This window comes from Ictalurus punctatus, unplaced genomic scaffold (assembly GCF_001660625.3).
Source record: "Ictalurus punctatus breed USDA103 unplaced genomic scaffold, Coco_2.0 Super-Scaffold_100046, whole genome shotgun sequence".
NCBI lineage: Eukaryota > Metazoa > Chordata > Actinopteri > Siluriformes > Ictaluridae > Ictalurus > Ictalurus punctatus.
The window spans coordinates 5,439,012-5,511,100 of NW_026521087.1; the positions used below are offsets into that span (position 1 = coordinate 5,439,012).

At 39.9% G+C, this 72,089-nt stretch overlaps 1 protein-coding gene, 3 long non-coding RNA genes and 2 other non-coding genes across 16 annotated transcripts; 2 read left to right on the forward strand and 4 right to left on the reverse strand.

The window, feature by feature from the left end:
* The first annotated feature begins 5,671 nt into the window (after positions 1-5,671).
* trnal-uag (transfer RNA leucine (anticodon UAG)) lies at positions 5,672-5,753 on the forward strand. Its single transcript has one exon. It is a non-coding gene; the product is annotated as a tRNA-Leu (tRNA).
* A 1,431-nt stretch (positions 5,754-7,184) lies between these two features.
* trnag-gcc (transfer RNA glycine (anticodon GCC)) lies at positions 7,185-7,255 on the reverse strand. The gene has a single exon. It is a non-coding gene; the product is annotated as a tRNA-Gly (tRNA).
* An 11,713-nt stretch (positions 7,256-18,968) lies between these two features.
* On the reverse strand, positions 18,969-21,361 carry LOC128630209 (uncharacterized). The gene is made up of 2 exons (XR_008394593.1): positions 20,027-21,361; positions 18,969-19,926 (listed from the first exon to the last, which is right to left on the reverse strand). It is a non-coding gene; the product is annotated as an uncharacterized LOC128630209 (long non-coding RNA).
* A 26,856-nt stretch (positions 21,362-48,217) lies between these two features.
* Positions 48,218-55,208, reverse strand: LOC128630189 (uncharacterized). Of its 2 annotated transcripts, none has more exons than XR_008394564.1 (4): positions 54,815-55,208; positions 52,515-52,625; positions 50,877-51,022; positions 48,218-48,816 (listed from the first exon to the last, which is right to left on the reverse strand). It is a non-coding gene; the product is annotated as an uncharacterized LOC128630189 (long non-coding RNA). The 2 variants fall into 2 exon arrangements; XR_008394563.1 differs by having other exon boundaries at positions 51,710-52,625.
* LOC128630170 (uncharacterized) lies at positions 52,249-66,643 on the forward strand. 10 transcript variants are annotated; one of them, XR_008394491.1, is made up of 13 exons: positions 52,253-52,374; positions 52,464-52,587; positions 53,787-54,141; positions 54,640-54,829; positions 55,284-55,399; positions 58,469-58,660; positions 58,962-59,121; positions 59,950-60,072; positions 60,221-60,807; positions 62,977-63,104; positions 63,298-63,463; positions 64,191-65,930; positions 66,020-66,643. It is a non-coding gene; the product is annotated as an uncharacterized LOC128630170 (long non-coding RNA). The 10 variants fall into 10 exon arrangements; XR_008394492.1 differs by lacking the exons at positions 54,640-54,829; positions 55,284-55,399 and having other exon boundaries at positions 52,249-52,353; XR_008394494.1 differs by lacking the exons at positions 52,253-52,374; positions 52,464-52,587; positions 53,787-54,141; positions 54,640-54,829; positions 55,284-55,399 and adding an exon at positions 55,453-57,563 and having other exon boundaries at positions 64,191-64,319; positions 64,689-65,930.
* Positions 66,644-67,898: 1,255 nt separating this feature from the next.
* Positions 67,899-68,754, reverse strand: LOC128630139 (vigilin-like). The gene has a single exon (XM_053678752.1). The coding sequence runs from the start codon at positions 68,605-68,607 to the stop codon at positions 67,915-67,917; it is 693 nt and encodes a 230-aa protein (XP_053534727.1). The 5' UTR covers positions 68,608-68,754; the 3' UTR covers positions 67,899-67,914.
* Between the last annotated feature and the right edge of the window lie 3,335 nt (positions 68,755-72,089).

The window sequence follows — 72,089 nt, forward strand, 5'->3', positions numbered from 1 at the left end:
AATCTTAGAAGCCGAAGGCATACAGCTTCCTTGTTTTGAACCACCATTGTTTGGCTCAGTAATTCAAGTAACAGGAGATAATTTGGCTTTAAATGGCTTACTGGGATTTGTGTAATATTTCAGTGCAACTAATTTCTGTAGGCTTTGTTTAATTAGTAAGGAAGAAGTTCAATCTATATTTACTGAAGGTCATTCTAGGTTAATTTTCCATTCCAAAGAGGTTCATACTGAACATTGTAAGGCACTAAATGAAAATCCTGAACTGCAGTCAATATATGGTGTCAAAAAGTCATGTGTGCTCAATTCATTACAGTATTTCCATTGTACTGATAACTATGCTGTTGACATCATGCATGATCTGCTAGAGGGTGTGGTACAGTATGAACTTAAACTGTTTTTTGAGTACCTTGTTAAACAGGATGCACAGCTTTAATTATGGTTACACAGACCGTAAAAACAAACCAAGTGGGTTAAAAATGGATGATAAGTGCAAACACCTGGGTTTGAATCCCATACAGTCATGGTGTCTTCTGCACAACACTCCACTGATATTTGGTGGTCATTGAAAGGAATAACAATCACTGGAACTTTCTCCTACTTTTGATGCAGATTGTCAATATAGTGTTTTCCTACACCATAACTGATGGGATGATATGTTACTTAAAACATCTGATCTGCGATCACCATACTCTATTCCAAGAATTGTTTCCTGACAAGAGGTCGATTCCCAAGCACCACTTGATCTGAGATGCATAAAAAAATTGGACCTCTTATCCATATGTGGTGAATGTGATTTGAAGCTAAGCACCATATTTTCAAAAGATGTGGCAAAAAATTTTCAAGAATCTCATTAAATCATTAGTAAAGCAACATCAACGTCAATTGGCATTTAACTGTGGAAATTATTGTTTTAGAAGGTTTGAATTTGGTCCTACATCAAAAACCATCTGTAACTTGCAAGGTGGGGAAGAACTCAGTCAGACATTATATTTAGAAGTTTGAGTGTTACAAGTACAAAGTGGGTCAGACATTATGGTACTGAGTATCAGGTTGGTGTGTTCATATGCACTGGGTGTACCTATGATCTCCCTGTGTTCAAAAAGATCTGTTATATAATAATATATGAAGAGAGTGCTTTCATTATTTCCTGCAATGTAAAAACGATGTACTATGATGACCACTTCAGTGAATACTGTATAGAAGATAACCAAATGGATGAGTTTTCTGTCATCTCTGTGAATGAACTGACACACTTTAGGCCATTTGATCAGCAGTGCTCTAATGAGATTAATCAAAGAGAGTACATAGTGCCCAATTGTTATATTTAGAAAGACTTGACCTGAGGGGTCAGTAATGTTAACGCCCTTGAAAAAAGAAAACTATTAAAGCAACCAACTTGTTTTTTTTTTCTTTATTTGCCTTTTAGATTTGTAATCATTTAAATGTTACTTTAATTGTGCAGTAGCATATTAACACTTTATAGTGTTAGAGGAAACTCATTTAATAGTATGCAATTAACACTATGAGATTTAATGAATTACTCCTATGAGAATTAATTTCTAACACTACACACTGGTGTTGAGAAACGAACACTTGAGTAGTGTTCAATTTCAACTATACAAAGAGTTGATGTGAAATCTATTAAAGTGTTAAAATGACACTGTGGAGTGTGGACCCCTCCGGACACTTTAAAAGTGTTGAAATGAAACTCCAATAGAGTGGATTTGTTTCTGTGGATTTTGCTGTGTATGTATATTTTATAATGTTAAAGTGCACACCTTGATTTCTATTATTATAACATTATTAATGTATTTCTAATGTTATTAGACATGTCATTCTCATCACTGCTCCTAGATAACTTAGTGTTCCCTAGGTGGCCTCATCTATTTCACTTCGAGAATATCCAAATACGGAAGAACATTACCTTTATCTTTGTAATGTATACAATAATGATCATGAATGCGTTAAAAAGGGGACACAGTAATATAAACCATGTAATATTTCTTACCCAACTGGGGCCTAACTACGAATGTACTCTTATGACAGAATACCGCTGCTGGGAAATTGCCGTTCCCGAGGTTGGGCACACGAGGGCAGTCAAGCTCCATCCAGCACAACACACAACGCCACCTGAAGCAGAAGGTAGGTTTGGGCTATTTTACAGACACAAATCATTACTGTGCATTGTATTGTTCGGACATAACCACAATTAACGGCTCTTCTATAAAAACAAACATTATGTAATATTCATAGCACTATATTTATACTAAAAATGCAAAATTAATAACTAACCTTTTTGTAATGTTGATAGAAAGCCTTTTACATCATTTACACACACAGATATATATATATATATATATATATATATATATATATATATATATATATATATATATATATATACTGGACACACGAGGGCAGTCAAGCTCCATCCAGCACAAGACACAACGCCGCCAGGAACAGAAGGCAGATTGGGCTACTGTACACAGACACAGCTCATCGGCGTTATTACTGTGCATTGTCTAGTTTTTACATAAGGACAATACACGGCTCTTCTGCACTGTTCATCATCATCTATAAAATAAACAAACATTATGTAATATACATAGCAGTATATTCATAATAATAAAGTTCACTCATCAATAACGAATAATAAACATTTCTATATGTTGATAGAAATATAAAGCATGTTTATTTATATATATATATATATATATATATATATATATATATATATATATATATATAATGTGTGTCCCCTTCTCTTTGTACCACATTCTAAATATTCAAACAGCCCAAGAAATAAAATTAGCTGTTTTCTGAGACGATGAAGTGACTCTTAAAAGAGCCTTTGTGTATATTAGACGGAGTTGTCGTTTAAGCGCATTCTCCGCGAATACGGCAGGCCAGCTGAATATCCTTGAGAGAGATGGAGAAATGTGAAAAGCTAGCACTGTGGCTATGTGTTTTGCAACCATGAGCTGTATTTCAACGCTTTTTGGCCACAGCATGCTGCCTCACAAACATCCCAATTCATGCCCCCCTTTTCCACAGTTGTTGTGTATATCCAGGTAAGGATAAAAGTTACATTTCCATCCATCCATTTTCTATACCGCGTAATCCTTCTCAGGTCACAGGTAAAACTTACATTTTCCAAAGAAATTTAACTCGCTGGGACGGGCAGTCCATAGGTAGTCGGTACCTAGCCGCCCAAGGATTGGATTGCATTGCGACGGCTCAACTATGGAATTGTCCCGTTCTGTGAGACCTTTGGGCCGTCTCGCCGCATCGTCACCCTTCAGTTTATATGACGGCACAGCTCATACCTCAAGACTTGAATAAAATCTATTTGAGAAGCAGTCATCTAGTCAGCAAACATTAAACCCTCATTTGCATAGTTTTCTTTAAATGTGACAGGTCTCAGACGAGGTGGCCGAGAGGTTAAGGTGATGGACTGCTAACCCGTCGTGCTCTGCATGCGTGGGTTGGAATCCCATCCTTGTTGCAAACTTGTTACTTTGCCTCCTCTTTCCAGCAATATCTGGCATTATTGCAGTCTGTCTCACACCTACAAGGCCTACAAACGGGAAGCTTTGTACAGGTCCCTGAGCTAGCACTAGAGAGGGTGGAGAAATGTGAAAAGCTAGCACTGTGGCTACACAGTTTGCAACTGTGAACTGTATTTCAATGCTTTTTGGCCACAGTTGCTGTAAGGCTCTGGCATCTCTGGAGGTCCATCAATGCAGAACGCATTCCGCAGTCCAGACGACAGGGGCAAAGAACCTGCACCGAAACCTCTTTATTGCTCCACACACCGGGATGTAATTTCATATGCGTGAGCTATGTCAGCAAGAGGTTAAGGTGATGAACTGCCAATCCGCTGGGCACAGTCCATGTGGGTTTGGATCCTATTTTTCTTGTAAAGACCTTGCTTAAGCGCATTCTGTAAAGGAAGCGTGCATGGTGCAGACATTGTTGGCGTCTGCATGAGCAGTTAGTCTGAAGGGGAAATTAGGGTCAGGTGTTTTCAATCAACGGGATGACAATCAGGTGTGAGTGAGCACCCTGTCTTATTTGAAGAACAGGGATCTATCAAAGTCCGATCTTCTCAACACATGTTTGTGGAAGTGTATCGTGGTATGAAAAAAGGACATTTGTGAGGATCTCAGAAAAAGAGTTGTTGATGCTCATCAGGCTGGAAAAGTTAAAAAAAAAAAAAAACATCTCTAAAGTGTTCGGACTCCACCAATCCACAGTCAGACAGATTGTGTACAAATGAAGGAAATTCACGAGCATGGTTGCCCTCCCCAGGCGTGGTCAACCAACAAAGATCACTCCAAGAGCAAGACATGTAATTGTCCACGAGGTCACAACGGATCCCAGGGTAACTTCTAAGCCACTAAAGGCCTCTCTCGCGTAGGCAAATGTTAATGTTCCTGAGTCCACCATAATGAGTACACTGAACAACAATGGTGTGCATGGCAGGATTGCAAGGAGAAAGCCACTGCTTTCCATAAAGAACATTGCTTCCTGCATGCAGTTTGCTAAAGATCACATGGACAAGACACAAGGCTACTCGAAAAAAACGTTTTGTGGACAGGTGAGACCAAACTAGAACTTTTTGGTTTAAATGAGAAGGGTTATGTTTGGGGGAAGGAAAACACTGCATTCCAGCATAAGACCCGTATCCCATTTCTGAAAAATGGTGGTGGTAGCATTACAGTTTGGGCCTGTTTCGCTGCATCTGGGCCAGGACGGCTTGACATCATTGATGGACCAATGAACTCTGAATAATACCAGCAAATTCTAAAAGAAAATGTCAGGACATCTGTCCGTAAACTGGATCTCAAGAGAAAGTGGGCCGTGCAGCAAGACAGCAACCCTAAGCACACAAGTCGTTCTACCAAAGAATGGTTAAAGAAGAATAAAGTCAATGTTTTGGAATGGCCAAGTTAAGGTCCTGACCTTAATCCAATAGAAATGCTGTGGAAGGACCTGAAGCAAGCACCTCATGTGAGGAAACCCACCCACATCCTAGAGATGAAACTGTACTATAATGAGGGATGGGCTAAAATTCCTGCAAGCTGACGTGCAGGACTGATCAACAGTTTACCGGAAACGTTTGTTTGCAGTTGTTGCTGCACACCGAGGTCACACCAGATACTGAAAGCAAAGGTTCACATACTTTTGCCACTCACAGGTATGCAGTATTGGATCATTTTCATCAATAAATAAATGACCATGTGTAATATTTTTGTCTGGTTTCTTTAATTAGGTTCTCTTTATCTACTTTTAATACTTGTGTGAAAATCTTATGATGTTTTAGGTCCTGGTAATGAAGATGTATAGAAAGATCTAAAGGGTTCACAAACCTTCAAGCACCACCGTAAGTGGGATGTAAGGTCATAGCAGAAGAGCTCTTCCGCAAACACTACCGATGTGACCGTGGACCATGGGGTCTTAAGCCTAGACGAATCGCGTCCAAAAGACCACGCCTTAGCTCTGTCTTCAGCTGGAAATGGTTAGATGTCTCCGGCAGAGCTGGTTAAGTGAAAGACACTTGAGTCTCACAACAGCCCATTTGTCGCGCCCATGCCAGATTTCTTGTTGTCCAGCGGAATGACTAGGTCACCTTCTTACCACGAACGGGTTTACCACCATGTCAGCCTGGGGTAGTGTGGCCGAGTGGTCCAAGGCGCTGAATTTAGGCTCCAGTCTCTTTGGGGGTGTGGGTTCAAATCCCATTGCTGTCAGGGTAGTTAGCTGAAAGTAGTTATGCTCAACTTTCCTTAACTTCTCCAGTTAATTCTCAGTGGTAGTCCTTATCACTACGGATGCAATATATTTTTCGCCACATGTTGATTCCATGGTGCTGTTCCGAAGCTTGGTGTTTTCTTTTTTTTTCTTTTTTTTTTTTGAAGATCTACATTTTGAATTGCCTCCGCTACCGCGTAAACCAGTTAATACTTTATTGGCTTTATTTTTTCGGCTTTCATCTCTTTTTGTTTATTTCTTTTTATTTGTTTTAAGTCTTTTGGTAACAATTGAGCAGATCACACAGTTATGTTAGATTAAGTTAGAATATATTAGAGTAGATGTGTATCTTTTCAATAGTTGTATAATTAAATTTTGGGTCTTTGATCTTTTGCTCTAATATGAAACCTGTCAAGTTATTTTAAAAGAATCAGTGACAATAATTTTACTTTACAAAACATGCATAACTAAGTAAATTCTTTTTATATATTTATTTATGTTATGAGTATCGGAATAGTAAATGTTGACAATGCCGCTTTTAAAAAATTACATAGATACAATATGTAACAGATAATATAATATAAATATTTGAACCAATGTTTTTACGTTAGGTTCGTCCGACCCTCCTCCTGGATTATCCTCGCTTTCTATTGGCTAGTCAGCGCTCTACACCTACGTGTGACTGGCCCCCGCGTGGCAGGTGAGAATTCTACCACTGAACCACCAATGCTTATCTTAAAAATCCATGGACTTCGCAGAGTGCGATTTAAAACTGAGTACTGTGCTGCTTCAGCAATTTGGTTTAAAATTCTAAAGGAGAATCTCTTCCATATTTCAGCAGCATGGAGTTTGTCCTTTACCCTAGTTTTGGGCGGAATTGATAAGGCTTGTGAAGTGCTTTGGGTGAAGGCTCAAGCAACACAAACGTCTCCAAAACTCAGTTGTGCATTGGCCTGGAATCTAACCCGGACTTCACAGAGGGCGCTTTCCAGGTAAGTATTGTGCTGACTCAGCAATTTGGTTTCAAAATTGACAAGGAGCATCCTAAGGCTCTTGTATATTTGAGCAACGTGGACTGTGTCTGCTACCCTTTTTTTGGACAGAATTGATAAGGCTTGTAGAGTTCTTTGGGTGAAGGCTCAATATTCAAATCTCAGCCATGAGTGGCTGGGAATCGAACCCCGGCCTCACGCGTGGTCGGTCAGAATTTGACCACTGAACCACCAATGCTTATCTTAAAGGATTAAGGACAATGCAGAGTGTGCTTTTCATTAAGTATTGTTCTGATTAAACAGTTTGGTTTCAAAATAGAAAAGGAGCATCCTAAGTCTCTTGTATATTTCAGCAGCATGGAGTTGGTCTAGTTTGGGCAGAAATGATAACGCTTGTAATGTTCTTTTGGTGAAGGCTTAACTTTCAAAACTCACTTCTGCATTAGCCGGGAATTGGACCCGGGCCTCCCGCGTGGCAGGCGAGAATTCTACCACTGAACCACCAATGCTTAGTTTAAATTACTAAAGACTTCGCAGAGTGTGCTGTTCAGGTAAGTATTGTGCTGTTCAGCAATTTGGTTTCAGATTTGAAAAGGAGAATCCTAAGTCTTTTCCTTATTTCAGCAGCAGTCACACACTATATTTCCAGATACTGTATAATATTATAATATCTCCTCTCTGCTCAACACGCATGTAATACAGTCTACATACCGTAGAGCAGTGTTTTTCAACCACTGTGCCGTGGCACACTAGTGTGTCGTGAGAGATCGTCAGGCGTGCCTTGAGAAATTGTCCAATTTCACTTAGTCTTAAAATTCTTTTTTATTAAAATTTATTCATTATTATCTGCAAATAATAAGCCATTGTTGAGTGTCTGTGCTGTAATATAGTGACTGGCAGAGTAATGTAATATTCGTCCGGGTGGCAGCAGGTAATTGTCTCCTACCTTCTTAGAGACAAGAGAATTAGTGATGCATGCGACAGGTCGTGGTGGCAGTGATGGAGAAGTTTTTAAAAAGGAAAAATGCAAACTCCGAACTGGGCCCTGGACAAGATTGTGACCCAGGTGAAGGGCCTAGTATGAGTGGTGGTAAAAAGAAAGCAAAGACGGTGAGCTCGAGGCAATACAGCGAAAGTTCTCTTTCGTTAGGATTTACTTTCACCAGCAATGAGATGACCCCGACTCCATTATGCTTGGTGTGTGGCGAGAAGCAGTCCAATAGCGCCATGGTGCCAAGCAAGCTTAAACGCTATCTCCAAGCGAAACACCCGTCGCTTCAAAACAAGCCGATGGACTATCTTGTTTGTCTGCGTGAAAACACCGAAACAGGCAATATTAATGAGAAAAACCACAAAGGTAAATTAGAAAGCCCTCAAAGCTAGTTGCTGAACTTGTAGCTAAATGAAAAAAGTCCCACACTGTGGCAGAGACGTTAATACTACCTGCCCGCAAAGACACTGTCATCGAGATGCTCGGCCCTGACGCGGTTAAAGACATATCTAAACTCCTGCTCTCAGATAACACAATCGCCAGACGTACTGATGACATGTCTACAGACATCGAAAGCCATGTTTTGGAAAAGATACGTATCTTGTAGGAAATTTGCGTTGCAACTTGATGAGTCTACGGCTATTTTCAGCTCTTGGCCAATGTGCGTTTTGTGGATGGAGATGCCATTAGAGAAAACTTCCTATTTTGTACGGCACTGCCAGAAAAAACAACAGGAGAGGAAATTTTTTGGGTCAAATCGGAATATCTTGACCAGGGAGGACTTAAGTGGGAAAATTGCACAAGTGTTTGCACTGATGGAGCTGCAGCCATGGTCGGGCACACCTAAGGCTTCGTTAGCAGAGTGAAGGAAAGAAACCCAGATCTTATTGTTACACACTGTTTTCTGCACCGTGAGGCCTTCGTTGCAAAGACTTTACCAGCAGAACTAGTTCCTGTGGTGGATGATGTTGTGCACATAGGGAACTTTGTAAAGACACGACCTTTGAAAAGGTATATTTGCATCTTTGCGTGAGGAAATGTGAGCGGAGCATAAAGCCTTATTGCTCCATACGGAGGTCCGATGGTTGTAGCGTGACAAGTTGCTGGCCCGTGTGTATGAGCTGCGGGAGGAACTTAAAGTGTTTCTGACAAATGAGAGGTCTGAATACTCAAATCTGTTTGCAAGTGATGAGTGGTGTGCAAAGCTGGCATACCTGGCAGATATATTTCATCATCTGAATGAACCGAACACACGGATGCAGGGCCGAAATGAGAACCTGCTTACAAGCATGGATAAAATAAATGGATTCCATTTAAAGGTGCACCTCTGGCAACAACATATGCAAAATGCCAACCTTGAGATGTTCCCACTCACAGAGGAACGGCAAGATCACCCTGCTGCACTGTGCGAGGTAATAGGTAAACATCTGTAAACTCTTGAGGAGAAGTTGTCATTTTATTTCTCTTCAGCCTCCACTGAATGCCTTGACTGCTGTTGGAAAGGACATGACCTTACAGGAGCAGGAGGAACTAACTGAACTGAAACAAGATCGTGGTTTAAAGCTAAGATTTGCTGAACTTCCTTTGGACAGTTTTTGGTTGACTGCTGCCAAGGAATTCCCCATTCCGGCCAACAAAGTTTTGACATTGACATTTGACATGGCTCAAAAAAGATTGAAAAACACCGCGTTACACTACACAATTTAAGAAGCTACACTTACTTCTGCTTCCATTGTAACACTTTTCAGTTTTGGAGCAACAACAACAACAACAAAGGTGTTGGAACAAAATAAATCTTATTTTCCATTCCAGGTTGCAGGTATTCGTGGGTGCAATGCAAAACTGTTCCACACACAAATAACTCTTTTGAATGGTTAAATGACTAAAATCAGAAAGTGCCACCAGCATATCTGACAAAGATGACTCATGAACCAATTCTTTAATCACTAGCTGAAAACGACGTATTGAATTTACACAAACGTCAAATAACAAATACAAAATTCTACTTTCTCATGAATATGGTATAGTGCATTGCATAATCAGCAGTTTTTCTTAGAAAGACAAGATATTTAAATTGAATGAATTTAATGAAACCACACATCAAGCTGTCTTTTCTAACAGAACATTAAATTTAGCATTAGCTCCCAGTTCCAGAAAGTTCTAGCCAGACATTCAGGGGGAAAGAATCAGAACAAAATGTAAAATAAAAAAAGTAGTGAAAGATGAAAGTGAAGGAATAAATGAGGGGTTTGTGTCTTAGTTGTTGAGTAATTAAAAACTAAAAAAAAAGCTGTGAGAATCAGCGTTTGTCACAACGATGCCAAACGCTCTGCGTCTCCCGACTATTTCTTTGGGATTGTTCCCAAACTGAGAAATCAAGGTTCTTCAGTCAAGCTTCCCCCACAATCAAGCTTTGGAGTTGACTCCATGTTCCCAATGACTATAGAGTCGACTCCAAAGCTTGATTCCTTTGAATCGACTCTATTCCCATTACCTGGTATCTACAAATTGACACCAGGTATTAGGAATCACCCTGTTAATCATGATAATGATCCTATGTACTTAATATTGTGGGTTGTTCCCCTAACCTTTAATTCGAGATTTGTGCTGAATCGATTCTTGGAACAGACTCACTCAGTGTTGCAATCGATTTCAGAATATTAGCAAGGGTTTGAATCATTATCATTTCCCTTGCTTCCATTTGTAGGAAGCTGCCTTAATCACGATGTACCCAGGCTACGCAGGCAGGTCCGAGCTCTGGGACAACCTGGAGGCCGCTTGAGATCCGTCTCCATGATTGTGCCCGACCACGCCATCATCGCAGAGGTGTGCTCGGGTGCCGTCATTCATTACATTATGTAATGAACGCAATAACGGATGTATTCTGGCGTGTTACAGAACTGTTTCACGTTGTCTTTTTTGCTGTAGGTGGACTTGTGAGCTGAGGGCTTCAAGTCCAGTGAGACTCTAGCGAAGAAGATGATTCAGCTGTATAAGCTGTGCAGCAAGCAGCTTTCCCGGCAGGACCACTACGACTTCAGCATGAGAGTCGTCAACTCTGTTATCGTCATGGCCGGGTATGTCCGTCTACGAACAGGGTGAACAGATTAGGTTAGATTAGATTAGATTCATCCGTTGTTTTTTCTAAATTGTTAATTAAAACTATCTATAAATGTAACAGATGGCTTGCTGGAATAAATCGAGCGTGTGTGTGTGTGTGTGTGTGTGTGTGTGTGTGTGTGTGTGTGTGTGTGTGTGTGTGTGTGTGTGTGTGTGTGTGTGTGTGTGTGTGTGTGTGTGTGTGTGTGTGTGTGTGTGTGTGTGTGTGTGTGTGTGTGTTTCAGGTCTCTGATGCGAGAGAACCCACACCTGAGTGAGAACGTGGTGTTGATTAGAGCGCTACGATACTCCAACCTGCCCAAGTTACTCAAGGATGACGCAGAACTTAAAATAAAATAAATGAATGAATGAATGAATGCCTTTGTCACTATACATATGTACAATGAAATTAAGAGCCACTCCTTTTTGTTCCGTGCAAACATATACATTCAATTCACAAGAAGAATAAACAGATAATACACAGATAAATAAACAAGATAAATAAACAAAATAAATAAACAAGATATACAAGATATGCAAGATAGATATGCAAGATAGATAGATATTGGGGTGGATGGGGGAGGTACTATGAAATGCACAGTTTTGAGACAATATATACATATGCTGTGGACTCAGTACATGTGTTTGTTTATCATGGTAATAGCTTTCGGGAAGAAACTATTCTTAAATCTACTAGTCCTTGTTTTGATGCACCTGTAACGTCTCCCTGAGGGCAACAGATTGAACAGATCAAAGCCAGGGTGAGAACTGTCCTTAATGATAGTTTTTCCTCTGCTGAGGCAACGGGAAGTGTAAATATCCATCAGGGAGGGGAGAGGGCAGCCAATAATCTTCTGTGCTGCTCTTACTACCCTCTGAAGCCTCTCCCTGTCTGCTGCGGTGCAGCTACCATACCACACCGTGATACAGTATGTCAGCAAGCTCCCGTCGGACGAGCGGTAGAAGATCAGCAGCAGATTGGAGTCCAGATTGTACTTCCTGAGAACCCTCAGGAAGTGTAGCCGCGTTTGAGCCTTCTTGATAACCGCTGTGATGTTGTCCGTCCAGGAGATGTTTGCAGAGATAAGGACGCCAAGAACCCGGACGGTGTGGACCTTCTCCACACACTCACCATTAATGAAGAGGGGGGCCAGCTCCGTGTTGTGTTTTCTGAAGTCTACAATAAGTTCCTTGGTTTTCTTGGTGTTTAGAGTCAGATTGTTCTTTGAACACCAGGCTGCCAAGTTTAGGACTTCCTCTCTGTAGGCTGCCTCCTCTCCTTTTGAGATAAGTCCGACCACTGTGGTGTCATCAGCAAATTTGATGATAAGATTGTTGTTGTGGACTGGTCTACAGTCATATGTGTAGAGACAGTACAGGAGGGGGCTCAGCACACAGCCCTGTGGAGAACCTGTGCTCAACGTGCGTGTGGAGGAGAGGTGGGGCCCGAGTCACACTGTCTGGGACCGGTTGGTGAGAAAGTCCTTTATCCAGGCACACGTGAGGCGGGGGAGGCCAAGAGTGACCAATTTGGTGACAAGAATGTCCGGAATTATTGTATTAAAAGCCGAACTGTAATCCACAAAAAGCATCCGTACGTAGCTCTGTTGCTGCTCTAGATGTCTCAACACGTAGTGGACAGCTAGGGCGATAACATCCTCTGTGGATCTGTTTGCATGATAAGCAAATTGAAAAGGATCGAAATCTGGGGGGAGGTAGTCCTTGATGTGCTGAAGAACCAATCTCTCAAAGCACTTCATGATAACTGGAGTGAGGGCCACAGGACGATAATCATTCAGGCTAGTGGTGGGCGACTTCTTTGGCACTGGAATGATTGTGGCTGATTTTAGGCAGGACGGGATGACTGCTTGGGCCAGGGAGAGATTGAAAATTCTGGTAAAGATGTGGGCAGATAAACTGATAAATAGTAAAGAATGCCAAAGCTTACATATGGAGTATCAAAGGTCATTATCACAGGATCACTGGAATCAGGCTCTAGGAGGAAATTCCAAGACAAATTAGGAAATACAATTAACTGACATTTGCAAATTCTTTGCAACTAAAAAGCTGTAATTATATACTATATAACTTTTTTTAAGCATTTAAAGTATATAACATTAGCACCTTGTAATGTTATACCAGATGAAAAGTAAAGAATCCTGGAACATCTGAACATCCATAATCTGAAAATCTTGAACCTAGTGTCAATCGAGTCTATCCAATCCTTCTTGTGTGCGTTTAGCGGTATTCTGTCGGACCTCTTTCCTGTGTGGGCGTCCCCGAGCATGACTACGGCGCTCTTCAGTCAAACATCGAGGCAGCTCTATGCACCCTCTCCCTGCAGCCCGTCTCCAGCATGACCGCCAAGGTGATCCAGTTGTACGAGACCATGCTGGTGCACCAGGGGGTCTTGCTGGTGGGCCCTACAAGAGGCGGTAAGACCACAGTGTACCGTGCCCTCACTGACGCACTGCGCACCCTCCACGAGACAGAGGGCTGCGAGGTGAATCCCTTATACAAGCCCATCGAGACCTACGTGCTCAACCCGCAGTCAGTGAGCATGGACGAGCTGTATGGTAAAGACGACCCTCTCACACGGGAGTGGAGTGCCATCAAACCGTCCGTCGGCAGTGACATCGCCGACACGCACAAGTGGGTGGTGAGTGACGTACCTGTGGACGTGCCTGTGGATTGAGAAAATTACCTCCGTGTTGGGCAACAACAAGACGCTCTGTCTGGCTAACGGTGAAAGGATCAAGCTCACACCTTCTACACACATGTTATTCGAGGTGTTACGCATCAGACACAGGTAGCATCGGTCCTAAAAATAATTAACAAACAAGCACAAGCATGTCATTTCCAAGAAGATCTTTCACACGCCTATAAGGAGCGATAAACGCATTCGAAGCATGTTATAAAACCTCCGTAATGCATTACGCATAGTATTTAAATAAATATTATTATAATAACATGCACTACACTACATTATGCATTATGAATTCTTAACGTATTGTTAACATGTCTTTACTGTGAGCGGGATGATGACCAGACGGAGGCAGGCTCCCAGGTACTCATATCCGTAGACGTACTGATACAGAGCCATTCTGGCCACGCAGTAATCCAGATCCACGTCCCAGTATTAGCACAGCTGCCTCTGCTGCTCAAAGTTACTGCTCGAGTCCACCTACGTGAACACATACACAAAGACATGTCATATATATACGATCTCATTGTATACGAACTGGGCATTCTCGCTGACGATATAGCGTGGTAGTTTATAATGAGTGCATTCATACTGTATAAACCTGGGAACTGATTTGCATATGCACTGCTGTCAGAGCTGCAGTTATTTTTAAAAGATTTATTAACAGCTTCTGACCAATCAGATCTGACCACACCCATGATTCCCTTTGCTCTGAAGAGAAGGTGTGTAGCCATCTGTACCCTTTCATTGACGAGCTCCGTGACGATGTCTCTGGCGTGGACATCCACAGTAATGAGAGCTGTGATGATGCTCTGATGTATTTTGGGTAAGTTACCCTGAACCAGAGTGGCCAACACATTCAGCCTCTGTATAAACACACACACATGCACAGAGTAATACCCGTACATTACCACATATTACACCATACACCATTATGTCATGTAATCAGAGAAGGAAATCTGAACTACAGTTCCCAGCAGCCACTGCATCACATGACCACCTGCACCTGGATCACATTCCTGGTAAGCACTTGTGTATTTAGCCGGTTTTCACTGCACTCTTTGTCTCACGTTTGTCTTTCTTTATCTTTGTCCCTGGTGCTGTGTTTTTCTCTTTGGTTTATGTTTAGTCTTTGCCACAGTGATTTGCCCCAATGTCAGTGTCTTTTGTATTTTGTTTAGTTCTTTGTTAAACTTGAAAAATCTGCACTTGCATCCGTCTCAACCTCCATATCGTGACACAAAAATATAAATATAATATAATATTATATATAAAATGTGTGTGGGGGTATATATTAATAGAGAGAAAGGCATTTCTTCTCAGGGGGGAGGGGAGTAATCAATAGGAAGGAGGATCTGAGAGGGAACATGGACAAAATTAATGGAACTTTTTCCTGGTTCGGCCCTAAATTTGGGCCAGATTAAATTTCATCTGTACAAGTTGGACAATAGGGGAACATAGATCCAGTACCCTTAAACCCAATTAGAACTTCTATTCCAACCATTAAAACCATTTTTTATCTTGAAATCTAGGGGCTTACCCAAACAATAAACTCTAATCACCTAATTTTTAACCAATAAAAACTCCTTTTTCCAATGTTGAAACTTAGGGCGCAACCCTAACCCTGAACTTAACCATCAGAAACAAATAATATGCTCTCTAAACTGATCCTCCAACCCCCAATAGTTAACCTCACCTAAAACGTCTTACATTTAGACAATTTTTTTTTTAAAGTCTTTAATTTATTTATTCATTTTCATATGGTTTATTTACATGTGATTCATTTACGTATGATTCATTTTCATGAGATTCATATTCAAGTGATACATTTTCATGTGATTCATTTACGTTGATTCATTTACATGTGATTCATTTTCATGAGATTCATGAAAATTCATTTTTTTTAAAGTGGCAGAATTTGTTTTTAACACAATATATAGATTTAAAAAATTATATAATTTCTTTTCAGACAATGCTAATGTTTCCTCTACGTTACTTGACAAAGTTATTATTTTAGCTGTCGAACACAGTATATTGGAGTTGGAATGAAAGAATGAATATTGATATTATTTTATTTCCACTCCAATATACTGTGGTAAAAATATATGTTTTTAAAAACAATAACTTTGCCAATGTCCAAATATTTATGAACCTGGCTGTATCTGCTAGGTCTGCAAAAATAATGTAATTAATAAAATAAAAATAAAATAAAAAAACAGCTTGGATGGTCATTGTGCATGTTTTTTCTAGTCCAGCCAACTTTTCTGATTTTTATGGAATTAATGAATTAATTTTATTATTAATATTATCATGTTTTTTTCATACATCTTGCAATGTGCTTTTGGACACATTAGTGATGGGACCTGGAGTCACTGGGTGTTTCGGGTCTTTAATCCTAAGACTCCCTGGACCTGGCCTGTGTCCAAATTGCTGATCATCCTCCAGAGCCTTCTTGAAGCTCTCTCAGCAGCCTCTGTGGTGTTCCTGATAGTTCTTTTCATTTGTTGTCCTGTGATGTTAAGATGCTTTAAGGTGTGGTAGAGAGACAGGCTGGAAAAGCCTCTCCACAACAGGATCCTCATAATAATAATAATAATAATAATAATAATAATAATAACAACAATAATAACAATAACAACAACTATCATATGCATGGAGTTTGCATGCTCTCCCCATGCTTCGGGGGTTTCCTTCAGGTGATCTGGTTTCCTCCCCAATTCAAAGACGTGTTGTAGGATGATTGGCATTTCCAAATGATCCGTAGTGTGTGAATGTGTGTGAGTGTGTGTGCAATTGTGCCCTGCAACAGGTTGGCACCCTATCCAGGGCTGTCCCCTGTCTTGTGCCCCAAGTCCCCTGGGATAGGCTCCACGCTCCCCCACGACCCTGTGTAGGATACACGGTACAGAAAATGGATGGCTGGATGGATGGATGTCCCAAATCAATGTCACTGCTACAGCAAAATCATAGAACTTTGGGGAAATTAAACTTATGGCAGAAAATTCTACTGAGCTTCGTGCCACTGCAACATTATTTTTTTAAAAACTTATGGCTCAATACTAAACCTACCAAAAGTTTCTCACTCCCATTTTCTGTCTGCCAGATCATTTAATAAATAAGCTAAAAATCTACAACAGAAACAGAAAGCAAAGTTAAAACCAATAATTTATTTTCAAAGGTTATGTAAACATCTCAAAATATACTGTACCTCTGTTAAACATTTCACAATAATCAGTAGGAATAAGTGGAATTAAATCTTGTACAAACTGTACATGAACATGGTCAGAAAGATTCCAACAGGAATTTGAAATGTGAACCTTCGATTAAAACTGGAGTACGTGAGTGAGGGGTGCGCTGCTGTTACCTGTAGTCCAGCAGTGTAGTGAGTGTGGTTTGTTTGGAATGGTTTGAGTTTTGGATAGATCAAGCTAAATAAAACACTTAATACACATGGGTAATAATGTCTGTTTTTATATTATTTAAGGTTTGATGCAAAACATAATCCAAAATGATGTACAATTAAAGGTTAGTATAATTATCCTACACTGAACAAGTTAAGTGATATATGTGCACACAGACTAATCATGGGTCCAAATATTGCTAAATTTGGCTGAATTATAAAAAAGTCATTAGTCGTACTGAATGAAGAGTCATTTGGGAGTTTATTGCTGAGCCAAATGAACTGACTCACTGAAAAGAGCTGGAATAACAATCACTAATTTGTGTATCTTTGATTCCTGTATGTGTCTATAAATCTTTACGTGCCCTGATGTTGCCATGCCAACTGGTCACTTGCGTCATGATTGCAATGAACTCAAATCAAAAAATAAATAAATAAATACATAATAATAATAATAATAATAATAATAATAATAATAATAATAATAATGTAACTGCTGTTTTACTAAGTTGAGCAGTGTAAGCGTGAGTTCTTTTGGCGTGAGGTATTTGTGTTGCACAATGATGAATAATTTGCTGTATATTTCTCTTTAAACAGTGCCTATGTCCAGTGATGAATAATTAGTAAGATTTGATGGTAATATTAGTCTACACTTATTTTCAAACTTTTTGTAACACATTTTCTGTCTATTCCAGATGTGTTGAGTCCTTCACATTAGAATAAGATGAATAGTTAATGTTGAATTAGGATTTGCATGGATTACATGTGTCTGGATCGGACAGTGTTGCATGTTACGTGGTGGTTTCTTTTGCTGTTGATGTGGCCTGTTGTTGTGCTGATGTGGGTCTCACTGCAGTGACATGTTTGTTAGTTTAGTTCAGTTACAGTCTCTTTGCAGCAGTGTAGTTTGAGTGACTTGTTATTTTTCTGAACCGTAGACTGTTGAATAGAATAAAGTAATGTGTGAAAATATACAAATATATATTATATACAGTGTGCTATGGACATGTAATACAATGTATACGAAACACAGGTCTCAATATTTAAATAATACAGTGCAATGGTCACAAACACGAGGAATGGAGCATATACTGCACAATCTGTGAGTGAATTGAAAGTCTTTATACTGTGGCTGTGATTGTGCTGTGAATTTAATGCAGGTGTGTGATCTGGGATTTGCAGTACATGGCAGAGATGTTTGTGGCTGCAGTGCAGGATGGGAAATGTAGTTCGTGACATGAGTAGATTTAACACCAACTTAATACATTTAAACATTTATATTATATAAGTACTTATGCATTATATTTTTATGGATGCACAAAAAGCACCGAATTAAACTACAGTCCTAAAATTTTTTATATATATAATGTATGTATATATATGTATGTATGTATGTATGTATGTATTGGGTTCTTTTCTGTTTTGGACAAACATCTGTGTAAAGTTTTAGTCTGAATTTATATTTGTAACACTCAGTTTGTGGATTTTATTTTAAATAAACAAAAAAAGGCACTGAAAGTTTGCCCCCATCAGATTAATCGAAAAAATAATCGACCAATTAATTGATTGTGAAAATAATCGTTAGTTGCAGCTCTAATAATAAGCTGCATCATGAAATAGATTTTTTAACAAAAAATTCATTATTATTATCGTCATTATTTCATCCCTAATGTAGTGCACTTAAACCGGAAATGACATCAATTTGGGATTCGGCCACACAGCTTCCGTTTAACTTGCCTCGGGTTTAAAAACAGAACGGTTTTAATTCCACAAACACAGACAAAATAACCAGCTTTTACGTTTAGACTGGATCAAACCTAACTGTAAAACTGTCAGAAATAATTTAATCTGGAGATGATTAGTTCGGTGTAATAACTCAACTGCTCAGGAGATACCCGCTGCAGCTTTTTCTTCTTCTGTGATTTCTACTGGTCGGCGACGCAGCTGTTAGGCGCGTTACCGCCACCGTGTGGACTGGAGGAAATAGTTCCAGGTTGGAGGAAGTCTATCCTAACAAACTTACACCAATAATTTCCACTCATGGTTTTATTAGATCCTATTTATTATTCCAGTGGAGTTTATGACTTCTTCATGAATGCCAGCAGTGAGTCGTTCACTGTGTCTTACCCAGATATACTGAGTGAACTACTGAGTCACCACAACCTCAATCTCTAAATGTTTAACAGCAAAAAGCTTTCAATTCTGGTGACTTTGGGAGTATTTATTTATTTATATGATCATATAATGAAACAAACATTAACATAAGCATGTGCTGCACAACATTTAATTAGTTTAATCTTACATTTTAATTTACTGTAAAGCGCTTTGCTAAATTTTGCTACGTAAACTTTTTTAGGTATTAAAACTGGTTACTGTTTGATGACAAACTCCATATTTTTATACCTTGGAGCTCCACGTTACCATGGTAATTTATAAACAATTACTAACAACATTAACTTAATCAATGCAAGTTTACATTTTATTTGATACTTGACCATTGTTACGTCCTCAGTTGTATTTCTGTTTGTACTATGTTCCATTCGTGTGTCTATGTCGGGGGAGGGATGGGTGTCCTGTCTCCCCCTCTTTTAAGCCCAGTCCACTGCGATGCGTCATGTTCCGGCTTGCCATTGGACGATCACATCTCGTACACGCCTGCTCCCGCCTCGTGCTTTGGGATGAGTTGGCTGTACATTTCCGGACGTGTACTTAAGCCTCGTCAGTCTCCATCCCCGGGGCAGATCGGTGCCGTTGCTTTGTACAGCAGATATTTGGCTATGTGTGTTGAATTCTCCTGTGTACGACCTTCTGCCTGTTCTTGACTTTGTTTCTGCTCTGCCCCTTTAAGTTTAATGATTCAGCTCCCAAACTGCTGGAAATGTGGGACGGGTTCTAACTCTTCACCAAGACTGCTTCATCCTGGAGAAGAGGTTTGCGGTGAGACTCCCGTCATACGCCAGTCCTGGTGAGTTTATTATAGTTAATGCTGTAAGACAGAGAAGAACATCAGTGTAAACACACACACACACACACACATTATTCAGTATGATACAGTAGAGTAAAGAGACAGTAAGTCAGTAACTCACTGTAGTGTCTCCAGGTTACAGTGTGGATCCTTCAGTAGATCAGAGAGCTGTGTATCATCAGCATAACAGTGGAAGATCATTCCATGTTTACGAATAATTTGACCTAGGGGTAGCATATATAAAGTAAAGAGCAGTGGGCCTAAAACAGAACCCTGTGGAACACCAAAAGTAACCTCAGTACGCATGGAGAAATCACCATTTACAACTACGAACTGATAACGATCGGTGAGATAAGACCTCTCCTGGCTCAGGACTGTTCCCTTAATACCAACAACATTTTCTAATCTATCAAGGATCTCTCTCCTAAGGCCATACAGACTTCATATAAATCCATAATGAACTTTTTCACACTATCTATTGTTACCCAGATGAGGATGGGTTCTCTTCTGAGTCGGGTTCCTCTCAAGGTTTCTTCCTCTTAAAACATCTTAGGGAGTTTTTCCTTGCCACCATCGCCACTCAGTGTCTTGCTCAGTTGGGATAAATTAGCACCTTTAATATCTGTATACCGTGTTGATATTTCTGTAAAGCTGCTTTGGGACAATGTCTATTGTAAAAAGCGCTATACAAATAAAATTGAATTGAATTGAATAGAATGTCTCTGTACATTGTTGCATTCATCTTTCCCTTGATCCTGACTAGTCTCCCACTTCCTGCCGCTGAAAAACATCCCCACAGCATGATGCTGCCACCACCATGCTTCACTGTAGGGATGGTATTGGCCAGGTAATGACTGGTGCCTGGTCTCCTCCAGACATGACGCTTGCCATTCAGGCCAAAGACTTCAATCTTTGTTTCATCATGGTCTGAGAGTCCTTCAGGTGCCTTTTGGCAAACTCCAGGCGGGCTGTCATGTGCCTTTTACTGAGGAGTGGCTTCCGTGTGGCCACTCTACCATACAGGCCTGATTGGTGGAGTGCTGCAGAGATGGTTGTTCTTCTAGAAGGTTCTCCTCTCTCCACAGAGACACGCTGGAGCTCTGTCAGAGTGACCATCGGGTTTTTGGTCTCCTCCCTGACTAAGGCCCTTCTCCCCCGATCGCTCAGATTGGCCGGGCGACCAGCTCTAGGATGAGTCCTGGTGGTTCAAAACTTCTTCCATTTATGGATGATGGAGGCCACTCTGCTCATTGGGACCTTCAATGCTGCAGAAATGTTTCTGTACCCTTCCCCAGATCTGTGCCTTGATACAATCCTGTCTCGGAGGTCTACAGACAGTTCCTTGGACTTCATGGCTTGGTTTGTGCTCTGACATGCATTGTTAACTGTGGGACCTTATATAGACAGGTGTGTGCCTTTCCAAATCATGTCCAATCAACTGAATTTACCACAGGTGGACTCCAATCACATTGTAGAAACATCTGAAGGATGATCAGTGGACACAGGACACACCCGAGCTCAATTTTGAGTGTCATGGCAAAGGCTGTGAATACTTATGTACATGTGCCTTTTTTTTTTTTTTTTTAAATAAATTTGCAAAGATTTCAAACAAACTTCTTTCACGTTGTCATTATGGGGTATTGTTTGTAGAATTGTGAGGAAAATAATGAATTTAATCCATTTGGAATAAGACTGTAACATCACAAAATGTGGGAAAGTGAAGCGCTGTGAATACTTTCCGGATGCACTGTACATCACTACAGTTACAATCACCACAGATGGAAACTGGATGTGTGTTTGTGAGTATGTGAGTGTGTGTGTGTGTGTGTGTGTGAGAGAGTGTGTGTGTGTGTGTGTACCTCAGTATCTCCAGTGTACAGTGTGTGTGTGTGTGTGTGTGTGTGTGTGTGTGTGTGTGTGTGTGTGTACCTCAGTTTCTCCAGTGTACAGTGTGTGTGTGTGTGTGTGTGTGTGTGTGTGTGTGTGTGTGTACCTCAGTATCTCCAGTGTACAGTGTGGATTCTCCAGTCCAGCAGAGAGCAGCTTCACTCCTGAATCCTGCAGGTTATTGACACTCAGGTTCAGTTCTCTCAGTCTGGAGGAGTTTGATCTGAGAACTGAGGACAGAACTCTACAGCTTTCCTCTGTGAGAAAACACCAACTCAACCTGGGGGAGAAATGATGATATATCAGAACACTGATCTCACACACACACACGCGCGCGCACACACAGTGTTTCGCCAACGCAAGCACCACTCACATTTTCCTCAGGAAATGTATTATTATTATTCTTCCACGTTTTTTTCGGTGCGTAACTAGTCCCGCACCGTTTGCCGGAGATCGATGGGTGAGGTGTCAAATCGATCGGCTTATTGAGCAGAGGTGTGCTATGACTTTTGGAAGTGATTGGAATGTTGGTATTCCCGCTACGGAAGCTCAAAGTCGGAAGATTTCCCATAGACTTGCATTGAGTTGTGAAAGTATTGGCCCTCTAAACAGAAAGCTGTAAAAGTATTGCCTCGGCACACGTTCGGCTGTAAAATGTATTGGCACACGATGTGGCCGGCTCTCAAAAGTATTGGCGCACTACGCGGGCGGCTCTTGAATGTATTGGCACCCTGTCCCGATTTCACCACGGCAAGCACCGCTCACATTTTCTTCAGGAAATGTACTGGTCTAGTTATAATTTTAATGCGGTGTTTAGAGACGCAGAATAAAAGGAGCGCGCTGTAGTTACAACATCGAAGCACATCACACCACCGCCCAGCGCTTTACAGATTCATAACAAACTAATAACTTGAACTAATGAGCTCGGCTCGGTCCAGACTACTGTCCACCCTGTCCTCGATTTCAGAGGCTTTAAACTCAATCCAGCGCTCAGATCGATAACTATTTAGGAAGCCTGACTCTGCTATTTATAACCGAACTATCCGTTACATGGTGAAGCTAGTTACAGAAGTCGGTATAACACTAAATATTCACATGACATGCCAACTACCAAAGCCTATTTAATATATTAACTTCATTTTATTAACTTATTGTACTTACTAATGTGCTGGATTGGTTAAAGTGTGTGCTAACTCTGGCTAGTAAAGTCCGCTAGCATAACAATTACTTTAATATTGTGATTCAATTATAAATAAAGTCTTAAAGCACGGAAATAAAATTACAAACTTATAAACTGCAACAAAATAATTATAATAATAACTTACCTTTCGTTGTATTTGGTCTCGTTGCCGCAGTAGAATCACTCCTTAGGGCAATGGAAAGCAGCTGGTGCTATTAGCCTGTGACAGCCAGGGCAGATGGGAAATGTAGTTCTTTTCCTACTTCCTGTGTGGTGTTTACGAACTATTAGTGCAGTCAAAAAAAACTACACTCCGCCATAACCCGACTTAAGGATTTCGTTTTACTGTTTAGAGATATTAAAAAAGTGTCATTTCGCTGTGCGGAAATTTAAAAACTCAAACTTTAATTACTATTAAGACTTATAATTATTTGGAAAACATGATAACTATCTGTTCTAACTTATTAATGTTTAGCTTATGCTAACAATCTAACCTTCTAACAGTCTAATTAGGCTTTTAACTTACCAGTCACTTTTTGTACACTTACATTTTCTGTTAATTTTAACTTAATCAAATATCAATATTAATGCCTAGTTAAACAAAACTTTAAAGATATTACCTCTTTGTTTTAAAGCTTTTTAATCCGCTAACAGGTAATAGAGCTAATGTGCATATGCAGATTAGCCACAGTCCTTTACTAAGTGGGTGGTACCATAATTTGCATAAATTAGACTTGCAGAGTGTGTGAAGTGGTTGGCCAAGCCCCTCCCCCAAAAATACCGGTTCCAGACTAAAGGGGGCGACATAGACCAAACCGATCACACACAGTTTGTCCAGATCATGCGTTATATGCCAAAGATAAAAATTTGTGAGGCGTCTATTTACAGCCTCCTCAACACTTTTCAATGCATCACCCCTGTGAGGACGTGGATTTTTGTCCCCATAATGTTTTTGGTCCCCATGAGGTTGCTGTGTAAACATGATGATGTCCCCATGAAGTGACAATTACAAACTCTCTCTCTCTCTCTCTCTCTCTCTCTCACACACTCTCTCTCACACACACACACACACTCTCTCACACACACACACTCTCTCACGCACACACCCTTTCTGTCACACACACTCTCTCACACACACACATACTCTCACTCTCTCTCACACACACACACACACATACACACACTCTGTCACTCACACAGACAGACTCTCTCTCACACAGACACTCTCTCACACACACACTCTCACACAGACACACTATCTCTCTAACACACAGACATTCTCTCACACAGACACTCTCTCTGTCTCTCACACACAGACACACTCTCTCTCTCTTGCACGGACACTCTCTCTCACAGACAGACACACTCTCTCTCTCTCACACAAAGACACATTCTCTCTCTCTATCACTCACAGATACACTCACTCTCTCTCACACACACACACACAGACACACTCTCTCTCTCACACACTCTCTCTTACACACACACACTCTCACACTTACAGACACACTCTCTCTCACACACACTCTCTCTCACACATAGACACTCTCTCTGTCTCTCACACTCAGACACTCTCTCTCTCTCGCGCATGGATTGATTGAGTGGGCGGAGTCAGAGCGGAAGTGAGTGAGTGGGCGGAGCGTGGCCGAGGCCACTGCTCCAAAGTTCGCTTCTTCATTTTTTTATCTGTCTTTTCTTCAGAAATACGATTTCCTTTAGGTCTTTGGTTTCTGAGAGAGTTTAAATTACTATTGTTTGTTGTGTGTGTGTGCGTGCGCGTGTGAGTGTGTGTGTGTGCTCAGGTGTGTGTGTTTGTGTGTGTGCTTCTCGCTGGCCTGGGCGGCTGTTTCCGTGGTGGGGAGCATGGCTGCCACAGGTACGTGGAAGTATGATTCCCTCACGCGGCAGCATGCTATTAAAGTAGCCACTACCGCCAGCGTTGAGGAGGTTAGTCTGGCCGTGGGGGAGAGTGTAGGATACGACAACATTCTGTCTGCGGCCCGGATGAATAGTGCTGTTGTGCTGTTTCTGAAAACGGTGGAGTTAGTAAACGACATGGTGGACAGTGGAGTTGTGATTGATGGTGTGTTCCACTTAGTGCTTCCTTTATCAACCCCGTCTAAAAAAGTCATCCTGTCGAATGTTCCTCCTTTTATTAAGGACGAGGTTCTGTCACAAACTCTATCCCGCTATGGTAAACTGGTCTCCCAGATCAAGAAGATCGCGACTACAAGTAAATCCCCTCGTGTAAAACATATCGTGTCTTTCAGACGGTTTGTGCACATGGTTCTGAAGGACAATAATGATCTGGATCTGACACTCAATGTAAAGGTGGAGGATTTTAATTATGTTATTTACGCTACTACTACTACTACAATGAAGTGTTGTGGGTGTGGTTTATCTGGTCATCTGGTGAGGGCCTGTCCGGAAAAACGGGTGAATCCCGAAAATGGTAATGATACTAACACGGCCGCTGGTAACGAGGTTACTGCTGGAGTGGACATTGGGGTGGATGGGGCCCACACACCGGGAGAGGGAGCAGCAGCACCTTCTCAGGTGGAGACACCTGAAGCTGGCCGCTCTCACCAGGGTGTCGGTGTTCAACCGGGTGAAGAAGAGAAGGCTGAGAATGAGCCGGATTTAGGTGATAAGGATACACAGGACAGTACGGTGTCACTAGATAGTGTGGATTTGTCCCTTATTGACGACAGATACATGTTCCTGGGTGGTGATTTTAACTGCACTGCAAACGCAGTGCTGGATAGAAACCACCCAGAGTCACATGGAGCCAGTAAGGGATGTCTGGTTAAATGAATCGATGCAAATGATCTATGTGATGTTTGGAGGCTCTTCCACACCACTCAGCGTCAGTATACTTGGGCTCTTGTAAAGGATAATTCTCTGTCTTTGGCAAGGCTTGATAGATTTTACTGCTTCACACATCAAAGCAATATACTGAGAAGCTATTCAATACACCCAGTTGGTATTTCAGACTATTCCCTTATACAAGATTCCATCTTTGTCAAGGATGTGAAATGCAGTGGCGCCTACTGGCATTTTAATGCGTCTCTGCTGTCTGATAATGTTTTTAAGGATGTTCTTGTGTATTTTTGGAGAAGTTATACAAAAACGAAGTCTGAATACACTTCTCTACAACAGTGGTGGGACATAGGTAAGGGTAAGATCAAACAGCTGTGCCTACAGTACACTCTCAATGTCACAAGGGACATGACGAGGTCTATGAAAGATTTGGAGAGTGAAATAGTGAAGCTGCCGGATTTGGCAGACATCTCTAGAAAAGGAGAACATTTCAAAATTCTCCAGAGGAAAAAATCAGCTCTATCTAACCTGTAGGGTTTCCCTGCCCAAGGTGCACTCGTCATCATAACGTCGTAAAAATGGATGCACCCTCTCACTTTTTCTTTGGCCTTGAACACAGGAATGGACAGAGGAAGCTAATGCACTCTCTGCGGTCCAGCACCGGGCAGCTGCTACAGGAGTCTACGAAGATCCGTAAGTGTGCAGTTACTTTTTATGAAAAGCTTTTCAGGAAAGAGTTCCAGGAGAAACCAGAGGTGGCACAGTCCTTTTATGAGGGATTACCCAAGGTCTCCGAGGAGGTCAATGCAGAGCTGGAAGCTCAAATCGCTGCTGCTGAGCTACTTTCTGTGTTGCAGACGCTAAAGAGCGGTAAGGTACCCGGTATCGATGGTCTTCCTGTGGATTTTTATAAAGTGTTCTGGCCTCTGATCGCAGAGGATCTACTGCTTGTTCTCAGAGACAGTTTGAACAAGGGGCAACTACCACTGAGCTGCAGGAGAGCAATCCTTACTCTTCTCCCTAAAAAAGGAGATTTACAGGAGATCAAAAACTGGCGACCAGTGGCTCTTCTCAGTACTGACTACAAACTTTTATCAAAGGTGTTGGCCATGAGGCTGAGAAAAGTTATGGAGCATGTCGTTCATGTCGATCAGACTTATTGTATACCCAACAGGTTGATATCTGATAACATCATCCTAATTTGTGATGTTTTGGACATCTCCAAGTCATTGGGCTGTGAATTCTGCTTGATTTCTCTAGATCAGGAAAAGGCCTTTGACAGGGTTGAACATCAGTATTTGTGTCTAACGCTAGATGCGTTCAGGTTCAGCTCTGGTTTTATAAACATGGTGCGAGTCTTGTACAGTGACATTGAGAGTATTTTAAAGATCAATGGTGGTTTAAGCACTCCATTTAAGGTTCTGAGAGGAGTCCGACAAGGCTGTTCATTATCTGGCATGCTGTACTCCTTGGCCATAGAGCCACAGATTAAGACGGTCTCTTTCAGGTGTAACCCTTCCTGGATGTGAAACGGTTTTTAAATTATCTGCTTATGCCAATGATGTTGTTGTCATCAGCAAGAAACAAGAAGATATTAATACCCTTGTAGAAAACATTAATGATTTTGGTGTAGTGTCCTCTGCAAAAATGAACTGGGGAAAAAGTGAAGCGATAACGTTCGACGATGAGTTGAGCAAGAAACTGGTTTTACCTGCTGGGCTGAGTTGGAACAAATGTGTTTTAAAATTTCTTGGTGTTTATCTCGGTGATGATACTTTTGTGAGAAAAAATTGGGACAATGTTTTAGAGAAGGTTGAAGGGCGTCTAAATAAATGGAAATGGATTTTACCACACATGTCTTTCAGGGGTCGCACACTCGTGATTAACAACTTGGTGTCCTCTATGCTGTGGCACCGCTTAGCATGTTTAGACCCTCCAGCACAACTGCTGGCTAAAATACAAGCAGTATTGGTGGACTTTTTCTGGGACCGTTTGCATTGGGTCCTGCAGAGTGTACTTTTTCTATCCAAGGAGGAAGGAGGGCAGGGACTCCTTCATCTCGCCAGCAGGGCGCTGCCTTCCGACTCCAGTTTATTCAGAGGCTCCTTGTTGGGCCCAGAGACCTCATCTGGAGACCCTTGGCCAGAACCATATTGACCCGAGGCCGGAATTTGTGTCCTGCTGAGTCTTTGTGGCTGATCGACTTGAGTTCTCACAAACTACACAATCTCCCAAAGTTCTACCAAGGACTGTTTACTGTGTGGGGGATGCTCCACAAACAGAGAAGACCAGGCTGTGAGACCCTATCGTGGCTGCTGAAGGAACCAGTGGTGCATGGGACTCGTTTCAATGTGGAGCGCGTAGCAGAACCCTTTGTGATGCAGTTGTTCTGTTCAGCTGGGATTGTCACGCTAGGACATGTGGTCGAGCGATGTGGACCTGGTTTGGGACACAGCCGAATTCTCTTGTTCGCCGTAAAACTGCCGTGTGTGATCGTGTCCTGTCGCAAGATGTGGTGAAAATGCTCACACGACGTTTAGTGTGATTAATGTGTTTACATGTCTGTAATGCACGTTCATAATATGATTAAAACAGGAGTAATCCACCTGTCTTAATTAGATTAGTGTTTAATTAGATTATGACCTTAATTAGATTAAGGTTGCTGTTTACATGGTAGTTTCTTAATCAAATTATGGTCTTAATTAGATTAAGAGTGGATTATTGACTGCGTTTACATGGACAACTATAATCCACTCTTAATCTAATTAAGACCATAATTTGATTAAGAAACTACCATGTAAACAGCAAGGTAGAAGAAAAAACCCACATTACTATGGGTAAATAATATAGATGGCACTAGTGCTGCACAATTAATTGAATATCGATCACGATTACGATTCTGACGGCCCACGATTAAATGAACATGATCCACTGCGATATTAACGTTTAAAGTTCGTCCTCCGCTAATAGAAAACTCAGCTGCAGCTCAAATCAAGCACTTCCTACACTTATAGCCAATCACCATAGGTGTATATATATAAAGGGTTGAGGATGTGGTCATTTTCTTTAATCGCACGTCTATCATTAGAGAATCCGCATCGTGTGATCAAAAACGGAGAACGCGCATGAATTTGTTATAGAATTTGTCCAAGATTTTATTGGGAATGTTTCGTACAGAGTTGACGATCTGAATAGCTTCATTTAGCTTAAAACCGTGTAATTGCAGGGTTAAAGATACGAGCTATACGAGATCAAGCCTGCGATCGGAACGTCCGTATACTCGATGTTTACAAAACTGCAAGAACGGAAGCGAAATGCTATCAAACAAGTCAGAGTTAATGTATTGTTCTGATGGCTGAAGGAAAATTTTACTTAACGGTTCTGTCTTAAGGGTGAGCTGAGGTTGTGTATAATTAGTTTAGTAGAGAGAGAGAGAGAGAGAGAGAGAGAGAGAGAGAGAGAGAGAGAGAGAGTGAGTAATGTAGAAAAAAGGAAATAAAGAATTAACAGGTGCTGTGAATTGAGGATGTGTAGAAAAAAAGTATATTTAAAGCAGATGAATGAGTGTATTAGAAGCCGGGAAAGGTGAGGTTACCTTCACGTGTTTCCTGGAGGATGCAGTAAAGGTGTGTGTGTGTGATTTCCTGTATACATATATACACACGGTTGCGTGTAGTTTTAGAAACATCTGGGACTTGAATTTTCAGTGTGCACATGATAGATGTGCTATGTAATGTAATTTAGAAACAGGTGGATTACACGAATATTTTACACTAAATATGAAACTTATTCACTTCGACTGAACATTAAATGAATCTCAGAACTGAGACAGTATTAAACAGTCAGTAACAGAGGCCCCTGTGAGAATCAGAACCTCAGGTTTAATCAGTGTTGTGGAATGTGATATGATCAAATCAACAAGTTAGTATATTTTACTTGTACTCAGCACTTTCCTTTAACTGGAGCTGAAACTTGTTGTTAAAGCGTTTTTGGCCTTTTGTCAACCCTACAGTTCTCTGTTCACGTTTTCCTACAAAATGTCACCTCCTGTAATAACACGAGCACTGCTTTTTATTTATTTAAATATTTTACATATACGGATTATATACTTTCTGTACATTTACAAAAGGCTGGTGCAGATTTAAAACGCTCTGAAAGTTTTCACCAAAGGCACAGAAATTATCATTATTAATTTTTTAAACCGGTTTATGACGCTCGTGAGTGTGGCTCTGTGACATATTTAACACCTTCAGCAAGACTTTAACGCGAACACGCTTTAAACCGGTATTTCCCGCCGCAGCACACGCACAGGTTTGTTTAAGATTAGCACGCGCACACTTATAATATCGTCACTACAGAGCCCATGGAAATTAATGCTACTTTTAAATGGTTTTCCTCTTCACCTTATAAATCTGAATTTCCTGCAGACGATACTAAAGTGGATGCATTTCTTCAAGACCTTTGTAACCCTGTTATTGATTTGAATACTGCCATGCAACTGGACTCCCCACTCTCTCTTGAAGAAATTTGAATTCAGTTAAAACTATGCAGTGTAACAAAGCTCCTGGCCCGGACGGGTTCCAATTGAATTGTTTAAAGCATCTATTGGAAAATTAGCTCCACTGCTTTTATCTGTGTTCAACGAATCCTTGGAATGTGGGTCTTTGCCTCCAGCTCTGATACAAGCCACGATAGCTCTCCTTCTTAAGGAGGGTAAGGATCCGTCCTCCTGCGGTTCTTATAGGCTGCTGTCTCTGCTTAATGCAGATGTAAAGGTGTTGGTGAAAGTAATGGCATCTCGTTTAGAGAACGTTATCCCTTATATCTGAAGAGCAAACTTCTTTTATAAAGGGACATCAGTTGTTTTTCAATACCCGTACGCTCTTTAAATTATTCAAAGCATTCGGCTGAGATTATGATTTCTTTAGATGCTGAAAAAGCATTTGACAGGGTTGAGTGGGTTCAATCCACATCAGAGAGGAATGATTTCTAGGATTTATGATTTTATTCTGGCGTTAGGTAGTGAGGCAAGTACCAAAATTAAGAATGCGTGGGAAATGGAGTTAGGAGTACAGATAAGTGAGGGGTGTTGGGAACGTGCTATTGGTAGGATACAGTCTACCACTTCCTGTGCTCGTCTTGGACTCATCCAGTTCAAAGTTTTACACAGAGTCCATCTGTCTAAGTCGAGACTTTCTGTAATATATCCAGAAGTAGAGGACAAGTGTGATAAATGCCATGGCTCTCCCTGTCATCTTGGCCATATGTTTTTCTTCTGCCCTGATCTCCATGGTTTTTGGACTGGTTTCTTTACCATCATGTCCACTATTCTCAGAGTAGATTTAAAACCTTGCCCATTCATTGCTACATTTGGGATTCCTGATGCCTCAGATCTATTACGCTGTGTACAAAAAGATATTATCACTTTCACATCCCTAATAGCAAGACGTTCCTGCGGCTGGTTCGTGTAAATAACTCGTACAGTCAGGCAGGTGTTGGTTGTTTAAAGAAACCTTTTAACAAAAAACAAAATAAAAATCAGCTCCTCAATCTTCCACCTCCTTCTGAAAACACACAGATGAAATAGAAATCACACGCTGCAAGGACACAGCCAGGTTCTGTTTTACACACACCTGAGAGGAGATAAACCAGCTGAACTTTCTAATCTTACATTAAACATCCAACAAGCAGCTTTCGGGTCACAGTGAGATATTAATGACAAGTTCCTGTAACGCTTCTTCTGCGCTAAACTCGAACCTGAGGGTGACGACGCCATCTCAAACTAAAACAACTTCTATCTACAAAGCTCCAGTGCAGAAGAGTTACTCTGACCGGGGTGGAGTATTTCAGTGTAGTACCTTCTGATCGGCGATCAGCCTGCCATCATGCAGCTCACCTTCTGTCAGCTTCTTGGCTGCACGTTAAATGCAGTCAGTGAAACCGGTGCGTAATGAACCTGTAGAGAGAGAGAATGACAGTGAATGAGTTCAGATGTTACTTGAACACATCTGTGATCTGAGTGCCTTGACCTCAGACATGATCTGCCTGCGAGGTAGGAACTGTGAGGTTAAACGCTGTGACTGTAAATAAACACTTGAACAGGTGTTGACTACAAGTGTGCGCTTACCCTATGCGCTGAAGTTGCTGCCTTAGATCACGGATGATTGCAATCAGAGTCGCTCGTCTCTGCGCCTGAGCTGCCAACACCTACAGGAACACAGCTGCTGGAATAACATATTGATCCTATTGATCAGATGGTTACGTCTCGCCAACACCTACAGGAACACACAGATCTTTTAAACTCACGCATGTTGTTTTACATCTAAACCGTTATCCATGGACAGAACACACACTCTCCCCAAACAATATAAACACAGTAAAATAAAACTCAAGTGATCGAGTCACCGATGAATCGTTAGCAGAGTGGTTGAACGTAGTTAAAAAAAAAAAAAAGGACAAGTTTTAATTAGCTGAATTGTGCATCCTTACTGCCGGGTCTGGAGCTGCAGCCTGTTGGCCGTGCCCTACGCCACGGTATGGCGCATTTCCTTCACCCTGTCCTTCTTCTTCTGCACATGAAGTGTGAGTTAAACACTGTGACTGTAAATAAACACTGAAACAGGTGTTGACTTACCCTATGCACTGAACTTCCAGCCTTAGACTATTGATCCGAGCGATCAGAGCCGCACGTCTCGCCCGCTGAGCTGCCAACAACTACAGGAACACACGGGTCTTTTAAACTCACGCACTTCGTTTTACATCTCCATCAGAAGACGCAGTAGGCCTAATCAAAGGCCAGATAGAGGTCATCTAGTCCAGATACCTTGTTGTTCACTATTGACTGAACAAGTAAACAAATAAATAATATTTTAAATTCATTTAAGATCTGTTGCACTTTTATTATTATTATTATTATTATTATTATTATTATTATTATTATTATTATTATTATTATTAATAAATTATTCAACTGTTGGTTAAAGGCGCAAAAAAAAGAATCCACAATGCAATTAATGATTAACCACTTTAAATCGAATACATGTATTTTCTAGTATTTCCCCCCAGAAGTTTATGTAAATATAAATAAAAGCTTCTCATTGTTGCCAGATTGAACAATCGAGTGCAATTTGAAACGTTTTTTTTCTTCTGTGCATTAATTAGTTCATTATCAATTTAATCACAGTTTGCTGATTTATTCCTAAAATAAATTTATTACTAAAATAAAAAAGGAAATCCAGTAGGCTGTGATGTCAATAATTAATACATTTAAATATTAAAATTAAATAAAACTATTTTAGTATTTTCCTCCAGATATTGTACACTTAAAAAAAAGTAAAAGACAAAGAAAAACACAGCTTCTCATTGTTGCCAGATTGAGAGACTGAATGCAAATTACATATAAATAATTTTATTAGCTCATTATTTGGTTATACTTTGTTCTGATTTATTCCCAAAATGGAAATAGGAATTTCCCTGCTGAAAAAAACAAAACAAAAATCAATCACAACAGAAACCCTCATAGAATCTGTAATGTCCCTGTAGGTCTGCTGGTAATTTGTTGCTTTGGTGGCATGTTGTGTCTAGTGGATACCATTAAGAACCAATAATGGCACTGGTTTTAATGGTTAACAAATTAACACGCGTTCTCCGTTTTTGATCACACAATGCGGATTCTCTAATGATAGACGTGCGATTAAAGAAAATGACCACATCCTCAATCCTTACATCATCGATCAGCATGATCCGGGGTTGTGTAGAAAGCGGGCTTGTATGAACACAGGTGTGTGTGTGTGTGAGTGAGTGGGGTCCACGCTGCTGAAGTGCACTTTGTGACTCACGATGAAGTCATACCTGACAAATTAAGCCATCAGCGTTTAAAACACACCGAACGCAACCTGAAGCTGCAATCAGAAAGACCGCCAGAGAAAGAGGAAAAAGAACGATGAACTACACCTGAACACACCACTCGGGTCACGTGACTTCGGCGTCGATGACCGTTCCGGGAGGATGGTTGCTCAGTCAACTATTTTCATTATCGATTATTATCAACTATTATGGATTAGTTGTTGCAGCTCTATTTGAAACACATTATACTAAGAATTGTGTGGTATTTGAAGATGTATGTTCAAGGTAATGCAGTTAATACCCATTGCAGTTCTTTATACTTCGGGGTTATTACTCGGATTATAAATGTATTTGAGTGAGAACATTTATCACCTGTGTGCTTTTTCTGCATTGTTATTAGTGTATGTACTGTATGATTTAGTAAAATAATCATTAGCCACGTTGTGAAGCTCGATGCAGTAGCTGATGTGAAAGTACATTTTATGTGGTGGCGAGCTGGAAATATGATCCATACGTATTATGAATGAGATAAGAATGATCTGAGACAACTTCAGACTGTGGAAGTGTTACAGTATTTTCTATATTTAATCTGTACGTATGAGGTCAAGAGTGTGACCACCATTATGAGTAGGTCCGATTACGTTCTGATTGACCTCTACTGAATCTAAGATGGACACAACCGCTGTTCTCAGAGGGTCTTCTGGGTTATCAAAGTGAATACTAAAATCACAGACGATTAATGCTTTATCTACAGACACAACCAGGTTTGAGATAAAGTCTGTAAATTCACTAAGAAATTCAGCATATGGCCCTGGGGGTCTGTAAATAATAATTAGAGGAATTGACTTATTTTTTGTGGCTACATAAGTTATGCTGGTATAAAGAATTTCAAAAGAATTAAATTTATGACTAGGTTTTTGTGTGACGACTAGATTTTGACTATGGATGAGACCAACACCTCCTCCTCTACCAGCTGAACGAGGCTGATGTACATAACTGTATCCAGGAGGACTGGCTTCATTTAATGCGATGTACTCGTTTGGTTTAATCCAAGTTTCCGTTAAACACATTAAATTACATTCCTGATCAGTAATGATGTCGTTAACAATAAGAGCCTTAGACGCAAGAGATCTAATGTTTAATAGTCCTAGCTTCAGATTAAAGGTGCTGGATGTGCATTCAGTATGATCTAATTTTAGGTTAATTAGGTTACTAAAACAAACAATCTGAAATTGTCTATGTATTTGTATAGCTCGGGGAACAGACACAGTCTCTATAGTATGTACTACAGGTGTTGGACTATTAATTGAACATTGCTTATGATGAACGTTGTTATTGTAGATGATGTGCTTACTGTAGTCACTTGGTGTGTAGCATCTTGGAGATGTTGTCAGACAGCAGTTCCGCTCCGAGGCTGCTGGAGTGCAGGCCATCAGGACGAAACAACCTAGGACGCTCAGAACAGATTCCAGTTATTAACAAACAGCAGATTCTGTTCATTACACTGTGAGGGAAATTATTCATTTTTACTTTGAAATAGTTTTGTTCTTGTTCTGTTTCATTCTCATGTGAGGATAACGACTCAGAAGGCCATGTGATGTCACTGAGATCAGAATGTTTATCTGCTTAAAGAGACACAAACATGTTCTTCTGTTCAATGTTCGTCTAAACATCATCTAAGATCCTAAAACAAAGCCTGTTTGAACTGCCTCAAACTGCTTCTTGTCGGTACACAGAATGATGTCATGCTCTGAGTTTCGTGTGTGTGTGTATGTATGTGTATATATATATATATATATATATATATATATATATATATATATATATATATATATATATATATATATATATATATATATATATATATATTAGTAGTGGTTTCGTACAAGGACTTCAGAGCGCTTTCATTATTCTATCCTGCTTTATTCTATCCTGTATTAACCGTCTGAGACAGGGGGCGTCGCTGCAGGGGTCCCGGCTCAGGAGTATGGGGGCGCTTGCAGGTCTTTAGTTTATTTATCGAAAACATTGGATTTGGTGTCACAAGGATCGCCAGCACGTTTGCATGCCATGGCTCGAGCTGCTCTCTTCGTGCAGATCACTGGGAAAGTTGCTCTCACACATTGATCTTACACTCATCACACCAGGTCACTTCTATTTTGAATTAGATCCACATGCAACACGACAGCTCAACAAAGAACAGGATATGAAGTTATTCTATGTGTCACCCAAAATTTAAATATTAAACCTAATTAGTGTGTCTAATACACCAACTGTAGTGTTGTATTGCCTAATTAATTCTGTGGAGCCAGTCACTGAGAACACTCACGATTGCCTAGCCGAAATTCATATTTCCTCGAGCCAAAGTTTGAACTTTTTAGACGTTCCATCTGGAAGATTTTGTGAGCACCCTGTTCTGCCCAATTGGCCGAATTAAAAGCTATCACTACAGAGTGCGAACTGGTTACGGTAGAATTGCTAATATATACACTGACTCTGATTGTGCCCATGGATAGCATCATCCGTTTGGAGCTGTTTGAATGCAGTGAGGTTTTAGTAAAAGTGCTGGAACGCCACTTTAACATACCAAGCAAATAGTTTAATTGAATTCTGATTGTACCTACTGCACTTCTCACTGTATGAATTTCAGATGCACATGGTTTTAACCAGTGCGCGAGGGGAAGTTATGGGAAAAGATAAAACAGCAAGAGGACTGGTCTCTGTACTTACAGGCAATTATGGATAATTATTATTATTTTTTTAAACTTCCAGGCAATGGTGAATAATAACCTGAGTGTGAAATTTATGCTCAAAACAATGTCAGAAAGGGAAAATCAGTATCGACAGGGCTCATATCAATGCCAGAAGGACCGTTTAAGCACCTGGTGATAGACAGGTTTAGCAGATGGAGGGAGGCAATACAATCAGCAGACTAAACTGCTGGAACAATGATTCAATTTTTAACCAGAGAGGTAATTCCTAGAGACGGCATACCATCTCAGATTAGCTCTGACAATGGCTCAGCGTTCGTTTAAAAAACAGTGTTACAGTAACTGTGATTAAATTAAAATTTTGATGTGCTTATCACCCTTAGTCACAGGGAATAGTGGAAAAGGTAAGTGGTACCTTTAAGGCTAAGTTTAACGCAATTTGTGCTGACTCTGAACTCTTTTCGGTAGATGCTCTACCTCCTGCACTAATGACCTATCGCATGCAGACTAAGAGAAATATGCATCTAACACCGCATGAAATGCCTATGGGCCAACCCATGTCTGTGTCATACCTGAGAGGTCCTTATGAAGAACTGCCGCTGAAGTAATTACAGATGGAACTAAGAGCATATATGCGATAACTAACTGCTATGTATGAAGCTATCTATTCACAGGACCAGAGCTGGGGACTGAGAGAGGAGACAGAAGTTCCTTGTCCTGTGACTCCTGGAGAACAGGTGTACCTAGTGGTGTTCCAGCCCAGAAGGGAAAGGCCGTACAAAGTGAGCACTTAGATTAAGACCTAGGAGAAAGGAGGATCAGCTGATCGAAGGGGACGATCCAGTGGTTGACATTGCAGAAGAAAGAACAAGACAAGATGTGAGAGAGGGTCTAAATGAAGATAAGGGAGAATGGCAGTCTCAGGTGATGGCAAAGAAGAAGGTCTGTCAGGGGTCGTACCAACAGAGCAGGAGGAAAGAAGGGCTCCTGCTGCTGAGAGCGGTTCTGACGAGCCTGATACACCTGCTGAAGGAGAAAGAGGCCCAAGCAGACATTCTTTACAGGACAACTTTTCCATAATTGACTTTTCAGCCCTTGACTAGTCTCCAAAACAGTACTGAACTAGAACTGAATGAGACAATCAGTGAGCCAGATTGGAACTCTGATCGGCTGCAACAGGATGGAACAGATTCCAGTTCCTCCTGTGAGGACGAAGAAGTAGTATGATGAGCCATGCCATGGGTGTAAGTGCTAGTTTGACCTCTCCTCAAGGGTGGTCCCCGCGATATGCAAAGTATCTGGGTCGAAGACAAACATTAACACATCCCCTGAAAAAGGATGTGATGGAGTTTTTATTTTTTGCTTTTTCCATTTTTCTATTTTTAAATTTTTACATTTTCTATTACAATATAAAGTGTGATTAAGAGACAGGGTGATCACTGTCATGATTAATCAAACTGAGAAAATTTGATTCGTATTCATGTTTATTAGTCTATACTTGTATCAGCTATATGTGCTTAATCAGCTGTGTACTCTACATAACGATGACAACCACAGGCAAGTGCTGAACCAAACGCATGCTCACGCTTACAAACAATGTCTTGATTTTTGTGGGTAGGGAAAGAGACAGAATCTTTTACTCCTTTCTAGCCAATGGGAGATGTTTGTTTCTGGTCTCCAGAGAGTGGTTTCAGGATTTGGTCATTGGTAGAAGGCTGACGTGGTCATACATTGATCACTAGTTAGTGTAAATGAAGGGACTGGATTGTGAGATTACTCTCTCTAGCTAGATGGGGCTTAGTTAGCCCCAGAGGGGGAGAGTATATGGAAAATATCTGAAGTGCAAACAATATGTGTAACTGACATCTGGATATGTTAATGAAGTGAATTCAATATGTAACCAACATTTAGAATTATTACTTGAGCATTATCATATAATCAATATTGGTTAAAAAACATAATCTATATGTATAATCAACGGTTAGAAGCATAATCTAAATCCATAGAACAATGTTTGATCAGGTTATATTCTGAGTGGATTTGAGTTGAATGAACTGTGTTTCAGTGCACAACAATTGTTCTTCTGTATTAGCTGTCTCCTGTCTCCACAGCAATAAAAATTGGCAGTAGATATTCGCATGCGTGAGTAAATAACTTTGAGGCAGATACAAAGTAGGGATTAAAAGAGATTAGAGAAATTAGAGAGGGCCTCGGGAAAGGAGGTAGATATCAGCGGGGAAAACCGATAGAGACAGACAGATGCTCATTGAGGCCTAAGAAGGGAGTCAAGGTAAAGACACACAAGCCTGTGTGAAACCTTTTTTTGTAAAAGAAACCTTGTGCTCATGAAACCTTTTCAATAAAAACAACTAACTGCGCATGTTCCACAAATTTAAGATAACACATAGACATGAATATTTAATTGTGGCAAAAGAAGATTGGTCTATTTTCAACGAGGAAAAGCAAAACCTTACCTACAGAGACTATGCTGTGGAGATAGGTATATAAAGACATGTTTGTGTATGCATAATCCGGACACTCTGCAGACTGTCACACTTTATTGATTTCCAATAAAGTTTATTTACTTTTTGACATCTACTAAACTCTCTGTCTCTGAAGTTTTTGACCTAGGCTAAAAGGTTGATTTTATTCACGACACTCGCAGGCCACAATGGGTTCTAAAATTTGACAGAGGGGCCGGGCCAGGAACAGACGGATGGAGTGTTTGTGTGAACTAATATAAATGACATGTAAAAGCCATTACATGAAAGGATTTGGCCTTTAACAGGTACCAAAGCATGAATATGCAAGGCTCATTGTACCAATTGTTTTTGAAAATGCATCAATCTGATAACACAGTAGAGAAACCCGCGTCCAGTTTCAGAGGGAACAGTGTTGTTGATCTCCCTTTTTTGCCAGTGCATCAAACTCTGGAGTTAGTTTTGTTGTGGCAATTCTCAGGATAGATCCGAGGTGTTGGTCAGTTAACCTGGATCTGTGAGGGGCTTTGTTGATGTTCATGACGCTGAATGTCTGCTCACATACATAGGTCGAGCCAAACCATGTCAGCATCTTCTGTGCCGCCCTCTGGAGGTTTGGAAACGTCTCTTCATTAAGTGAAGCATAAAAGTCATTCAGTTTAAGAGAGTTGAACTTCTCCTTTAAGACGGAGTCAGACTGAAGATCGATCAGTACCAATTGCAGCTCCTGTGGTGCTGTTTCAGGGTCTTGTGACAGGGGACAGGACACCAGCTGAACCGAGGGCAGAATTCTCTGTGCAGGTCGCCCAGTGATCTGTATTTCTTCACGTTTCGGGACGCCTCTTTCTCCATGGCTAGTGTGGGGGAATGAAAGAGAGATTTGTTTGAAATTTGACTGGAGAATAAAGTCAGCTTGGATTTGAAGGCTCTAACATTTGTGTACATGTCGTGCCCAAACTGATCTTTCCCCTGTAGCTTGACGTTCAGCTCATTCGTGTGTGAAAATATGTCCACAGCAAACGCAAAGTCACAAAGCCAGTTGTTGTCGCTTAGCTCAGGAAATTCGTCGGATTTCCAAAATAACTCCAAAAATGCGATAACTTCCTCTTTTAGCTCCCACACTCGTTGAAACACTTTTCCCAAACTTAACCAGCGGACACGAGAGTGGTAGAGGAGTCCTGGTGATCCGCATCAGTTTCCTCCAGGAACATAAGAAACTGACGATGCTGAAGTCCCCTTGCTCGTATAAAGTTAACAAGTTTTATGACCGGATTCACGACATGATAAAGCTGCAATATAGACTTACACAGAGATTCCTGATGAATTCAGAGATTCCAGTGAAGGAAAATAACATCCTGCTCAGGGTTTTCCTCCTTCACTTTGTCCTGGATTCTTTTCAACACCCCAACGTTTTTTCCAGTTAAATTTGCGGATCCATCCGTGGTGACATTGGCAAGTTTACTCCAAGGTATCTTCATTCTCTCGATGACAGCAGACACCTGGTTATACAAGTCCTCTCCCCGTCTTTTTCCTTTCAGGGACTCCATGGTCAAAAACTCCTCCATTATCTCAAAACTGACGTTAATCCCTCGGATAAAATTAGGAGCTGAGCAGTGTCTTTTATGTCGTTACTTTCATCCAGTGCTCGTGAATATAACTTAAAAGACTCCGCCTTTTTGTTCAATTCGCTGGTGATATCTTCGTCAATTAGTTCCACACGGCGAGTCACAGTCCTGTGTGATGAACTGATTTTTTCAAAATTGCCTTTGCTCTCCGGACACAGGAGACCTGCTGTCTCTACCATGCATTCTTTCAAAAACTCGCCTTCGGAGAAAGGCTTGCTAGCTTTTGCTAATTTGAATGCCAGCAAAACACTTTCCTTGGTACTTGACTCCTGAATCGCAGTTTGTCGGTGAAAATTTATTTGCTGAGTCTGTAAATTATCCATCAACCTCTGAGCTGTAGCCGCCCGTTCTTGCGTTGACTGCTTGCTAGCATAGTTGGCATGCTTCGTGGCAAAGTGACGGCTGATATTGTATTCTTTGAAAACCGCAACAGTTTCTTGGCATATCAGGCATACAACCATTGATCGGACTTCAGTGGAAAAATATTTTGTTGTCCACTCCTTATTAAACACTCGGCACTCACTGTCCACTTTTCTTTTCTTTGGTCCACTCATTTTTACAGAAGGGCTCAAAGGGCAAAGCGAAAAAGTGAAGTAGAGAGTAATACACCACACTGAGGTTTAATCATATAATTTGGACAAGTTCGGATTAAAGCCGGATTAAAAATCCCAACGGGCCGTATATGGCCCTCAGGCCGTAGTTTGCCCATGCCTGTCTAAACATACATGCATCGACAGCTCCGTGTCAATAACACGATTTCCTACCACAAAAACGTGAGCGACTGCAAGCAAATATGACTCATTTGATCTACAGCTACTGTGCGGCTAGAAAATTTAACGTTTACAGTTTTCTGTATTTCTCCATACATTTGACCTGAAACCTGATCAGATCTTCATCTAAGTCCTTAAACTAGGTAAAAGAGAACCCGGTTAACAACAGATGCAAAAAAAAAAAAAAACAGTAGTTTTTACAGTTATTTATTAAGCAAAAATGATCCAGCGTTAAATATCTTTGTAGGAGAAGGAATGTGAAGTCTAGGAGTACGAGTTCATTTAAATGGGGCTGATTGAAGTCAGGCGTTTCAATCAAGGGAATGGCAATTAGGCCCGCCCATGTTTCAAGGACATTAACTTGGGTCTTCACCTTCAAAGTCTGGTCTTCACCTCACAGGTTTATGGAAGTGTGCCTTGCCTCGATCAAAGGACATTCCTGAGGACCTCAGAAAAAGAGAGTTGTCAATGCTCACCGGCTTGGAAAGGATTACAGAGCCATTTCTAAAGAGTTTGGCTTCCACCAATCCACTGTGAGGTAAATGACATACAGATGCAGGAAATTCAGCACCACTGTTACTCTCCCAAGGACTGGACGTCCAGCAAAAAAGATTACTCCAAGGGTGTGGTGAATAATATCACAGTAAGTCATATAGGACCCCAGGGTAACATCTGAGAACCTACAGGCCACTACTTTCCATAAAAGAACACTGCTGCCTGTCTGAAGTTTGCTCACAACCATGTGGAAATGCCAGGAGCCTACTGGAAGAATGTTCTGTGGACAGATGAGTCCAGAATAGAACTTCTTGCTTTAATTGAAAATCATTGTTCGATACAAACCGAAAATAGCATCCCAACATAAGAACTTCATCCCAACCGTGAAGCATGGGGGTGGCAGCATTATGGTTTGGGGCTCCTTTGGGTCCGAACCAGCTGGCGATTATTGATGGACCTATGAATCCTAGATTGTACCAGGAGAATGTCAGGGTATCTGTCTGTGAACTCAAGCTTAACTGTAAGTGGGCCTTGCAGCAGAGACAACAACCTTAAGCACACAAGTACGTCTACAGAGAAATGGTTAAAGCAGAAGAAATTGAACATTTTGGAATGGCCAAGTCAGACCTTAACCCAATAGAAATGTTGTGGAGGACCTAAAAAGAGCAGTTCGTGCAAAGAAGTCTGCCGGCATCATTGAGTTGAAGCAGGAGGAGTGAGCCAAAATTCCTCAAACCCATTGTGCAGGATTGAGTGAGTCATCGGAAATGTTTGCTTCAAGTTATTGCTGCTCGAAAGTCTCACACCGGTTACTGAAATCAAAAGTTTACATACTTTTTTCAGCAAAGGTGTTTAATGTTGGGTAATTGTGCTCAGTGAATAAATGTGAAAACTATAATGCATTTGTTTAATTGGGTTCTCTTTATCTAGTTTTAGGGCTTGGATGGAAGTTCTGTTCACATTTCAGATCAAATGAATTTAATTTTATACTTGTTTGCATTCTTTTTTGATTTTGGCTATACAATCATCATATTTTTATCTTTCATATATTTTCTGGATTGTTCTGGTAAAGTCTTTAAATTGCTGCTCCTGAAATCAAAACTGGTGTTTCGAGATGTTTTTGTATCTGTTATGGCCTCCAATACCATAGTTAAAAAAAAAATTAAAAAGTCACTTCTGGGGAAAAATGATACAATATTAATGCTTCAACATGCACCAGACTTGTGTTTGTCCAATTAAATGCTCTCTAGAATGTGTAGGAATGTGGGGGTCTTGAGGCGGGTCTTGCTCAACAGTAGCAGCTCATTAGCATCAATGTTCTTCAGAGCTGGGCGTATCCCAAACACTGTTAGCTGTTGTGTAACACTTCAACATGCCGCCACTCTTATTTCCTGTTTCAAAAAGAAATACGTCGTCATACTGAATCAAATCACAGCTCTCAAAGTTGTTTTGTGGGGACTGTAAAGTAAAAAAAATGAGCGCATTGTTCATCTTCCTTTAAAAGGTGCAATAATTTTATTTATTTATTTATTTTTCACTTGTACAAATAACCTGGGAGATGTGTAGAACATGATAAAAATAATGGATTAAGTTGTGGCCTTAGCAAAAGTGCATCAAGTCACTTAGAAAACCTGTTTAAAAAAAACAGACTTCTGGTCTGGAAAGCTTGTTTGTGTTTGGATGTGCCTCCTGTCAATCATTTTAGAGACACTCTATGGGCAACCATAGATCCTGGGCTGGAGCTTTGTGAACATAAGCGGGAAACATTCAAATGTCAAAGTTACTATTCCATCAGCTCTGCATGACGTGACATCAATTAAATGTGCTAGAGCTCTGCTTCTCTGCACTTCTCCTTACAGTTTAGTCATTATGATGTAGTTCAACGCTACAAAAGGTTTGAGCAAACAGTGCAGCCCTTCCTCAAACTGGGTTGCCTTGCAGAATGTTGTCAAGTTGCCTGGTAACTTTTAGATTAAATATCCGTGCAGTTAAAAGGATGTTAAACAGTTTTGTCCCTGTGAGCCTTTACTCTTTCAATTTTGACTCCAGCATGAGCCAGTCTAGTGTTTCTGACAACAGCTGAGTACCAGTTACAAGTAACAATAGTCTTCACAACACTGACACTGCAAATCTGCAGTTTGACCAAGCATGTGGCCTGAACGACTGCGAGTTCAAATCCTGTTTGGTTCCCGAAGATCCATAATCACTAATATCCCTCCAACTATGTGCTAAACGTTCATCACCTGTCAGTTACTTTGAAACAAAAAGTTTCTGCTGAATATATGGTTTGTACAGTATGTAAGATGTACCTTTTTATAAGTCCTGATTCTTTTTTTATTTTAAAGTGCACCTATTATATTTAAAAGTTTCAAAAATCAAAGCGTACAACAAACGGGTTTATTAACCCACAAAAGAAGGAACCGATTCTCAAGAGCTGAAACGAGTCGTTAGTAATTCCAGACTTACTTCCTGTACTAATCTACATAGGTTTGTAATAAAAATCCCTGGATCTGGTCTTCATCGGCTGCTCGGGAACAGACTGAGCTGAAACTCATTATGGTAGTGGGCGTTTCCTTTTCGACACGCTGACAGCGGTAGACCAATCACAACAGACTGGGACACCTGACCAATCAGAACAGCGTATGCTCTCTGAAAGGAGGACTTTAGAGTGAATCTTTTAGAATGAATCATTTAACGAGTCGTTTTTGACGCTGGGTTGAAAAAAGGTAATGTTGCAATTTAAATCATGATGACATTAAACCCTCACCCTATATATATATATATATATATATATATATATATATATATATAACCTTGGATGCATATAAATCTATTGTACAAGACCTTTTTATAACAAAATTAGGCACGTTTCAAAGCCATAATGGGTGCGGTTTAATTTTCTGTAAGATCAACTCATACAGTAATGATGGCTTGAAGGGAATTGCAGGTTTATATTCACAGGCTCATAAAAAGTATGATGTATTGTTCTTTAATTATTGTAGGGCTGCAACTAACGATTATTTTGATAATTGATTAATCGGACGATTATTTTTTCTGATTAATCTGATTTTTTTTTAACTAAACTTTTTTTTCAATTAGATTTTGTTTATTATAATAAAATAAACCCCCAATACCCTCAGGGTATTTGTGCTTGGACTTTTAAAAAAAAAATGCAAAAGGCACATACAGTTTTACTAATATAATCTTTCATTTTTACATTTAAACCTTTCAAATGTTGGTCATTTGTCTACAGTTTGTCCAGTTTTAAGCAGCAAAACTTTAAATAATACCCAAAATATAAATAATCAAAAACAAAGGTAAAAATTTTGTTTTAGTGCATGGGGGATTTCTCCTCCGAACAAATTCACTCATGGAGAGCTGTTTCTTTCTGAAATAAATAAATTTAAAAAACAGCAATTGAGTATGCAAGAAGCAATTTATATGTAAATTAATATTTTCATTGTTTATAATGATAATTGCTGATGGCAACCGTGATTAATATAAGAAATCTAAATAATATATAATTAATATAATTTTTGTTAAATTTCTTTTACACAGACATGCTGTACTTCAGATGTGACAATATAAACCAAAAATATCTCAAATATATAATTCATTCTGTTATATAACAGTAGAGCCGCAGTAGATGGCATTTGAAACACAGATCAAAGTTAACTGTAGCAGACACACAGAGAAACGCAGCAAGCTAACAGGCTTGTTTAAAAGGACAGGAACAATTATACACTAACACATAAGCATTCGATGAAAACCACTACAGTGACTACAAAATCTTTTACTGCTGCTGTTATCAGCTGCCTTTAAATTCACTGCTTGACTTTGTTCACACCGTGTTTAATTTAACCTGTTTCTGTGGTAGCGCGATTTTAATCCATCAATATGCTGCACGACCTGACGCTCCAGACAAAATACATCTAGTGTGACTGTCCCGAAGTTAGTAAACAAAGCTTTCTACACAATAGCATGGAATTAAACTAGACTACACCATTTTCACATCTTCATATAATGTGGATATACTCAGGTTTTTGCTTACCGTGCTGATGTTCCACCTTCGTCCGTGACACCGTGTTTTCGTTTCATGTGCTCGTGCATCACTGTGGTACTCCCGCGTCACACAAACTCCACTTTGAAGAACATGCACGTTACCATCTTCTTTGCTGCATTCAATGTAAAATGCTCCTACGCCTTAGATGACTTGGGATGCACACTTTTTTTTACCGCCAGGTTATCTGTTTTGCACCTGTGTTTTCATGAAAGCGACATCATACGTAAACGCCACCCGTGACGTCAGCAGACTAATTAATCGATAATGGCATTCATTGCCGAAGGTTTTCATAATTGATTATTATCGATTAGTTGTTGCAGCCGTAAATTATTGTAATCGTAATCACTCAGTACATCGTCTATTTGCAGGTATAGCATGACAAATAATTAACTTTGAAGCGTTCGTCCATCCATCCATCTTCCATACTGCTTATCCTCTTCAGGGTGACGGGGAACCTGGAGCCTATCCCAGGGAGCATCGGGCACAAGGCGGGGTACACCCTGGACAGGGTGCCAATCCATCACAGGGCACAATCACACACATCCATTCATACACTACGGATGCTTTGGACATGCCAATCAGCCTACCATGCATGTGTTTGGACTGGGGGAGGAAACCGGAGTACCCGGAGGAAACCCCCGCAGCAAGGTCCATCGAGGAAAGGAATTCCGTATTATAAGCTGATGTTTTCCGACTTCACTAACCAATTTAAAGATCTAAACATCGATTGGGTGGAAGACTCGAACAAAGAAATATATCTTTTAATTGTTGATCGAGTTTATAGTAACCCTGTGGCTTTCAGAAATTTGGAGGAAGACCAAAACAACGAATGTCTCCAAAACTTACAGAATAAAATCCTATCGGAACACCTGAGAGATACAACTTGGTTAGTCGCTGTAAGAAGGCTCCCAGTAAGAGCGGTTGTTAAATGGAGCTGTTTTGTAAAAACCAGTAGATGCCTGATGCCTAACTGTAATGAAGAGGAAACACTCGAACACTTTCCTGTTAGAGTGTTATCGCTTTAAAGAAACATGGGCTAAATTAAAAATCGCTGGTCTCAATATAGAAATAAATATGAACTCAATTTTCTATGGCATTTTTAAAGAAAATTGTAGCAAGACTCAGCATGACTTCATTTGGTTCATAATATGTTTGACTAAATCTAAACTCTGGAAAACAAGGTCCAGAATGACTATAAATCAAACGTTTATATCCAGTGATGTTGTTCTCAAAGACATTCAAAAAGAGCTAAGAAGATTAAAAAGCAGCACATCTTGGTTTAAAGACTATTCAGTGTGGGACACTTTTTTCGTGTAATTGTACCTTGACTATGTAAGTTTTTTTTTTTCTTTCTTTCTGAATATGGTCAGTTTTGGAAAATTGCACTGTTGAGTATCTAGGGAAAATGCATCTGCACATTCCTCAGTAATTTCTTACGATACATTCTTGAATCATTCAACACTATAAGCTCACGAGGAGTTCGTCTGTTGCATCACTGTTAGATGTTTACACAAAAGGGGAGGTTTAAGTGAAATATTAATCAAGTTGTCCATGATTTTTGTATCATGTGTAACTTGTTATTCCTCCATTACAGTGAAGAGGAAATGGAAAATCATTACAATATGATTGAACAAATCAGAGAGGATGTCAGAGTGGGGGAATATGTGTAAAAGTAACCCCAACACATGCACAAGATTTACAATTTATTTATCCACATCATGAATTATTCCTGTGTTTCCATTTGATTTCAAGCCCTTTAAAGTGAAAAAGCCATGCTGTGTTTGTGACACTCCATGCTGATCTGGGTTTTTTTTTCTTCTTCTTTTTTTCTTCTTCTTTTTAAGCTTGGAAGTGGAAGGATGTGAATTTTCTCAGGAATAAAATGTTTATCATTCATCAGTGGTCGTCTGCTATGTCTGGAGTTATGTTATTGCATCAACGTGTACAGATATTAATCTACTCTCCCTGATGATAGTGACTCTACCTGTTCTACCTACTCTTTATTATTTACATTTTTGTGCACAAAGGGCTAGCTTCAAGAGCAAGGTATAATCAGTAGTCTGATTTCACAATAAGCTAGAAACCAGAAAACACTTGATAGTGCAGATTTGTGCTTGCTAAAAACTGCTGCTGTACTCATCCTAGGATGTTGACACGAACACATTTGTTTGCCTTTTCCTCTATTACATCTGCATACTGGTAATGATTTGTAATCCCACTATCCAGTGTCAACAGGACCCTTTTGAGTTTGCTTCCTCTCTTAGGTTTCTTCTTCATGATGTCTCGGGGAGTTTTTCACCTCCAGCTTGCTCGATAGGGATCTAAATCTACATCTGTCAGTCCAGATGCTTTGTGACGATGTCTGTAAGTGCTATACAAAATGAAAAGTTCAACTAAAGGAATCCTCCAATAGTGATTTGCATTACAACAGCGAAATCGGAGAATAATGTCACTTTCTTTTTAATTAAATACGTAATATCTTTAATTGTGTATTTACAATGCAGCATTATTTAACTGATAGAAAAATAGTGCAGTCTCCTATACACACACACACACACACACACACACACACACACACACACACACACACACACACACACACACACACACACACACACACAATAGTTTTAGGATAGTTGGTTGCTTGGGAATGAACCCCCACACTCTGATGGTCCCTGAAATAATTACTTTATATAATACCACTTAGCTCAGCTTGGCAAGTCTGAGAATATTCAACAGCATATGATGCATCTTCATGCCACAGTGGCTTCTGTAGCCACATCTATGGCAGTTAGTGTCAAACAGGTTCAACAGGTTACACTTCTCGCTGCATGCCTGATGCTATATATTCAGATCAGACTGATGTCCTCCTGGATGATCTTAGTTAAAGTTGAATTTAAAGTTGAACAGTCCAGAGCCAATAGGGTTAAAGCCCTGGAAACTCTCCCAGGCCCCGTGGAAATGGTGATGGCCTTCTCCGTGCTTGCTCTCAGGGTCCATTGGGACTTCACCCTTGTCAAATGAACTCCTCGTTTCTGCACAAGAACAGAGAAAAGGTGTCAGATATACCAGCATCTTTCGAGACTCGTGTTTTATATTACCAGAGGTGCAAGCAGCTACAGTTTTCCCCCTTTTACATTGATATAGGAGACACCTGAAAACTGCTTTTCTGCTATTTCAAAGTGCTCAAGCCAAACAGGAATAAAATTAGCCAATTCTCAAAGAATGTGGTACATGAACGACACATTCACTTCTACAAGAGGTTAATTATTTATAACCGTCACACCGAACCAGTGATTGATTAATTTTTTTAACCGTTCCATCTGGGGAAAAACAATACCATTACATCCAATCTAATATACTGTTGATCGATGCACCTTGACATTTAGTCTACATGCTGCCCAAAAAAATTAAAGTCTGTCTGGACCTCTGGAAATTCTGCAATGTCAGTATAATAATAAAAGAATAGGATTTGCAGTGACCCACCATTAAATTTTCTTTTCAGTATTGTAGGCTATACTTTTTAATTACTAAAATGAAAGGAAAATTCATTTTACAGACATACAAACAAGAAAGTGTTAATCAACAGTCAATATATTTTATTAAGGTCAGAATCAGCCAGCCGTCCATTGTCTGTACCCCTTATCCTACACAGGGTGGCGGGGAGCCTAGAGTCTGGGCTGGGATGCCAAACCAACGCAGTGCGCAATTGCACACACACACACCCCCATTCACACACTACGGACAATTTAGAGATGCCAATCAGGTTACAACACATTTCTCTGGACTGGGCGGGGGGACCCGGAGTATCCAGAGGAAACCCCCAAAGCACGAGGAGAACATGCAAACTCTGTGCACACAGGGCAGAGGCGAGAATCGAACCCCTAACCCTTGAGGTGTGAGGCAATATCACATGGTGCATGCAGTATCACATGGTCTAAATGTTTTACATATTTTCAAGATTCAGCACAAAATGTTAATATGCTTATGCAAGTGCTTGCAATTAGAGTTCATAATTGTTCTAAAAATACTAACAATACATGCAGGCCTGACATACACTTATGTTAATTTTGTAATAACTGTATAAAGTAAGCTTATACTGTATGTGTCGCGACAGACCGACAGCCGGCGCACAAGGAACTAAAATCGCTCCTCCCGCGACTGCCGCGCTGGCGCTGAAGAGACAGCCCCGCTTCAATGTTTTGGACAGTCGGAAAGCACGTGGAGGTGGGGCGGAGCCGCAGACACACCCTCTGGTGATGAATGGCGCGCCGCACGTGAAAATTCCACCATCCAGCAGACGAAGGGAGATTATAAAAGGCCGCTTTTCCGCTCGAAAGGAGAGAATTCTCTCACATGAAGTGTGCCTGGATTACTGCCAGTTATCAGTATTGTTGGTATTGTATGTTTTCTTTCAGACGACCCGGACCCGAGCGAATTCTCCGGTCCCTGACTACAAACGCGGCGTTGCCTGACGTCTGAGAAGAGCCCTTGTTTCACCGGAAAGCCCCGGAGCGACTCTGGCAACCCCGCAATACACTGACCTCTCACCACACGCTGTCACGCACACACACACACACACTCCAGAACGTTATAAATAAAAATAAAAATAAATCTCATTTGTTAACGTTACGACGGCCTCCCGTGTGTCTGTCTCCACCCACCGCTGGCTAATTTCCCTATATATGATATCATAATATTTCTGCAGATTACAGTTAAATATCAGTTCAACCAATACAATTAACCGTTTATGCTGCAAGCATGGATCCGATCCGTCCTTTCCAACAAAATGCATGTTTATTTCTCTTTGACTGTTAGTTATTTTGGCAGATCTGTATTAGCAAAAAATCAAAAACATATCACAGACTGTGTTCAACATCCCCACTAATCACCAAGTCACAACCATAATTTCTGTTAATTTGATCTGAATTCCAATCTGATTCATCCTTCTTTATCTGCAGCTGTACTTACATACTTATATACTGTATTCCTCATCTATGTAAAACTATTCAAGCATGGGACACAAAAACCAACATCAAAAAACGGCTTAGCTTGGTATTTTTATATTAGCAGACAAAACTGATTGAGGGTTTACCTGGCTCAGTGAGCACTTCCTTGGCCTGTGGGATGTCTATGAACTTCTTCTCAGCCTTGTTCTTCTCTTCAGGATCCTGGACGTTGTCTGGGTGTCACTGCTGTGAGAACTCCCTGTAGGCTTTAATGAGCTTCTTCTGGGCTATCCTAGTGTTCACACAAGCCCAGCCGTTTAGAACACATTAAAACATGACACACTTCAATATCAACCTAAGAAGCCAAAGGGTAGGTGACAGTCATTCTCGCTGTACTCCTTAGCACTTTCAAAGTCCTTAATGGCTGCATAGATGTGATGAACTCTGATTCAGGGGATCAGTCCCAGCTCTAATTTAGTCTAGGCCATCTACGGCAGTTAATTCAGCTAATAAAGACTCGTATGAAGCTGTGCTTGATTAGGGGTGATTAGAAACTAGACTCTCTATGGGTAGGGAGCTCAGGGGGAAATCTACAGATAGCGATTTTACTGTCACCAATATTAGCATGTTGTCGAACTTGATTGTGGGCAATACAAGAAACCAAAGTGAAAAATGACCAACAGGTCAATGAAAGAAGTCTAAACTAAAAAAGTAAACTCAAAATTTTCACTACAAAATGAATCCTGGATGCCACCTGTTAATTATAAAGATCAATATGCAAGTTGTTCATGGTGGATTTTTCCTTTAATGACTTAATTTTCCTTTAATGACTTAATTTTCCTTTAATGACAAGTCAAAGAGTTACAGTAGGCTCCCTCTCTGAAGTCTTGCCTGTGACAAATCACCTGTTACCACCAACTCTTTTCAACATGATGCATGTCAATCTTCTTTTCATGTCTTATCATGGAGTAAAACTCACCGATGTGAAATCAGGTTTAACTCGATGTCACGTATCGTGACGGAGCGGAGATAAGACGGATGCAATTGCAGTATGAACAGTTGTTTATTTTAAAAGAGAGACAGGCAGACAAATCCAAAACGTGATCCAAAACAGGCGAAGGTCAGGCGATCGGCAAACAGGCATACACAGGGTTAAACATGAATCAAGGTCGTGTCACGGAAAACAGGGTCGATAAACTAAACGAGAAACATCAACTATGACGAGGAACTGGGAGCGGATAATCCAGCGTGAACGAACTCTAAACATGGACCGTGACTATGACTACTAAACAAACCAATCTAACTCTAGGATAATCTTCCGCGTTGTGTGCTGGGAGGCGCGCGGTATATATGTGGACATGATCAGCGTCTAAACTGATCAGCCTCTAAACTTGCTGAGGGCAAAATACAGACACACGTGAAATCCCAGCCAATGACAGAACAGGGAGGAGACGTGACAGAAACATAAACAAAACACACGTGTCCAGATGTCACTACTGTCAACAATGGAAAAGCAGGTGCTCGCGCATTCGCGCTTAGAGCACGCTGCTTCAAGGGGGAATCATGACACTCGATGACTTTGCTTAGATCCGGTAAAGCGGATTTAGACTTGTCCGTGGCCAGGTAGACGGTGGCTCTTCTGTAGTAGGCCAAGTATTTTTTCGGGTCACCGTCTACACACGGATGTCAGAAAGTGGTCGGTTAAGATTCAGACAGAATATTTTTTTTTGCAGAAATAAAGAAATGATTGCTGGTGACTTTCTGAGAAAAGCTCACCGACTCACCAACAGCTGCGTGGAAATGGGAAAGTGCGTCGGCCAGCTGTCCGGCAGCCAGGAGCTTCTTCCCCATCTCCAGGTGCTTCTCGACACTGTTCTCACTGCTGCATAGCACTCCTTTAATCAAAAGTAAACTCAGGCCAGGATATAGTAAAGTAAAAATATAGTGACAAATGGTTGGGTAGAATAATACCATTGCATTTCACTATGCTTGCAATTATTATTATTATTATTATTATTATTATTATTATTATTATTATTATTATTATTATTATTATTGATAAAAGACATGGACACTAATTTTCCTGTGTCATTTTTTAAATACAAAGCACACATCATCATCTTGGACTCTATCATAATCATCAGCACAGAGAGGTCTCATTATCAAGTCACATCTCTTTAGAGTCTATAGAAAAGCTTGGCTTTGTATGTAGAGTACTACTTAGTGCACTAGAAGAAACTTGTGAGATTCATTCCTTAAGACTAGTGAGGTCTAATGAAAAATATATCTGTAGAATCTGTACAGCTGTGTGACAGTTCAGTTTCCACACTATCTATCCAGTACATGAAGTCAATACCTTCTTACCTTCGTATCGAAGATCCAGCAGCACAAGCACAAAGGGCACATAATTTACTAGTTTGTATGCGACTGGTGTTATAGTTACCATTATATAATGTGTTTTTTTTTTTTTTTTTGTAAACTCAGGTGTAGGAATATGAAGGCTTGGCTACAATGATGTTTAATGAAGATAACCACAGCGCAGGACATGGTTTCCTCACATGCATATGATAAAATCAGCTGCTGATTTGGTCTTTTTAATGTGTTCTCACTGAACATGAGACTAGTTAAGCAATGAAGGCAATACATCCCAGACCATAATATTTTCTGGACACGGCTTGGACACACTTTATTTGAACTTCCAATACACCAGGCACAAGAACGGTTTCTTTCCAGAGGCCTTCATTCATGGCCCTTAAAGAGTATTCTTAATCTTCAATACAATGTCACTGTGACCTGTGATATACATATCAGTTATTGTATAAACGATTACAATTATTTATTATACATATTTTTTGCATTTAGCAATTTCATTCTTTACATATAAGTCATATATTACAAGGAACAACTCCAATTTATTGTTGTTATTGTTGTTTTGTTGTGTTTATCTAGGCTAGTTAATATTAACTATGTAAACACAACAAAACAACAACAACCATAAATTGGTTATAGATATTGCGATAAATTAGGTCACAATACACTTTTCTATGATGTTGTAGGTAAGGTGATATCCATCCATCCATCTTCAATACTACTTATCCTTCAGGGTCACGGGGAACCTGGCGCCTATCCCAGGGAGCATCGGGCACAAGTATATCCTGGACAGGCCAATCCATTACGGCACAATCACATACACACTCGCACACCCATTCATACACTACGGACACTTTTAGACATGCCAATCAGCCTACCATGCATGTCTTTGGACTGGGGGAGGAAACCGGAGTACCCGGAGGAAACCCCCACAGCACGGGGAGAACATGAAAACTCCGCACACACAGGGCCTCAGTGGGAATCGAGCCCCCGACCCTGGAGTGAGGCGAACGTGCTAACCACTAAGCCACCATCCACCTGGTATTGTGATATCTTTTTTTTAGTAATTACAAAATAAATTGAATTGAATGAAAGCAGCTAATTATATGTAAATTTGCTGATGTTTTTAAAAGCCTAATCTTTCAAATATCTCCCTCCTTTTTTAAAAAAACGAATTTTCAGTGTTAGAATTTAGTTTTTGTAGGAATGAAATAAATAAAATATCTAACTCAGTTGAACAGTTCTTACTTGTTACTACTGGTACTACTTGTATTGTTCTCTGCTAGATATATATCGCTTTGCTTGTATTTTTCTCATTTGTTAGTCGCTTTAGATAAAAGCATCCGCTAAGTGAATAAATGTAATGCACTTTAAATCTATTCATTTATTTTACATCCCCACCCCCCATCTGTTTACATGTTTTCACATCACGGCTACTTTGGTGACAGTTTGTTAGCTAAATTATATAGCATGATACATATCCCTGCTTGAGTGTGCGAGCATACTTGACCAATAAAACTGATTCTGAATCTGATTCAGAAAAATGGCAGTGATCCGTACGGAAGCCGAAGGAATCGACTCATATTGAAGAGCTAAGCCAAAGGATTCGGTTCACTTAAAAGAGCCAGTGCTTTCCATCATTGAAGGAAGTGAAGTGCGCGGTGAAAAAGCATCATAATGGACGCTACAGTGGCATGTAATAATTGTGGCTTACCGTACACGTTGTCTGGTAAAAAAATGTTTTAAACAAATTCTCTGTATTTAGTTATACAAGTATTTTCCGGACGCATCTTGGTTACACATTGCTGAATGCGCTGAATGCAATGTGGGTTCAGAACACACCTAATTAACCTAATTAGCTAGTGAACCTTTGACAACTAGCAGACTACATCCTCAATGTGAGCGTTTTAAAGTTAAACAGTGAGACTTAATTGATAAACATGGCCTTCGAGTTAGCTTGAGTTTAGTTGGCTAGCTAGCTAACGTCTTGCATTAAAGCTTAATTTTCTTTTTTTTTTTTGCAGCGTGGTTTCTTAAAAATGATAAATAACCAAATTCCACACAGCAAATGTTAGCCATGTGAAATGTTAAGAAGAGCAGTGGGGGAAATTTCCCTATGTGATGTTTAGCTTCATAAATAAGTGCACTTGATGTTTTTTTGGTGGTTTTATTGCTGTTTACAGAGGGTAAGGTTGTGGGGAGGCTGCCCCATGTGCTCTTCTGTGTGGAGTGTCTCCGCTCTCTGGAGTGTCCTCAGGACTCCAACTCTGTCCCCTCAGTCAGCTGTCCCGAGTGTAGGGTGAGCACTGTTCACAACTCCTGTCCATGCAGCCATCACTCCCTTACTGCGCTACAGCATGTCAACCAGCTTTCACAACTCTTTAGGGAAAGTAGCTAAAGCATGCTCAATTTGTCACCAGATGACACCATAGATTACATTTTTTCTAATTACTTATGATATGGCAATGAATATTACTAACTAGTTTTAAAAAAGAAAGAAAGGCAGATAGGGTGCCGATACTTGTAGAGTTGCATAGATATATCATGAACATGCACATTTTTTAAACGTGTCTACAAATGAAGAAGGCAGGCAAAAAGAAGTCGTGAAAGGTGAGTAGTCTGAAGGAAATGGTTACTCGTTTGTAAGTATCAACAAGAAAAGTGTTTAAAATGAAGAACTATGGGACAGTAAAGTTATTAAAACATAACTTTCTCAGATTTACTAAGTAGATAACACTAGTTGGTCATTACTACACCCCATAACGTTAGATAAGTGTGTCCGAGTTTAGTATTTATGCAGACCTTTTATTTATTTTTTATTCCTCCACCACTAAGTCTGTCCATCCATCTGAGGTTCTCATTAATGCAATATCTCAACCAGTGGTTGAATGTTTGTAGGAATTCTATAGACTATATTGTTGTTGTAACCAGCAGATGACTCAATTAGTATTTGGAATTGATCCAAAAATATAAGAGGTCACAGCAGTTTCATGTTTAGGAACTCAAGGCCCTTTATTGTTTTTTTTTGGCTAGCTACGGTTTTGCCATCATTCCATGCTTCTGTGTGTCCTTGCTTTTGCATGAGATTCTTGTTTAGTGTGACATCTCAAGAACGAAAGGTTGAATGTTTTATAGTGTAGCAGCAGCGGCAGGTGGAACACAGAGTGAGACTGGTTAAGAGAGCTTTTATTTTGTAGAATGGGAGTGCAGAAGGGTCATGGGACACTCTGTCCTGGGGCAGCAGTCTGTGAGGGAGGTGTTAGAGAGGAGTGTGGTCGCTATGGGCCAGGCAGAGTGGTGTAGGTCGGTAGCAGAGTGCGGAGGAAGCGTAGGTAGTGGGGGGGAGAGAATTGCTGTCATCATCGTCATCTGCAAGACATAGAACCGAATTGATCAGCGTAGACAAAAGCTGCTCAAGCTGCTGAGGTTGTGATGCCCTTTTATCCTCTCCAGTCTTCTCTGAGAGGGTGAGGAGTTGCAGTGTTTATCTGCCGCAATTTGTGCTCTATTTCCCCACCTCATGCTCTGCTGCAGTCGACAACAGTGATGCTGAAATGACTGTCTGTTCAGCACCCAGGTGGCAGTAGTGTGAGGAGCATTTTTCACCTCTTCAACAGGTTCACGTGGAACCTGTACGTTTCTGCTCGCTTATCGGCTGCTGCAGATGTTATCGTCAGCTGCTGGAGGCTGGCCTCCATTAGTTGCTGCAGCATGGAATCCATGTTTTTATTTTTAAATTTTTTATTATTATTATATATTTTTTCCTTTATTTTTTTATTTGGCCGCGTCTGTGCTCATTCCCGTATCCTTCACCAGACTTACAAATGAGAAAATACAAGCAAAGCAATATATCAAGCAGAGAACACTGCAAGTAGTGCTACAATAGAAGATTTTTAATTGAGTTCTAGAAGATGCAAAAATGTAATCAGCCCTGAGATTCTAACCAGCGACCTTGGCGTTCTTACCACCACACACTAACTAACTGAGCTACATTGCCATATATATAATATATCATAATAGTTTCGAAGAGAATTTTTAAGCGAATATTTTTAAGTGTCCAAAATTATATGGACGGCGCTCCGTGCAGCGGGGAAAGCACTCAGACATAGCCCGGGGAGGGAGCGTCATGTCGCACAGACTCTGGCCAGCTCCAGGCCGATCATCGCTGATTTTTTTCCCTGGGCGTTGAAGAGTTATCATTGATGAAATTGTTACTTTACATTTATTTGGTAAAAAGCTTAGACTTTTTTGGAACATTCGGCCGTTACATCGGGTGATGAACAGTTCCCAGATAGCAAGCACATTTGGGCCGATTCTGGTAGAAATGCGCCACTGTCGGCTCAATTCAGCTAAAATTAAGGAGCTCAGCCGCCTGGAAAACACTTTTGACGGTTAAATCAGTTAGGATACTCGAGGCTGCAGTCATTCTTCGTTTTCAAGAGGAATCATTTCAGCTGAAGAAGGTAAGTAATTTAATTGAGTAATTTCAGTCTACAATGTTGTTTGATATTTAAAATGTCATGGAGAAAATGTTTTTTAAAAATCTTTTCAATGGTATGTGTGATTGTGACGAGAACATCAGATGGCGTACTAGCAGCTAGCTAGCCGGCTAGCTAATTTAGCTTAAGAGGCAGCTCGACACTTTTTTTTTATAAAGCTTTTTTAATTGCTGTACAAATAAGATAAACTCCTAGTTTATTCCTCCCCTTTCCTGTTTTACTACTTTTTATTTAACTTTTTTAATATGTTGTGTCAGAAAACCCACACAGTTTGCAGCATGCTGTGTCCTGTTATTAGATTATATTGTCCACTTGGCAGTATAACAGACCTGTTGTTCGGCTCAACACTGTATTTCTTATGTGCAATTCTTAGCCTTAGTCTAGCAATATACTAATTTTTTGTCTCTTTGAGTGATCCTGAAGGGATTGAATAATGTTTAAATGCAACTGTATTTTAAAGACAGCGATAAAGAGGGCAGGACCCGGCCAGACCTCCAGTCAGACGTGGAAGTGTCTGGGTAAAGACCACCAAGGTGTAAAACATGCAGATATTTGTTCAGCACATCGCTATTGCTATTCCCTCATGCTTTGAGAGCATATTCAAAGTTGTATTTTTCATGAAACATTGTAGAATTTGGCAATATAGTCAATATTTTAGACTCTTTCACAGAGTCTGGAAAGAGTGGACGATATGCCATATGAGCGTATTCTTCTGCTTTCTGATTGACTTTCTTTTAGGTATTAATTAACCATGATTTCCACTCAGCCATCTTACTGGAATTGTGTAGGTTAGGAATAAGACTGAGGATGGAGTTGTACAGTTTTGTAGTGTGTATCGTTTGTAAATATTGTTAACTTCTTTACCATAGCCATGCTGAGGGAGGTGTTAACTAAATTAGAGATGGTGCTGGACCAACAAACCACTGAGATTGCTTCAACTACAGGAGGTCCAGGTGCAGCCTTTGGATATTGATGAAGATTTACTGCCCCTGCAAGACCTTCCTCAACTGTGTAGTCTGGAGCGAAGGATGCAACAGAGCCCAGATTACAAGCAAAATCTGGTGAGAATTTTTTCTCTTTTTTTTGTTAACAACTGCTTGCACAATTACACAGCTACTGAGAGCATTTCTGTTTTCTCAAGGTGACACACTCGTACTCAAAGCACAACATTGAACACCACTTTGATATGAGGGAACAGTTATGACCTAATATTTGGTAGAGGAGGAAAACATGGAAAACACACAGGGCAGGGTAACTGCAGAAGTAGTGAGAAGCACTGACACTTTTGACGAGGCAATACATGCTTATTAATTTTATATATTATATTATTTTATATTATATTATTGTTTTAAAAATCCTCAGTTTCAGGTAAACTGGTTGGAGCTTATTGACAGGGCGGATGTGCTCAACTGCACCTGGTGCATATTGGTGATTACTAACTCCCTGGAAAAGAACCTCAATTGGAGGGGAATCAATAGAAAGACTTCACTGTCCGCTCTCCAACTCGGAGAGGTCGTGATTGGTAAGTATATCTGTTTACATACAGAATTAGCTGTCTCTCTCAGATGATATGTAAGGGGTAATCCACGGCTAGATGTGCATTAAACGATTTTAGTGCATGATGTGGAGGAAAAGAACCACTCGTTCAAATCGTTTAATGCACACCTAGCCATGGATTACCCCGCCTATACCATGGTCTTTCCACAATTAATAACGTTAAAGCTGTCATTGGTTTAGAAGTGCAAACTTTGATTAGAAGTTTAAAATGATCGTTAATTTCTATTAGTTAGGTCGTTAGATCTGGAATTTTGCCCATTATAAATCAGACACAGAGGTAAAGTAGTGTGATGAGATTGCATTTATTTGAATGAATTGACAGATATCTATCAGAGAGAGAGAGAAGGAGAGAGAGAGATCAAGCGTGTATGAATTACGTGCATCATAGGTGCCTCTCAGCAGTCAGTGTTGCGCAGCAGTAGTGTAGTAAAACTAAGAGTTGAATTACTTCAGAAACAGTGATGGTACCACCTCGTTGCTGAGAAATATCATGTAGCTTTTCACCAGCAAAGCTATTTTTATTGTTAAAGTTGCAGAAAGCGCTGGCAAGATGTGTCTGTTCATATGAATGTCTCTGTATGCTCGAGTGTCTGTGCGTGTGTGCATGTAGGCTGCGCATTGACCTAGAAATGATTACGGTGATCAATCTGACGGGAACTACCTGTGCAATAAACGGTTATAATGCACACCTTCCAGCCAATCAGAATCCAGTATTCACAGTGACCATGGTATAAGCATAGTTAATGCTTAAGATTCATAATGACTGTATGATATGTATTGCTTTATTCCAAAGTTCATAGAAACCTCTTTACGGCTAATGCTGCAGAGATGGAGGTCGAGAGGACCATGAAGAGGTGGCTCCAGCTGGCATCAGATCAAGAGTGTGGGTGCAAGAGAAGTCTTTTGCAAAAGGAAGGTATGTAGTGTTTTAACTGTGGTGTTTTTGTGGTATTTGTTAAAATGTTCCTACTGTAGTTTATTTTTAATTGTTTATAAAAAATTGTTTTAAAAAAAATCCTTGCTGTTTTTAAATGGTGGAATTTGTGTGTGTGTGTGCTTGGTAGCTGGGTGGGTACACAGTTGCGGTCGGAAGTTTACATACCCCTTGCTGAATCTACAAAATATTAATGCTCTTAACAAAATAAGATTGATCCTGTGCAATCGTTGGGAACTACATTGTGCGAAATGTCCGCGTCGCTTCAACAAAGGGTAAGGTGCACACACAATTTTTCTTTTGCTTGTGTCCTTGATGTCGCTGAGCAGCTACCAGGAATCCTGAAGAAGGACGAGTGCATTGGAGCAGTCGTGCCGCATGCGGGGGCAAACATCAGGCTTCGGCAGACAGAGGTTCTGAAGAGGGCCAGCCTGATCGAGACGGTATGAGGCAGATCACCCACCGCGAAGATCATCGTCTCTGGACCTCTTCCCTCATACAGATGTGGAGCTGAAAAGTTCAGTAGACTTCTAGCATTAAATGATTGGTTAGTTTCTTGGTGTAATTAACAGGAATCTGCTGTTTGTTAATAACTGGAATCTGTTCTGGGAGCGTCCTAGGTTGTTTCGTCCTGATGGCCTGCACTCCAGCAGCTTCGGAGCGGAACTGCTGTCAGACAACATCTCCAAGACACTACAAACCAAGTGACTGCCTACCGTAAGCACATCTTCCTACAATAATGTTCATCATAAGCAATGTTCAATTAATAGTTTAACACCTGTAGTACATACTATGGAGACTGTGTCTGTTCCCTGAGCTATACAAATACATAGACAATTTCAGAATGTTTGTTTTAGTAACCTAATTAACCTAAAATTATATCATACTGAATGCACATCCAGCACCTTTAATCTGAAGCTAGGGCTATTAAACATTAGATCTCTTGCGTCTAAGGCTCTTATTGTTAACGAAATCATTACTGATCAGGGATGTAATTTAATGTGTTTAACGGAGACTTGGATTAAACCAAACGAGTACCTAGCATTAAATGAAGCCAGTCCTCCTGGATACAGTTATGTACATCAGCCTCGTTCAACTGGTAGAGGAGGAGGTGTTGGTCTCATCCATAGTCAAAATCTAGGCGTCACACAAAAACCTAGTCATAAATTTAATTCTTTTGAAATTCTTTATACCAGCATAACTTATGTAGCCACTAAAAATAAGTAAATTCCACTAATTATTATTTACCGACCCCCAGGGCCATATACTGAATTTCTTAGTGAATTTGCAAACTTTATCTCAAACCTGGTTGTTTCTGTAGATAAAGCATTAATCGTCTGTGATTTTAATATTCATTTTGATAACCTGGAAGACCCTCTGAGAATAGCGGTTGTGTCCATCTTAGATGCAGTAGGGATTAATCAGAACGTAATCGGACCTACTCATAATGGTGGTCACACTCTTGACCTCATACTAACATAGGGATTAAATATAGAAAATATTGTAATTTTTCCGCAGTCTGAAGTTGTCTCAGACCATTATCTTATCTCGTTCATAATACGTATTGATCATAATATTTCCACCTCGACTCGCTACCGTGTAAAACGTACTTTCACATCAGCTACTGCACCGAGCTTCATAAATAACCTCCCAGAGACATCAATTATATTTGGATCACCGTCTGATCCCACAGAACTCGATCAGGCAACTGAAAGCTTGGAGTCAACACTCCGCTACACGCTAGATAGAGTGGCTCCACTCAAATGAAAAATAATTAGAGAGAAAAAGCTAGCACCCTGGTATAACGATCAAACGCGAACCTTAAAACAGACAACTCGACAATTAGAACGTAAATGGCATCAAACCAAATTGGTGATATTCCAAACAGCATGGAAGGAGAGCCTACTGAAATATAGAAAATCTCTTAGCGAGGCTAGAAAAATCTATTTCTCCACCTTAATAGGAGATAAAAAAACAATTCTAGATTTCTATTCAACACAGTAGCAAAATTTACTAGGAATAAAACCACTACAGAGAGAAACACTCAATCATTACATAGCAGTGAAGATTTCATCAAATTTTTCATTGGTAAAGTTGAAAATATTAGATGTGAAATTCAGGCTATTAAATTAAAACCAGACAGTATTATAACTCACCCTGTAGATGATAATATAGCAATATCGGATCAATGTTTAGAATGTTTTACTCCCCTTAGAGAGACCAAACTAGCTTCATTAATCTCTTCAGCAAATTCATCAACTTGCTTACTAGATCCTGTGCCTACATGTTTCTTAAAAAGATTTGTCCAGGAGTAATTGAACCACTTTTAAATATAATCAACTCTTCCCTTAGCACTGGCTATGTACCTAAATCACTTAAACTAGCAGTTATTAAAACCCTGATTAAAAAACCTGACTGACCCGTCTCAACTGTCCAGCTATAGACCAATATCACATCTCCCCTTCATCTCCAAGGTCTTAGAAAAGGTTGTACACAGCAAAGTTATGCTCGTACTTACACAGGAACAACATTCATGAAATGTATCAGTCAGGATTTAGACCTCATCATAGCACAGAGAGAGCGTTAGTTAAAGTAGTAAATGACCTTCTACTGACCCCTGATCAGGGTTGTGTCTCGTTGCTTGTGTTACTTGACCTTAGTGCAGCTTTTGATACTATAGATCACAGTATTCTCCTTGATAGATTAGAAAATGTTGGCATTAAGGGAACAGTCCTCTCCTGCCTCAGGTCTTATTAGACCGATCGTTATCAGTTCAGTTCGTAGATGTAAATGGAGACTTCTCCACGCATACCGAGGTTAAATTTGGTGTTCCACAAGGTTCTGTTTGAGGCCCACTGCTTTTTACTTTGTATATGCTACCTCTAGGTCAAATTATTCGTAAACATGGAATGAACTTCCACTGTTATGCTGATGATACAGAGCTGTATGTTTGCAACTGAACAATAACAACAATAAACAACAACTGAAGAATAGCGAAAAACTCCAACTGTTTTGTAAGTCAAACTTTTTAATGTTCACCTGGAATTTGACTCAATAATAATAAATCTCAGAATAATAAATCTATATGTTTACATGAACTGAAGTTTTTGATCATAATATCAAAATTGTCATACAATCCTAAATGATGGAATTGTATCTTATGTTGGACCATGTATTCCAGAGATTTTTTATTTGAATTTCTTGTAGCGTGCTTACTTGAAGACGATGAGGCGGAGCAGCATCGGAGAGACAGTTCGCTCCATTCTCCAAAGAATCGGGGAGAACAGTCTGTGGTGTATGTTTTCGTTGAAAGCGCCAAAAGGTGGGAAGCTGGCTTTGACTGATCAGGATGAAGTGTATGGCCTTGTACACTGTGAGTATGAAGGATAAAAAATGTATACCGTAATTTTCGGACTATTGAGCGCACCTGAATATAAGCCGCACCCACTAACTTTAAAAAGAAAAAAAATTTTGTACATATATAGGCCGCACTTGTCTATAAGCCGCAGGTGTCCACGTTGTAACGCGAGATATTTACACAGAAAGATGTTACACAAATAGATTTTTTAAACTTTTAATTAAATACGTACCTTAAATGCTTTTTTCCTGAACAGTGCGTGCCAAGCTTACGTGCAGCAGCTCTATTTCCTTCTTCAACAGCCAGATCGATCGCCTTTAACTTGAAAGCTGCATCAAATGCATTTCTTCGTGTGTTTTCCATGATGAGGGTGTGTGCATGAAGCGCAAATGACTGATCTGAAGAATTTAGTGTGAGTGTGTTTGATTTAATTCGAACAGTTTCATTGGTCCACTGTGACCTGTTCGGTAATTTCACTGGTCCGATGTGACAAGGCTAAATATTTTGGCGGCATGAAGCTCGTTAGCCCATAAAAATCCATAAATTAGCCGCATCATTGTTTAAGCCGCAGTGTTCAAAGCGTGTGAAAAAGGTAGCGGTTTATAGTCTGGAAATTACGGTACGTGACATTATATGCCTCCTTTGCAAACTCTTGAGAAGAAAGTCTTGCCTTCAGAAAACGGACATTTTCTCTGTTATTGCATTCCAAGGCTGAATGTTTTTGTTGATATTTATGTTACAGATATTGCCGAACAAGCACATGGACGTGAATATACTGTTGCCGGTTGCAGAGAGGCCATCGGCAGCTACCTAAAAAATGCCCCAGGCAGGAAAAGTGTCAAGAAACACATTATGAGTGTTTATGATGAAGGTTAGAATTTAAATCTACAACTTCTGTGGTTCTTTTTCTTTTCTCATTCATACAAATGTGCCATTGTGTAACACTGTTGACTGACTCATTAGTTTTTATATCCCTTTGAAAAGCAAAAACCTTTCCACTATGCATATAACTGAAAGTGCATACATGCTCCAAACCTTTTGTGAATACTGATGATTGATTTGGAGGTTTCAAATTATGAGTGAATTGTGGTTCACTTTCTTGCGATCAGGAATGTGTAGCTAATGTCTGTAGTTTACTGATTCCGAAATTGTTGGTTCAGACTGCATCATATAGTACTAGTATATAACAATGAAATGAAATGCCATATATTCAGATATATCCACTGTCTGTTCACAGCAGAGCTACATGGGATCTCTAGTGCGTCCTGCAAGAATTGGGCCTTAGTCCAGTTCAGATTCAATTTTGTAATTCCTCTCCCTCGCGTGACAGCCTCCAAACAGTACAATTCTAATGAGCTTGAATATACGGAGAATTCCATTGGGTTTGATGTCTGACTAATAATTTTTTTTCTTTGATTAGCAATACATAGGAACTATATCTGGCTATTTTGTGTGTTACAATATTGAATGTCATTTTTCAGCTTTTAACTTCGTCTGCATTTACTAAAATTCATGCATGTTTATTAAAAATATTCATGGAGTTTGTTAAACTATATAATTGTTGTCTGTCATTCATAAGATTCGTCATGCGAATTCCATAGACCAGAATCTAACATCCACATTATTGAAGCTTGTTTAATTACGGGTTTGTTAAAGCATGCGGTATGTTATATGCTTTAATTGTATCTTGCCACATAATGTTGGAAAATGAGTACTTGTGTACTTTTCAAGAAATTAGATACAAAAAGGATTACACATATCTGATTAGAAAAAATAGCATCATAATGTGTGTAACTTTGTGTATAAATATTGTGTAGTGTATTTACACCACATTATGAGGTGTATATACAGGCAATTACAAAATACTATGTGCATGTTGTTGAGTCTTTCTGGAATTCTATATCCCTGTTTTATAAAGCACTGAATGGTTTGGGTCCAATATATATTTCTGATCTACTGGTACATTATGAACCATCCAGACCTCTGAGGTCATCTGGAACAGGTCTGCTTTCTGTTCTCAGAGTCAAAACTAAATGTGGAGAAGCAGCATTTAGTTTTTATTCTCCACATATCTGGAACAAACTCCCAGAAAACTGCAGATCTGCCAAAACTGTCAGTTCTTTTAAATCAAGACTGAAGAATTTTCTTTTTGCTGCTGCTTTTAAATCAATCATCAAGGTATTTTAATTAATATCTTATGCTGCACTGTAACCTTTTTAATCTTTTTTTAAATTTTATATAATGTGTATGAACTCTTTTTAATGTGTTCTTTTTAAATGTTGCTTTGTGTTGCTTTTATGTAAAGCACTTTGAATTACCCTGTTGCTGAAAATGTGCTATACAAATAAATTTGCCTTGCCTTTGTGGATCTTCTCCAGTGAAATAGATGAGGCCACCTACGGAACGCATTAATTTACATAGGAGCAGCGATGAGGAGAATAGAAATGTATTTCTAATGTTAGTTGAAATTTCAAAGATTAAGGTAATGTATCATACATTATTACATTACAACGATAATTATCCTGAACGGGTTAAAAAAGAAGACAGAGATTAATAGTAATATCATGTCAGATTTCTTACCCAGAATACCGCTTCTGGGGAAATTGCCGTTCCCGAGGGTGGACACACGAGGGCAGTCAAGCTCCATCCAGCACAAGACACAACGCCGCCTGGAACAGAAGGAAGATTTGGGCTACTGTACACAAACAGCTCATCGGCGTTATTACTGTGCATTGTCTAGTTTTCACATAAGGACAATACACGGCTCTTCTGCACTGTTCATCATCTAAAAAACAAAAATTATGTAATATACATAGCAGTATATTCATCATAATAAAGTTCACTCATTAATAACGAATAATAAACATTTCTATAACCCCCCCCCCCATGTTGATAGAAATATAAAGCATATATATATATATATATATGAAAGGAAATTCTCTTATATCATGTACTCTCTTATATTATGAACTGCTATCAAATACCTATAATGAATAATTTAATTACCTCTTTGAATAAACTGATAACTTGCCATCTTTATTATAGTAGACTTATTTTGTAGTATGACCCTGGGTGCTGTGTGTTTTGTCTAAATCTGTCTGGCCCCTGCACCAGTAGAAACTGTCCACGCACTGCTTCTTATCAATGTGTATAAATACTCTTGGTTTGCATGAATAAACTCGGACGTCTCCGTGAGCATGCATGTGTCCGTGTGTGTTCACTTAGGCTCCCCAGATCTCAAACGCTCTGAGAAAAACCACACCTTCTAGCTCATAGCAGCACAGAACTAAAAGTTAATAGAAGTAAATAATTGTAGAACAGGCTGAAAGGGCTGACGGAGATCTGAAGACATAAATATGAGATTCCATGAGATACTTGGAAATCTAACTATATATATATATATATATATATATATATATATATATATATATGTCCCCTTCTCTCTGTACCACGTTCTAAATATTCAAACTGCCCAAGAAAGAAAATTTGCTGTTTTCTGAGACGGTGAAGTGGCTCTTAAAAGAGCCTTTGTGTATATTAGACGGAGTTGTGGTTTAAGCGCGTTCTCCGCGAATACGCCGGGCCAGCTGAATATCCTTGGGCATGATGGTCACTCTCTTGGCCTGCGTTCTCTAGTTTTGACATATCAAAAACAGTACACGGAGCTTCTGAACTGTTTACCAGCATTATTATTATTATTATTATTATTATTATTATTATTATTATTATTATTATTATTACATTTTTAAAGAACATGCCCTCGATTCTTGACATGGAAATGTTGTTTGTAAGTTTACATTGAAATAATATATCCAGATATCTGTACAGCTTCTTTGTGACAATGTCCATTATTAAAACACGCTACATAAACTAACAAAATGCAAAGGTTAGATACAGCAATGATTTAATACAACTCCGTTCAAATGCATACAGAGGCCTGCTCAGACACCACAGCGTTTAAAAACTCGACATTCGCGGCGTCATAAACGGGGGAAATGGTCACGCATACCACCAGGACATGTCTAGCACTCTGAACGCTGCTCCGATTTCACTATATATGTGCGCGCGCTGGCCAGACAGACGGAAAGAGACACGGTATACAGACAGCACACCAACACATTTAAAGCATATTCACACATGATGATGATGATGATGATGATGATGATGATGATGATGATGATAAATAGTTTGATATTTCTGTAAAGTTGCTTTGAGACAATGTCTATTGTAAAAGCGCTATACAAATAAATAAAAATTGAATTGATAAATATACTGCTATGTATATTTTATAATGTTAAAGTACACAAATTGATTTGTAATATGAAAATATTAATGTATTTCTAATGTTATTAGAAATTTCATTCTCATCACTGCTTCATGTGTTCCCTACGTGGCCTCATCTACTTCACTCGAGAATATCCACAAATAGGGAAGAACATTACAAAGATAGGTAAAGTATACAATAATTATTTGGAGGGCCCACGGGGTTCCTCAGGGTTGGCTGCTGCAGTGCCCGATGGCTTCATGTAGGCCATCTTGGCCTCATTTTCCACCACATCAGCCATACATTCCTGTTCCAAGTTCAGGAGATGATCTATGGCTTCATCAACCATCTCTGGACGGCCAGTTACAGTAACCAAATTGGGATCTGCAGCTCCGCTCTGAGGAAACCGAAGATCAACTTTAAATTCATCCATGATTTTGTGGATACCCTTGGTACGAGCACCAATAATGCAAGCATGAACTCTGCTGTCCAAGGTAATGTCCTCAGATATAATTTCCTCCAGTTCATCAACAATGCCTTGGATAGCATCACATGCTGCTATAGCATTCTGCTCATAGCCGGTGATGCTGATCTGGTCCTGGTTCTCGTCATATTTCTCAGGGAACTGGATGTTGACATCATGGTCAGTATGGATCTGGGTGATTATGGCACCTTTGCGAGCAATGATCTTGGGATGATATTTGGGATCCACAGTGATAGGAGCTTCAAGTTGACCGAGAGCCCGATCCTCCTGTTCAGCCTGCAGCTCTTTGATGCGCTCAAGAAGCCCTTCTTTAGCATGGTCCAGGTGAGTGGCAAGGCCTGTAACGGAAATTATGTCGGACTGGAGCTCAGGAGCAGGCACTTGAATATTGACCTCAAATTCATCCATCATTTTGCAAATGCCACTTCCTTTCTGCCCAGTGATGTAGCGATGAAGCTCAAAAGGCACTTCTCCTTCAATGCTCACATGTACCAGAACCTTCAGGGCTTCCACTGCAGCCTCACGTCTCCATGTAATATTTCTTGGCCAACTACCACAAACTTGGAACAGAATACCCCTTCTGGGAAACTTCCGTTCCCGAGTTTGGACACACGAGGGCAGTCAAGCTCCATCCAACACAACGCCGCCTGAAACAGAAGGTGGGTTTGGGCTATTTTACACCGACGCAGCTCATCAGTGTTATTACTGTGCATTGTCTAGTTTTCACGTATCAAGGACAATACACGGAGCTTCTGAACTGTTTAACAGCATCATCATTATGATTTAATTTTTAAAGAACGCACCCTCTTCTCTAGACATGGAAATGTTGGGGTTTTTTAAGTTTACATTGTCACACAGCAGCTGTACACATATCTGGATATATTATTTCAGTGTCCATTCTTAAACACAGATGAACAAACAAAGAAACTAACCACATGAAAAGGTTAGATAGACCAATGATTAAATACTACTCCGTTCAAATGAATACAGAGGCCAGCTCAGATAACACAACGTTTAAAAACCTCGACATTCGCGGCGTCATAAAGGGAACAACCGTCAAGCATACCATCAGGAAACTTATAGAACTCTGAACGTGACGTCATAACAGATCTTATGGCTCGCTGCTCCGATTTGACTATATATGTCTGTGCGCGCGCCGGGGAGACTGACCTAGACACGGTATAAGGACAGCACACAAACACATTTAAAACATATTAACACATTAACATTATATCATGTACATAGCAGTATAGTTATCATAATAAAGTACACAAATTTACTGCTAATATTAACATTATTAATGTCTTTCTAATCTTATTAGTCATTTCATTCTCATCACTGCTCCTACGTAACTTCATGTGTTCCCTAGGTGGCCTCGTCTATTTCACTCGAGAATATCCACAAATAGGGAAGAACATTACAGAGATAAAGGCTTAAAATTGCTTGAATGATAAAAAGTCAATAAATACGAAATCACTAGATAACTTTAAAGGGTTTATTTTCTACAGAACATGAATACAATCCTTTCACTCAAAATAGGACTCCCCGCTGCAGACCCTCCTCCAACGTTTTCAAAAAAGCTCCTAGCGTCATATCTAGCGACTTTTTACACAAACCTTAGCTACTTTCCGTAGAAGAGAATGGCCAGTACTGCCCGGTGAGTGTGAGGTCCTGCTTTCCCCCTGGAGACACGCCTCTCTCTGCGGCTACTCTGTTCAGTGAGGGGCAGAGAGGAGCAGCACATTCATTCACCTCTAACTTTCTCTCTGAGAGATTATTTTACATGGAAATATAGCACGAAATCACAGTGCACTCGTTGTCTTTAACTTATGTGTGTGGTGGTTTAGTCAGATGACGTCACGGTTATAAAATCAGGATTTTAGCAGTGTAGATCAGCAGCTTGGAAAAGGTTTGAAAGTGACTGCTGGTGAACATGTAGTCTCTTATTGGGCCGTGGTTCAGTCACTATTTCATACTCGTCCTGTTGTCTGACAACAGAAACAGAAAAATACGTAAATGAAAACAGCTTTATTGGGAATTTGGCTGTAAAGGGCTGACTTTAGGCAGAATGAAAATACGATGTAATGATGTAATGAATATGCTAATTAGTGCATGACATCATCTAGAAACGTGTGGACACAGTGCTCCTGTCACTCACTTGGAGTATTTTAACATTATAGTGAAGATGAATCAGTGCCTGGGAAATACAAATTTAGTCCATCACGGCTGGGAAAAGGAGCTATATTAAAATTGGCTGTGTTTTTATTATTATTATTAATACTAATAATATTTTTTGGAATTTAAAAAGAAGAAAAAAGAATATGTTTGAATGACATCTCTTGTATAGTCCGTGAAAACAAAAGCATACACAGTATTTGAAAAGTGCTTGAAAGTCCTGGAATTTCATTATGAAGCATCTGTACAGACCCTGTTATATGTACTATGTGATTGATGTATTAAACATGCCTCTTGATTTCTGGGTTTAGCATAGTTATACCTCGGTTTGAGTTTAAAACAATAGCTAGATTTACTGGTAGAATATTGCTAGTTAAGTTTCTCTCACAAATATTATTGAGTAGATAAAGTATATTCAGTAGCTTTTCTGGGATAGTGAGAATTTAGGTTAATATAGTAGAAAACAAAACACTCCGATTATCCTGGTTGTAAGAACTGCTCATTCATCTGTACACCTTTACAGTTTTCACTGCAGATATATCATCAGCTTTATTGAACAATACTCAGAATCCTTGTCACCTCCCAGCCAATCAGTCATCAGTCATGATGAATTTTTGTATGGTTGGAAGCATGTTTAAAACACAGAAAGTGCTGAGATCATGTAAGAATGAGGTTTTACTCACTGGCATAAATGTGTTCACTTTAAACTTTGTTCCTTCCCTTAAACACTTACCTGATTGAGAATTTCCAATGTTTGTAGAATGATGATTCTCAGTACAGCACATTACCAAATATTGATGGGATTTTAATTTATTTATTTATTTGTGACAATTATGGGATTTTTTAATTTATATAATATGCGAACATTTTTTTTTTTTTACATGATTTTACACCTTATCTTATTTGGCTCATCAAGGTTCAGAGCATTCCATTCTCTTAAATCAACATTTCCCATTGTTAGTATCAGAATCTTATTTAACATGCAACATATTCAATAATCTGTAACTAAGACTCAATAAAGAAATTCTCATTACACAGAGTGTCCAGAATGTCTCTGAAACACTTCAGCCTATGATTAGCCATGGATTCCTGGGAGGACACTGTAGCAGTCTCTGAGGATTTCTTCTTATCACTTCACTGTAAAAACAAACAACAACCCCAAACCATTAAATGCTGGCTTCATCTTCTTTTAATTTGATTGTCAGTGCTCAACTCAAACCAACAGCAGTATTATTAATAATATCAGGAATGATTGTGTCTAAAATCAACCACTGATTATATCCCACTTGTTTGTTTCTAGATTGTATGATTTATTTAGCCAAATCTAAACTCACCTCTCCATTTGTGTAACTGGATACTCAGGATAATGAAATTTCACTCTGGTTTCCATCCACCACCACCCCCCTTCCATTTTCTACATCTCCTATCATACAGGAACCTTGAGCCTATCCCAGAGATCATAGGGCACAGGACAGGGTACACCCTGGACAGGGTACCAGTCCATCGCAAGGCACACTCGCATACACATTCACACACCCATTCATACACTACAGACACTTTGGACATGCCAATCAGCCTACCATGCATGTCCTTGGACAGGGGTCATGCAGCAGGCCAACAACCCTAAGCACAAAAAGCACATAAGGGTCCACCGAAGTATGGTTAAAAGAGAATAAAATTCAAGTTTCAGAATTTGCCAAGTCAATGTCCTGACCTTA

Coding starts and splice junctions, on each gene's coding strand:
- LOC128630139 (XM_053678752.1), bottom strand. CDS start 68,607: ATGATGGATGAATTTGAGGTCAATATTCAAGTGCCTGCTCCTGAGCTC.